The sequence below is a fragment of the Hyaena hyaena genome, unplaced genomic scaffold (genome assembly GCF_003009895.1).
Source record: "Hyaena hyaena isolate Hyena2069 unplaced genomic scaffold, ASM300989v1 scaffold_79, whole genome shotgun sequence".
Lineage (NCBI taxonomy): Eukaryota > Metazoa > Chordata > Mammalia > Carnivora > Hyaenidae > Hyaena > Hyaena hyaena.
Genome location: NW_024080711.1, coordinates 2394308 through 2465908, shown reverse-complemented (window position 1 = coordinate 2465908; position 71601 = coordinate 2394308). Strand labels below are relative to the sequence as shown.

General features: G+C 45.8%; 1 protein-coding gene across 3 annotated transcripts; it reads left to right on the top strand.

Moving 5' to 3' along the window:
* Positions 1-35976: 35976 nt before the first annotated feature.
* KLF10 (Kruppel like factor 10) lies at positions 35977-55516 on the top strand. Of its 3 annotated transcripts, XM_039233843.1 has the most exons (6): positions 35977-36100; positions 39615-39772; positions 48602-48901; positions 51979-52212; positions 52320-53232; positions 53927-55516. In XM_039233843.1, the coding sequence occupies exons 3-6, from the start codon at positions 48866-48868 to the stop codon at positions 54184-54186; spliced, it is 1443 nt and encodes a 480-aa protein (XP_039089774.1). In that variant the 5' UTR covers positions 35977-36100; positions 39615-39772; positions 48602-48865; the 3' UTR covers positions 54187-55516. The 3 variants fall into 3 exon arrangements, with proteins under 3 accessions (XP_039089774.1, XP_039089775.1, XP_039089773.1); XM_039233844.1 differs by lacking the exons at positions 35977-36100; positions 39615-39772; positions 48602-48901 and adding an exon at positions 50451-50515; XM_039233842.1 differs by lacking the exons at positions 35977-36100; positions 39615-39772; positions 48602-48901 and adding an exon at positions 50693-50922.
* The last annotated feature ends 16085 nt before the right edge of the window (positions 55517-71601 follow it).

Here is a 71601-nt window from a genome sequence, read left to right as displayed (position 1 = left end):
ATTAATATTCTATTAATTACCTATCTCCCCTCAATAAAAGATAGATTCAATAAGGATAGAGTTTATTCATTGCTGCTTTCCAGTGCCTAGAGCAGATTCTGGCACAGAGTGGGTCTTTTTTTAATTTGAGAAAGAGAGAGAGAGAGACAGAGAGACCACATTAGCAGGGTAGAGGAACAAGGGAGAAAGAGAATCTTAAGCAGGCTTTATGCTCAGTGCAGAGCTAGATTTGGGGTTCAATCCCATGACCCTGAGATCATGACCTAAGCTAAAACCAAGAGTCAGATGCTCAACCAACTAAGCCACCCTGGTGCCCCTGAATTATCTGATATTTTAAAAATCAACAGAGTTATAGTAGAGAGTGTAGGCTACCCATTTCTACCCCAGCTTCCATACTTCAGGTGTCCATCAAACTCCACATGACCCACTACCTGTTTAGGAGATGGTCACTCTAACTCTTCAACTTGGCTGTCAGAGAAAGGATGAGTACTGATTAGTTTAAGCCATTATCTGTATATCATGTGTATCATGATCCCCCACCTCCACAAGGGGACACAAGATGGAAGTTGACCCACTCAAGTGTTTTCTCTTTCCTCATAGATGTGGACAAGATAATGCCAACTGTCTCTGGCAGCCATCTTGTGACCACAAAACCATCCAGGAACAAAGCTGTCATTGAGCATGCAGAGCTGAGAGATAAAGAGTTTGGGTCTTCAATGTACCCTATGTCTGCACTGCTGGTCCATTAGTTCCCTTATTCTACAAATACTGATTGAGTACCTGATATCCATCAAGCACCATTTTGTATGCTGGGGTTACAGCTGTAAATCTAAACAGACAAAAACCCATCTCATGGAGCTTCCGTTCCTGGGGCAGGAGGTGGTGGGGAGAGTAGTGACAGATCATAAAAATAACTACAATACACAAGTAAATAAAATATAAGTTATAAGTGCTATGTTAAAAAAAAAGCTGTGTGCTAGAATGGATTTTCAAACACCGAGGTCCTATACATGTTGTGTGTTCTTTTCAATGATAAATCAAAACACCCCTCTTGGAAACTGATAGTATTTTAGTTTCCAGTGTGTAAGAATACAGCATTGTGCACCGGAGTTGGGATTCTAATCTGACTTTTTATCTAATCCAGTGGTTGAAAACAAGTGGAAATTGTGAAGGTCTTTGGAGCATTCCTGGTGATTGGGATTAAAATAGGCATTTGTCTTTGGACCAGGGTAATGACCACATGAATAAATATCAGAACTGCCTACTAGTGCTGCAAAAGTATCAGATGCAAACAAGGCAAATGGCAACAAAACAATAAAACACACATATAAATAATGTGGTGGTCATTCTTTGAAATCTGGATTACCAAGGGACTGGCAATGAAAATGAACTGATGCTATCATGCATCACATATTTTGGAGATGCTCCTAAATTTTGGCATAAGTGTATCCACCATCAAGCATCATTTTGAAATGTACATAGAATACCATATACAAATTATCGAAGTAACTTCACGTTACAACCAGAACACAGTGTATCTGGAGATAAAAGTGTAAACTCTGTTGAAGCCAAATGTATATGATTATATTTAATTGCAAAGCCAGGAATTGCTAAGTTTATTGACAAATTGTCAGTCCTGACACCAAAAAAAATAAATAAAAAAGTGGAAAATGATGATCAAAGTAAACATAATGCCTGACCAGATATCTCTGTCCAGCAAAATAAGTGACAGAAAAGGTAGCTGATATAAAGCAGCCATTTTTATCAGCACAACAAAGTGAAATGAGTCACTGAAAACTGGCAAACCCAGTGATATTCTGAATCCTGGTGTGTGTGTGTGTGTGTGTGTGTGTGTTTTAGGTTTGTCAGTGTGACAGCCTATGAGTCAAGTAAAGAAGCCCATGAAAATATTTTATGCTGTCAACCTTGGCCAGCTTATATGGACAACAGACTGATCCCTCGTGGTATGGACTGGAAGCAAGAATTTAGGGGAGGCATGGATGGGCTGAAGCTCTGGTTGACAACATGAGAAAGCTGTCTCCATATTCAAGCTGTTACACAGCCCCAAAGCTGTGTGCTCTGATATACAAAGAAACAGTTCTCCTCCAGGATATGTAGGAAGATTTAAGACAAGTACTTAATGAAGCCTATACACTTGTCAATCATGTCACAAGCAGGCAGTTCAATGAAGACCTGGCCTTTTTTCTTGGCTGTATGAAGAGACGGGTAATGACTACAGAGAAGCTCTGTTTTGAATGAAAGCTCATTGTCTTTCGATTAGAAAAGTTTTTGTTCTATCAGGTTATAAGGGGAACTTTATTTTTTCATAGAAAACTTTCCTCTGGCAAGATATTATACCAGGATGGCATGGCTTGGCAAGTTAATCTATGTGCTCATCTCAACTCCTCTACATGCTGTTACTAGGCAAGTGTTTGAGGAGTCTGCCATCAACACCCGGGAGATGTGGTGACGGAAACCTGGCCCCATCTGGCAGGGGCTTTGATCCGGGGAGCTGAGGTTTTTGCCGTTGCCTGAAAGATCTGGTTTGTAACTCATGTGAAGATAGGAAGAGACACTTAGATGACTTAATAAAAAGGCTAATGAGTCAAACTGGAAGTGTTTAATAGACAAGGGAACTTTTATTGCACTACTTTAGGACATCAGCAAATAATTTGGGGCCTTATTATGATCCTAGAGATATTGTCAGATGATTTCTTGAAACTACTTTTTTGGTTTATTTGTTCAGGTTTTTGGTTTTGAATAGAGTCATTTACATCATTTTCTACCACTCGGATCATTTTAAGTGGGAATTATCTCTCAGCATCTGATCCAGTCAGAGAAGACAGTTAAACAGAGTAGGAGCCAACATTTACTAGCACTTTCTTTGTGTAAGGCACCGCTGGAAGCGCACTTACTCATCTAGCGCTCTCAGTGGCGCTGCGAGGTGAGTATTATCCCATTAATAAGTGACTATATTATCTCCATCTTATAGATGTTGACACTTAGGCACAAAAGGTTAAGCACTTTGCCCGAGGTTGCACAGGTAGAAAAGCCAGGATTAAAGGCCAGACAATTCTGGCTTCCAAGGCCAAACTTGTAACTATTATACTTTGTATTTAAAATATATAAATATGCATGTGTGTATATATTTAAAATAAGGGATACTTTATTCCTCCTGCAACAAATGACCACAAGCCTACTGGTTAAAACAACATGCATTTATTATCTTAGCATCGTGAATGTCAGAAGTCTGAAATGGATGTCGTCAGGGCTGCATTCCTTCTAGAGGCTCTAGGGAGAATCTATTTCCCTGCGTTTTTTCATCTTCTAAGGTCCCTGCATCCCTTGACTCTTGGCTGCCTTCCTCTGTCTTCAAAGGCAGATGCGTAACACCTTCAGTTTTCTCTCTGACTCTGATAATGGTTCTCTCGTCTTCCTGTTTTACTTGTGAGGCCACTTGTGATTACATCTGGATAATCCGGGATCATCTCTTTATTTTAAGGCCATTGACTAGCAACCTAATTCCATCTGCACCTCGAATGACTCCTTGCCACATGGCATAACATGTTCATGGGTTCCAGGGAACGCGACATGGACATCTTAGCGAGGTCATCATCCTGCCTACTGTAACTTTCTTAGTTCAAACTTCAAAATTTAAAAACCAAAAAGGTATCCAGTGGAAGATCTCCCTTCTGTGTCTGCTCCCTGGTCACATAGCTCCCTTCTCTAGAAACAACTGATGTTACCGTTTGTCCTAGATATATTTTATGCATATAAAGGCAAATATGTATGTTTGTTATTTTTTTAAATTATTTTTTTAATTATTATTATTTTTTTAATTTCTAGGAGAGAGAGACAGACAGCTTGAGCAGGGGAGGGTCAGAGAGAGAGGGAGACACAGACTCTGAAACTGGCTCCAGGCTCTGAGCTGGCAGCAGCACAGAGCCCGACGCGGGGCTCGAACCCACGAACTGCGAGATCATGACCTAAGCGAAAGTCGGATGCTTAACCGACTAAGCCACCCAGGCGCCCCTAATTTTTTTAAATTATTTAATCTTCACTGTAAACACTGTCCTCCTTTTTTTTTTCTTTTAAAAGCTAGGTCCTAGAGATCATTCATGTTGATATATAAAGATCCGTGTCCTTCTTTTCTGTGTCTGCATCGTCTTCCACTGCACGGATGTATATCATGCTGTATTTACCTTCTTCACTTATCCCGCAGGACAGGTAGGGGGTTTCCAGTCTTTCAGTTGTTTTCAGTGTTTTGTGATACAAACAATGCTGTAGTGACAGCTTTGTTCCATTCTTTGGAAAGTGTAGAGTGTGTCTATAGGGTCAACCCCTAGAAGGAGAATGATGGGGTCATAGAGTCTGTGCCCATGTCATTTTGCTAGCTAGTGTGAAACTGCCTTCTTTTACCCTTTCTAATTAGGAACTTAAAAAAATATATAAAGGGGGCGCCTGGGTGGCTCAGTTGGTTAAGCTTCCAACTTCAACCCAGGTCGTGATCTCATGGCTTGTGAGTTCAAGCCCTGCATTGGGCTCTGAGCTGACATTTCGGGGCCTGCTTCACATTCTGTGTCTCCCTCTCTCTGCCCCTCCCCTGTTCACACTCTGTCTCTCTCTCCCAAAAATAAAATAAACAGTAAAAAAAAATAAAGAACTTATGTTTATCTAACAAATGTAATAATATCTCTTGATGTCTAGGTATGTGTTTTAAAATTTTCAGCAAATGTGTTATTTGTTTTTCATTATTGTCTTTTAATCCTTTAAACATTTCAAATTTAACAACTTATTTTACTTGTATTGTAATTTTTAAATTTTCTTATTTATGGTGAGTGATATTGGCTTTCTGTTTATATAGTACTATAAATTCCCATTTAAATATATTTCCTTGGGGTAAAAAATCAAATATTTCTTTGGGACACCTGGGTGGCTGGGTTGGCTGAGCGTATGGCTCTTGATTTCAGCTCAGATCATGATCCCAGGGTCGTGCGGTTGAGCTCTGCATTGGGCTCCATGCTAAGCGTGGAGCCTGCTTAAAATTCCTTCTCTCTCTCTCCCCCTGCCCCTCTCTCCTGCACTCTCTAAAAGGCGTGAGATGGTTTAAAGAAAAATAATATGCCAATAATAATACAGAAGTTGCTCTGATATGGCCCAAAATTATGAGGGAGGTACCCTAGTGGCTACATCCTTGCTTCATGTCGCTGCCACCTGTTTTGTTCCTGTTGAGGGTTTTTTTTCCATAACAGAGAATCATTGTCAACAGCAAGATCCTTAATAGAAAAAGGGGGGTGGGGAGTGGAAAGCAGAAATTCTGCAGTAGCTGCCTTTGTGATATTCTCAAATGTTGTTTAATTCCTATCTCATGGATGGAAGCCAGAGACTCAGGCACCCAACAGAGAAAAAGTCAAATTCAAATAGATAAACTAGAATAATCAAAACCAGACAGTCCTAGAATGTTAGGCTTCCTGGTACTAGTAAGACAACAGCTTTTAGGGAATTCTAGCCTTGATTCATGTGCTATAAACATGCTCACCTTTTTTATCCTTTGCTACGAACACTCAGCCTGTCTATGTCACCCACTTTGTAGATCACAGTTGGCAATCTTCAATCAGGGCTCTCTCCTGGGCCATAGCCTTCTTGTGACAGAGCGTATCACATTCCTTAGTTGAGAAATGAGGGGGTGCAAACTCTCTTTAATATTTGCTATGCCAACATTCCCCAAGGGGGGTCTACAGAAACTAGTTTTGGGGGACTTCAATGAATATTACTTGGAAAGGGAATTCTATGATTAGATGTTTGGGAAACTTTGAGTTAAAAGCTTTCTTCACTGCAGGCCAGTTCATAGCATTTTTTATGCTCTCTGGCCAGAAACGAACTGAGTTTATCTCAAAGGACCAGCATTTCATGGACCACCAGGTGTTCAGTGGTACTAGCCTAGACAAAACATAATTAGGAAAGTGAACCTTTACATGAATTAGATAATGCACTCTCAGAGCTAAATTTGGGATAATTGGGGCTATCTGCTTTCTTGGATTATTCACATGCTGATAATTTCCAATGACCAAACACTTGCTTTGTGCTGGCTACAGTGCTAGCTTTCAGTGAATCTTATAACAACCCTGAAAAGGTCTTCTTTAATCTCCACTTAAAAAAAATAAGCTAAGGATCAGAAAGACTAAGTAACTTGGTTCATTCCCTTAACAGATTTTTTTAAGTTTATTTACTTTGAAAGAGAGCAAGCACACGAGCAGAAGAGGGACAGAGAGAGAAAGAGAGAGAGAGTTCCAAGCAGGCTGCAGGCTCTCAGAGCAGAGCCCCACACGGGGCTTAATCTTATGATCTGTGATATCATGACCTGAGCTGAAATCAAGAGTTGGACACTTAACCAACCACCCAACCAAGGTGACCAACCAAGTCACCCAGGCACCCTCGTTTAATAAATTTTTATTATAAAGTTCCTGCTAAGTACTGGGCCTGACTCATTGGCTCAACACCACTGATGACCTGCAGACAGGGCCCTATGATCAAGAGTGAACATTCTCGGCAAGCAGGCAAACAAACCTAACAGAACTCCCGGCATCTGTTTGGGAGATACTCTGACATAGTGGCTTGGAGCAGGGACTCTCGAGTCTAAATCTGTTAGAATCTCAGCTTTTCCATCTGAAAAATGGGTCTAGAAAGAATACCCTTCATCAGAAGGAGGTTGTGGGGATCAAGTGAAATCATACATGGAATGTGTTTTGCATGCAGCAGTTACATGAAAGTGCTCAACAAATGTCAGCCTGACCTGTGGGTCAAGGTGTGAGGAACTCAAATGTTCAGACTTTCTATGAACACACTCCCTGTCTCAGCAATCTAAAATCACCAAGAGAGGGAGGAAGGGAGCAGAAAAGGAAGGAAGAAAATCAGACTATCAAAAATGTTTGATTTTCTGGTTAAATTGAGTTGGGGTTGGTGATGGTGTTCTAGAGTTAGCTTCCTCGTTAGGCAAAACTCCCCACATAGAGATCCCAGCTCACCTGAAACCGAGCGCACTGGAGGTGGGAGTAGCTCTCCTGAGGGGGCGCATTTCTGGACAAGAACACAGAGCGTTCAGAATGGCACACAGAATTATCAGGCTAAAGAAATCTGACACTAGAATTGAAAAAATCACAATTAATGAGAATTGAGCTGATCTCTTAAAGACTCTGGCAGGTCTGGTTGAGTGAGCCACCCCTAATTAAAGAACAGACCTGGACATGATGGGGACTTTGTGATGGGTGGATCAGGCCAAGATTCTCTGAAGTCTCTGATCAGTCTGAATTCCACTAAAGCTGAGTCTGCCAGGCACTATGTGCCTCTAGAGGTCACGCAGTAGGAAGAAGAATTCTTGCAAAAAAGTAAAAATAAGAACTTGTACCTGACTCCAATCAAGGCTAGAGTCTTGATGTGATAGGAAACTCAGGGGAAACAGAACATGTTAAATGACACCCTGAAGATGCAATCAGCCAACCCAGAGCCCGGGAAACTATACAATAAATGAACAAATAAATTTTGTTCAAATAAATGGTTTTTGAACAAATAAATGGCATAAAAAAAGGGATGTGGGGAGGGAATTGTTAGAGATTTGATGGGATCTAAGAAATGCTAAGTGTGACGCTTGTTTGGATTCCATTCAAAGAAACCAACTGCAAAATGGCATCTTTTGCTACAACTGGGGAAAATGGAGCCAACTGGACAATAGTTGAATCCAAGTATATTGTTATTATATCTTACCAGCAGGATAGTAGATGATGTTAAAAAGTTCTCAGTGATGTTAGGTATGATAACAGTCTCATGTTATGTTTTTATGAAAGTATTTATTGGTTAGAGATCAATCCTAAAGTATTTACAAGTGAAATGACATGTCGTCTGGCATTCTCTTTAAAAATATCCCAGCAAAAGCAAACAATTAAAATTGGTTGGTTGGGGAAGACAGAATGAAATAGCAGGACAATGCTTGAGGCTGTGTTGAGTGCATGGGGTTTCATTACCCTTTGTTTTACATGTGCGTATGTTTTTAAAATTCCATGAAAAGTTAAATGAATACAATTAATTTTTGAGATCTTGAGAGCTGAAACTGAGGAGTTTGCCAGGCTCATATCAAAGGGAAAACTGGTATGTGGTGAGATGAGGGGGTAGCCCTGGGGAGCCCTGCTGGGCGGCAGCCTCTCGACAGTACAAGACTCTGCTCCCCGCATGGCCATTGTAAAACTGTCTATTTGACATGCTGCACTGGCTTCTATAATGTCTAACTAGCTACAGAGCTAATTAAATTATTAGACTCAGAGCTGTGAGATGGCCCAGTTTACATGCAAAGAGTACCTCTTCCAACGCTGTAGCCACTAAGCGAATTCCCCTTGAAGTCATAATTAGTCATCCTGAGTGGTTCCCAATCAAGTTGTGCCTCTGATAAAGAATTCCCAATTTGCTCCTAACACTTCCGTGGTGGTGATATTGTTTATTTAATTTCAGCACAAACAGATGGAGTTGGGGGCAGACCAGGAAAAAGGCTTCTCAGTCTGGCCCTTCCAGGCCAGTTTTTGAGTTAGGGTGCCCACTGAAGGGGGCCTCTACTGAACTAACAGGGACTGAGTTTATGCCTCTTCGGAGGCTCAGACAAAGCCTGTTGCCTGTGGCTCAGAAACACCAGTCTTTGTGATGAGGGAACTGTGCCCCCCCACCATCTTCTCCGCCAGCATCCATCAAGGCCAGAGAAGGGGCCTAACCCCCTTGGAGAGAAGCGACAGGGATGAACAGTGTGGTGGGTGGAAAAGCCACTGTGCTGAGAACCAAAGACATGGATTCAGGGCAAGTGTCCACACTCATCTTGGACCTTAGGGTCCTCATCTACAGGATGGCGGCTGAACAAAGATATTTCAAAGATTCCTTTCCGGGTGCAAAATGAGTTTAAGTGGCTGGAGTTCTTTTGAGAAATGGTACAAAAACTCAGAGTGATAGGCTTGCAGTTTCCATCCACAGGAGAGCTAAGCATTGTAGTTTAGTAGTCAAGAAAGGACTCTGAAGCCAAAGTGCTTTGTTCTGGTGCAGCCCCACACACACCAAAGGTGTGGCCTCGGGCATGTCGCTTAGTCTTGAGCCTCAGTTTCCCCTCTGTCAAATGAGGATAACAGCAGGAACTTCCTCACAGCTTTTATGATGACCAAGGAAATGAACACACATAACACATGCAGAAGTTAAAAATCAGCACCCTAGAACTATTGCTATGATGCTTATCAAGAAGAGGAACACTTTATACACCTTTACAGCCCTCGGAGTGAAGCATGATGCTATTAACATTTTGTGATTGAAATTAAGCCCTGTCCACTGATTTTAGAGTTTGGAAGACAAGCATTCCTATTAAAACCTTGGCCCTAGGGGTGGCTGGGTGGCTCAGAGTCCCACCCTTGATTTCAGCTCAGGTCATGATCTCAGAGTTGTGACATAGAGCCCCGCCTTGAGTTTGAAGCTTGCTTGGGATTCTTTCTCTGCCCCTCCCCCACCCATTCCCTCTCTTTCTCTAAATAAAAGAACAGGGAAAAAAAAACCCACAACCTTGGCCTTGACACATAACTATTGATATGAAGTAGTATTTATTGCACACATTATTTTCTAAACTTGCTTTTTAAGTCAGACGGTTGGAAGGACATAAGTTTGGAAAGGAGCTCTGGGTTTTCCAGCTTCAGCCTCAATCGGAAGTTCAAGTCCATGTACAAAATCACTGCCAAGTGACCCTTCATGTTCTGCTTGAATTCCTCCGGAGATATGGGACTTACTAACCTCTGACAGACCTGCTGTTTGAACCTTGCCCCAGGAGAAACATTAAAAGAACTGAGAACCTTTAAGCTGGAAGAGTTTAGTGGAAACCTAGCTGACTTTAAATATTTGAAGACCTGTTATCAATGTTAAAAAGATGAACATTAACCATGGTCATTAATGTGTTGTCATTATGGTGATCATTTATTCACCTCGTGCCGTGTGTCAGACACCATGCAAAATGCTTTGTGTGCCTTCCACTTTAGTCCTTCAACAATCCCCTAAGACAGTATTAGTATTCTGATTTTATAGTTGAGGAAACTGAGGTAGAGGACAGTTAGGTAAAACTCTGACTGATATAGTCAGTCAGGGGCAAAAACAGGATTCAAATCTAGATTGGGCTGACTTTGGAAGGTAGAATGAGAATAGGTTTGCAGAAATTCTTGGGACCCTAAGACACCCAGTCTGGGGAGCAGGTTTAGGATCAACATGATGAGAGCTTTCACATGACACTGAACTCATTTCAGGTAAGGAAGGGTTGCAGGGCTTTTGTAAAACCCACACACACACACACACACGCACACACACACACACACACCCTAATTAGCCTGGCATGGGTTCCTGGAGAGGCAGTGGCTGGACAGGAAGGGTGGAGACCTGGGGAGGCCAGATGGCGGAACTGGGCTTGTAAAGAGGGTTGTCCGTGGCCGGCAGCAGGGCTGGAGAGAACACGCAGGAAGCATGACTGCTGTGCCTGCAAATGCGTGGCCTCCAGTGCAGCTGGGCCTCCTCACTGCTCCCTCCACAGTGGACCCTACTCTGGACCAATCTCTCCCTGAGCAGATGCCACTCTTCCTCCTTCATAGGAAAGGAGAGGTCGTTGGGCATAGCTGACCTCAACTCTCTGCATGACCTTCACGTCTTCCTCCCCTCCTCAAGAACGGGGCTCCAAGAACATCTCGGGATCTTGGCTTCCACACTCTCTTCCCTGAACCTTTATCTGTCCTGTCCTGGCTTCTTTCCATCTGCCTGTCACCTTGTCAAAAACACAGGGAAAAATAACTCTTGTGATCCTGCACCCAGCTCCCAGCAAGTGTCTCAGCCTCCTTTTCAAACCAAGCTTCTAAAACACAGTTGGCACTCACTCTCTCCAGTCCTTTGGGCATCTGCTGTCAGCCCATTCAGTTTCCAACCACACCCATGTGGGAACTGAGGACACCACTGGCCTCTCAGTTCCTATTGTCCAGTAAACACTTGTGGCCTCGGTCGTACTTGACCGGACCTGTTACTCATTCCCTCTTAATGAAATTCTCATTTCTCCTGGTTGCTATAAAACACTTTCTTGGTTTCCTCCTTGCCTTTCTGGCTTTTTCTGGATCCTCTTTCTCTCTGGCCTCTTATTTGTTTACCAGGAGCCATCTGAGCCCCTATGCCCAGTGTAGACCCCCTGTAGGACCATCCACCCCCAGACGGCCTCTCCACACTGCCCACCCTCCCAATCTAGACATCCAGCTGTTATCCAATGTCTCAGCTCTTACATAGAGCTTCCTGCTAAGGGGGATCCAGACCCTCCATCCAGAAACTAAAAAATTGCCTCCCCACCCCCCCACCCCGCAAATCTGCCAACAGCTTTAAGGTATTCCTGAGAGATGCTGAACTATACCCACCACCCTACACGATAGGAAGTCTTAGGGCTTCCGATGGCCCTAGGCTAGAGCAAACTCTGGTGGGATCCTCTGACCAGATTACCTCTGCCTTCCTCTAACCTCAGACCCTCTGGCTTTGACTTTGCCTCAGCCTTCCAAGGCTGAGGCAAGTACGTGATCTTTCCTCCTCTCAACTCCCTACGTTCCCACTTCCCCAGCACCTGTAGCCCCACACATTACGTTTCTATCGCAGCCCTCTCCCCTCCCCTCATGCACACTATTTATAGAGGCCAAATACATTATTATGCCAGCTACCTTTGCAGCTCACTTACATGTCAGGAAAATAGAAGTGGCTCACACAGAAACCATGACAGGTGCTATGTCAAAGCCATAAATGAAGACCGCACATGGGTGCTTCTCAGCTCTCAGCATGGGCTCCAAACTATGGAGAGGCCACATCAGCTGGGTCTCAAGGCACAGACTCTCTGAAAAAGAAAAGAGTGGCCTTTCCCAAGGAGGGCTCTCAGGCGACCTGGAGCACCCAGGATCTCACAGAAACAAGAGGTGACCTCAGGACAATACTGAGGGTGGGTGAGAGGAGGAGCAAATGGAGGAACATTCTGGCTGGGAACCTTGCAGACACTCTGCTGTGGGTCTGTGTCCCAGTGGGGTGACTTAATCAGGCTTCCCTGGGCTCCCTCTGTGCCCTTTGGCCCTTTTCCTTCACCAGAATTAGTGCTCATTCTTTGTCAGGAGCAATTCTCCTAGGCTGGATGCTTCTCCTTTCTCTCCTCCTGAGGCTGAATTTCTCTACCCCTGCCCTTTTCTTTGGGCCCTGCACTGGGCTGGCCCTGGGGGTAGGGCATACCTTCTTCCTTCCCTCCTCCCTTCTTGCAACCCTCCTCCCTCCCCAGTCATCTTCCCGCCTGCTTACTTCCTCCCTCTCCCTACCTCCTCCCTCCCTCTTCCCTCTGTCCTCCCTCCTCCCTCTTACCTCTCTCCTCTCCTCCTGCATCCCATATCCCTCTCTCTTCCCTCTGCTCGCTTCTCCTTGTACTGGGACTCAGGACCGTGCCCATCCCAGGGAGCTCAACATGCATTTCATGAGGGACACAGGGTGCTCCTCAGATGTTCTCAGACACCCAGAACAAGCTGTAGATAACAGAGTGGTCATAGACCCTCAGTTTACACCGGGCTCTCCTATGGCTGCTTTCGGACAACCAGACACCTGGCTCAGGATGGAGACCTGAGATATTCCTTCACTGCTCTGGCAGCTCTCATTACATCTATGGACAATAATTTTCTCTTGATACCCAATAATCTTTATTTCAGCCTGGCCCACTCTTAAATTCTCAGTAGATCAAAATAGCTTAACCAAGAATGTCAGAAAGCAAGCATTTTCTAAATTAACAAGAACCACCACCACAATCATTCAACCGGAAGAAAAAAACAAAAAGAACACCAGAGAAAATATATAACTGATTTCAGACAACTCTCACCTAAGAAGTTCTTGTAAAAATAAGTAGATCGTGTATCTGTCCTACATTGCCTGGGTCTCTAAAGCCCAGATAATAAAAATCAGTTCGAGTCCATTTTTTTTCTAAAATAAGAATTTATGGAATGCTGTTGCAGTGTAGAGCCTGGGAACGTGGGAAACACCATGAAGCTGAGCTTTGGCACGATAACCACCACCGCCACCACTGGTTGTCACACACCACATGCAGGTACTGCTACAGGCAGACACATTAGTTAATTTCACCCCCTTGGAGCACTATGAAGCGGATATTATCATCCCATTTTGCAGGCCTTCGAGAGCTTATTTTGTGACCCAGGAGTTAAACTTGATTCTTTCAAACTACGAAGTCTTAACGCTTAGTGTCCACACTCCCCCTGCCTCATGCTATATTGCAAGTACCTGGCAGGCCCATAATCATTCATTCTCATCACCTTTAGCAAAAGCCCCGGAATCCTTCCCAAATCAAACAAGGGCAGAAAACACAAAACTCGTGGAGTGCTTGTCCATTAACGTCTTGAAGGAAATTCCAGTGCAATCAAATCCAGGGCTTCTCAACCTCAGCATAGGCATGCTTTGCCTGAGTTAATTCTTGGTGGCGGGAGTTGTCCTGTGTGTGGCAGGATGCTTAGTACCATACCTGTCCCCTGCCCACTAGAATCCAGCAACATCCCTCCCCACCACCCGTCGTGGCAACAAGAGTATTTCCAGACGGTGCCAAATGTTCCCTGGGTAGAAGACAGCGCCCTTAGTTGGAACCACCCATCTAGGCGCCCAGACCATCAGTGGGGACTCAACACCTCATCCCTGCCCCACCAACTTTGCTTTGTATGCTTTGCACACTCCTATCTTGAAGCAACAGGCCCAGCAATCCCATAGCAGGATGGACAGGAAGAGCGTGGCTGTGGAGAACTCCGGAACAGGTAATCCCGAGAAATCGGGTAAGTTGGCAGCTGAAATCAGGTTTCAGGATTTTTCCATATAGGCCGGTATTTTCTTGATGAAAATGTCAATTTTACTTTCCTTCATGTCAAGTCTTTTACACAAAGGACATTCTTAGTATGTTTCTATTAAAGGTCATGGTTGTGAAGACTAGGAGTGGTAGAGAAATGTTCATGACAATGAAAAGAGCAGGTTAAAAAAACTGTTTGAACACTGTTGTGGCATCTAAAGTGACAAGAGAAATGATGGAATAAAGGGTTACGTGTGATGTTTTCCTCCTCTTTCTAAATTCCCTGCAATGTAACTCCCAACATACTTTCTTAATTTAGAAAGTAAAATTTCAGATGGTGTCCCCAGACGTAGGCCTCCCTACCCACCTCTCCAGGTCGTGTCTCCACAACAGTAACCTCACACCGAACACTTACTACCTGGACCCCCTGAATTACCACCTAGATCCCCAGTTTGACCACAGACAGTCAACTGCATCGTCTGTGCTGTAGCTAAATTGCACTTAATGCGTTTGTATAATGAAGTTTATTAAAATCCAAAAATGATTATTTTTCAGAAAAAATCAAGATTTACTCTTCCATTGTCTGATCCCATTTGTGCCTCTGAAACCAACGGTGCCTCAGACACCCCCTACCCAACCCCACCCCACCCCCACCCTACCTCCACCCAACCCCACCCCACCCCCACCCTACCTCCACCCAACCCGCTCCCAGGGATTCCCTTTCCACCACAGCAGGAAGCAAAACTCCTCTCTCCGCTGCGGCCTCTTTGGTACTTTAGGTAGGCCCCGCCCCTAACCTGAGCTGGGCCAATCAGGTTCTCTTTCTTAGAAATTAGGAATTTTGAGCCAATAGACTCAGACTGTTGTACTGTTAATGTAAAGAAGCCGTTCTCCAAAAAGTCTGTAATGAATCCTACTACTTGGACCCCCAGTTTCTGTTCCTTCTGAAATCTGGTTCGTCCCTTTTGCCTGGAACCCTCCCCCACCAAAAAGAATAATTTTGTTTTTTCTAATTCTAATTGATTTTTGCTTCTTCCAACTAAAAGGATCTTAACTCCTAGATGTCATAATTGACATCTCTTTATTATTCGCATAAATATCAGGTCATCAGTATTCTGATCCTCTTGCCGGTGGTGACGTCTTTTATGGCCACATGTTAAGAGCAGGAATATTGGCTTCAGTCAGACTGATTTCTTTCTCAGCTCTGCCTCTTTAAGCCTGAGTTTCCTTATAGGGTATGTGGACACTTACTGCTGTTGTAGGGGATGAAGAACTTTAAAAATCTTTTATTTAAAAACATTTTTAATGTTCACTTATTTACTTTCGAGAGACAGAGAGAGAGCACAAGTGGTGGAGGGACAGAGAGAGAGGGACACAGGATCCGAAGCAGGCTCCAGGCTCCAAGCTGTCAGCACAAGAGCCTGATGCGGGGCTTGAACCCATGGACTGTGAGACCATAACCCAAGCTGAAGTTAGATGCCTAACTGCCTGAGCCACCCAGGCACCCCTAGAGGGTGAAGGGCTTTAAATGAGGGGTATTCATGGGGCTGTTTCCCTTTTACATTCTGTCTCAAGCAAGAAGATACTGGTTTTTCTTTATTCACTGATGGTCTAAAAAACAAAATCCCATTTTGCAACAATAGTCTAGATTTTTCTGTGCACTTCCCACATGTTTTTTCCTCTCCCCAAATCCCAACACTTGATTTGAAGTGTGTCTTCAAGGCCTTCAGATTCCTATCCAGGATTTCCTGACCTTAGAAGTTGCTTGTTAGGTTTCTTCTGACATAGAATTTGTGTCCTCATGAGAGTCCCTAACAATAATCAGTGGTTAATGAGCTTCGAACATCTTTAGAGATACTTTACCAGCACCCCATACATTTGATCCAGAAATAGTAATAATTACCGAGTGCTTACTGTGTGCTTTGCTTAAGTTACCGTATTTAATCTTCCTGCAACTCTATGAGGTAGATACTATCAATCCACCCATTTTACAGAAGAAGACACTAAGGCTCTGAGTGGTTAGATAATCTATTCAGTGTCACATAACTAGTAGACCCTGTGTGCTTAACTGCTAACTGTGCTAAATTCGCTGCCTTTACATTACATATAACTAACTTCCTGGCCTGCCCTCAGTGAATGATGAGCCAAGCACCAGGACACGCCTGTTCATCTTGGGCCCAGAGCAGAGTTCTCTGCATCTAGGGGCCTGAAGGGTCCTTACTCACAGCGCTTGGGAGCAAATACCCTACTCTTCCCGAGAAAGTCCCAGTGTGTTCTGCCGCCCTGTCATTTAGAGTTACTGCTCCTTCTTCTCCTGTCTCATCCATCTACATCCTCAGCTTTGTGCACTTCTGTTTAGTGAGCACTTGCTATGTACCGCATGAATGCACAGAACGTAATTCACAATAAGTATCACCTCTTGTTTTTATCATCAGGATTCTAGGATTCATGCTGTCCCCCCCCCCCCCCCCCCCCCCCCCCGCCCCACTGGACCACGAAGCCTGTGGAATCTATCCTGAGCCTCGTCCCTGACCACCTCCCATCTCCGCCCTCTCCCTCACAGGCTCCAGCCACGCTAGTCTCCTTGCTGCAATCTCACTCTTGCTTCGGACACTTGGCACTGAGCATTCCTTCTGTCTGGGTTGCTTTACCCACTTCTCTCAGTTCCCACCTCGAATATTTCTCAAAAGCTGTGCTATGCCCTCTTCATGAATGGTCTCATTTCATCCTCAGCATCTCTAAGGTGGGTACCATTTTGGGGTGAGCCCCTATGAAATTGCCACCATTTGACCATTGGACATATAGGAAAGCAGTTTCACATTGTTCAACCTAATATTGTCCCTGTTTTACGGAGGAAGGAACTGGGCCTTCAAGAATTTGGCAAAAGTCACACTGTGATTTTTGTGGCAGGGCCAGGATTCAATCTCAGACCTCTTTTAATCCCAAGGTCCACACCCTTAATGTCTAGCCATTTGCCTCCCAGACCTTCCCTGTTTGTTTCTTGGATTCTTGTCCTTCTGTTTTGTCAAAGAGCATGACACACCCTATGAAGCTGGGGTACCAAGAAACGGAAACACTAATATTCCCACCTTAAGAGCCTCGAGTCTTCTAGTCAACACAGAGGCTGCCTACCTCAATATTTCCTCTCTCTGCTACCATCTGGCTATAAGCCCCCGGCAAGTGAGCCCAGAGAGCCGGGATGAGCCCTACAGACCAGATCTGCACTTTCTGAAAAGTGAGGGGGAAATCACAAGCTATCAGGCATTGGGTATCTTGCCTGAAAACAAACCAAAAAAAATGGCTCAGAAACTGGGGAAGAGAAAAGAAACCCGAGAACTCAAAAACACTATTTTAACACTGTTAAACACTGTTATAACTCTCTCATCAGCTGAGCAGAAGCCTCCCTTGGGTAGTAAGCACACAGCCAGGAGCTTAGAAAGTGTCTGAGAGTCAACATCAGAAGAAGGGGCAATGTTAAGAAGCACAAGTGTAGGGGGTACTTGAGTGGCTCAGGTGGTTATGTGTCTAACTCTTGATCTTGGCTCAGGTCATGATCTCAGGGCCCAGGTAAGGGCCTTGATCTCTCTCTAAGGGCCCTGATCTTGGCTCATGTCATGATCTCAGAGTCCTTTTCCTATTTGGAATTCTCTCTCTCCCGCTCTCTCACAAAATAAATAAATAAACTTAAAAAAAAAAAAAAGCACAACTGTAGGCTCTTTTGGGAACACGAACCACCGTCACTTCTTGTTCCCAGCATACATGCATTCTGAAGACCAGATCTGGCCCCAGCTTGATTTTGTTGATGCCATTTTGAATATCATCGCCAGATAGTAGTATATGTTACAAACATTATCAGTTGTGGCAAATCTCCTCAGGGAAAAAAATGACTCCCATCCCCTGGTTAGCTCTCTGGGTTTCCAGTTTACCTGGATTTGGGTCTGTCTGCCAGTTCCAGATCCTGCCAGGTCTTTGATAGCTGGAGGATTTTGTGAGTATGTACCGTAGAGGGTCATTGCCAAGCGTATCTCACTGTATTACTGAAGATGAAAGTCCATTACATGTTCTTAAGCAGAGGAGTCACATACTATTGGCCTTTTTGCTTTGTTTTTTTAAAGATGACTGACAGTTGTGGGAAGAATGGATGAATTGGGGGCATAACCAGAACAAGGAAAACCATTTCAGAGGCCATCGCATTAGTCCCAGTGAGAATGCTGTTCGCTTGGCCTGGCCTGGAGAGGCAACCGTGGAGGGAGACAAGAAAGAACCAGTTCAAGGGGTATCGTGGAGGTATCTGGACCAGCTGGCAACCTCCCCTCTGGGAGTGAGCTGCGCAGATGCTCCGGGCGGTCTATCCTACGGTCTCAGCCATATAGCTAGTGGGCCAAATGACTCTAAAATCCTTCCCAACTTGATGATTCTATATAGAACAATAACATGGCTATTGCTATGGGTAGAAATATGCACTGTTTAATAGTTGTGACCCATTCCCATGTACGGAGTCTTATTTGATCCTCATAGCAATCCTGGCAGGTACATATTATTTTTTCTATTTTAAAAATTAGAAAACTCAGGCTCAGAGAGTTTAAATGATGAATTTAAACACTGATCAAATCAGATGGCTCTTGGGTTCAAATGCAAGTCTTCTGAGTCCAGAGCCCACCTGCTTTTTCTATCATGAGAGTAGATAAATCTGAGCAGAAGTGCTAAGGAGACCCTAAAGTTGAGACTAATAAAATCAATGCTGTTATTTTAAAATCAATAAACATCCATTTATTGATACAAGTGTAATTATAACAGCACTCTGTATTTGAGGGTTTACTATATGTAAGAACTGATTGAAAATACCAAGTGTATGATCAAATAGATCCTCACAAGAACCCAGAGAAGGAAGTACTATTATTATTTCCATATCTTATAGAGAGAAATTGCAGCATAGTGGTTAAATATATTGCCCAAGTTCACACAGCTAGTTAGCTATGCAACTGGAATTAAAACCCAGGCCAATTAGACACCTGAGTCCTTTGGGCTAGATGGCCTCCCAAGAGAGATGATATACACAGGTGATATTATATGCATAGGAAACTTCTGAAACTCCCTGTAGGAAGGAAGACCAGGAGCTAGAATGGGAAGGGAAGATACCAGCTTTCACTGTCTGCGCTTTTGTATTTTTTACACTACAGTGACTGAGACTGCCAGCTGGCCACCAATATCCAGTCTCCTCCTTTAATTATAGAAATCTCGAGTGTCAGCTGGGCATGTGCGAGCCCAACTAGAGAGTATATTCCCCAGCCTCCTCTGCAATAATAGGTACGGCCATGTGACTAAGTTCTAGCCAGCGGAATGAGCGCAGGAGGATATGTGCAAATTCTGAGCCCTGCCCTTAAAAGGAATGGAGAAAGGTTATATCTATAGCCTTTTTCCCTCTGGGTCACTGGGATGTACTTTTGATGACAGGAGCTCAAGCAGCCACCTTCGACCTAGAGACAGAAGCAATATATTGAGGATAAGGGAGCTACCATACTGGGTTGGGGAAGCCTACTTCTGGAATTTTATCTGAGAAAATAAATCAAACTTCTATCATATTTAAACCACTATACTCTTAGGTCTATTTTTAACAAGTTTCTACTGTATCTAACACACATATTCATATATTGCCTTTTTCAATGAGAAAACTAATTAAACGTGTCTCTGGGTGGCTCAGTTGGTTAAGCACCCAACTTTGGCTCAGCTCACCATCCCACAGCTTGTGAGTTCAAGCCTCGTGTCGGGCTCTGTGCGGACACCTCAGAGCCTGGAGCCTGCTTCAGATTCGGTCTCCTTCTCTCTCTCTCTCAAATATAAATAAACATTAAAAATTATTTTAACTAATTTAAAAAATAATGTCATATGGGATATAGCCACAGTTATATGTTTGAGGTGATTATTCAGTGAAATAGTAGTAAGTACTTAAAAAACAGCTCTCTAGGGTGGGGAAAAGAGCCCTGGTTTGTAACATTTTCCAATTTCCCTAGTGTAAATATTCTTCCATGGCTGATTTCAGGTTACCAATGTGAGGTTACTGAGCACAGAGTTGGGAAGAAACAGTACACAGTTGACTCCCATAAGGTAATATAAACTAACTTTAGCATTCCACCATAAGTATCTCTGTAACCTTTGGAGAAAATGCTTTAAATACCCATTGCAACAAAATCTGGACGTTATCAAATAGGATTCTCAGGAGTCTCTAGTACAGATGAATAGAAAGTATTTTTTAAAATATTTTTTTAACTGTAAAACATTGCTCAAGTCAGAAAATCTGATAAAACATGAAAGATATTTAATTTTACTTCTCATATGATGGCTTTGGACTCTATATAAGCTTCATACTTACTATAATAGTAGTATAAAGAGACCAAAGCTAGAAATGATGTTGGGAGTACATAGTCCTTTAACAAACATTATTCATACCTACTAGCATGGGAGGGAAAGAGGGAAATCAAATATGGCGCCTGCAAACACTGGTGGCTTTAATATGCAGTGTCTAGAAATGAAACTCCATTTATGAGTTGTAAGATTATGAAGATTAAGAAGAGTATTTCTCTCTGTCCAAAAAACACAAATTAAAATGAAGTCTTCCTTACTAGTATTTTAATTCAATTTTGCATAGATGAAATTCTCTCATCATAAGGAAGCAGTGGCAAGTTCTACCAAGAGCTTACTGCACAGGAGGAAGTAGAAGGTATGTTTGGAAAGGGCTGATCACACACGGCACTTGCCACAGTTATGGGATTTTTAAATCTGAAGGCCTGTGAGATGACAATAACAAATGCTGGAAACTTGTGGAGCTTCCAAAGCTCCCCCAATGAAATGGTGGAAGTCCTATCACTTCATGGAGTCTCACAGATAAATTTCAAAGAATCTGGGTCCATCAACATCAGTTTGTCAACATCAGACCCTTTTCCCACAAACTAGTGTTAAAACAAAAAATATATCCTGGCAAAAACAGCTGAAGAAATGCTACCTCCTATTCTGGATCCTTCTTTTACTTAAAACAATCCTCTACTCCTAGAACTTGCTTTATTTAAGCTAGAATCAAGCGGTTTAATCCACGGCTCTGACAACAATGTCTGGTTGGGACAGGATTCAAACATCAACTGAGATCCACACAAATAAGTGTCCTTGGGGGTGACTGTTGCATCTGAAAGGGGAGGAGTCTTTCCTACTCTCCAGGAGTTGCACAGAAAGGAGAGGAGAAGCACGTTGGATTCCAGGCTGTCTTGCTACTGGTGTCTGATGTCACTGCAGAGGTCACCAGTGGCCCAGAGTAAGTCCAACTGGCAGATGATCGGACAGCCTACAGGGCTACCCTGGGCTTATCTTCTTGGCTGCAGGCCTCTGAGCTGTGGGGCTCTGTCTGAGCGGCTGGATTCCGTACACAAGCAGAAACCGTACACCACTGGTGTCATCCAACTGGTCAGCAATGAGCTTCTGGGCAATTCTTTCAAGAGACTAGATGGACACCTGGAGCCAGACTTTATCAGACTCACTGAAGTTTGACCCTTATAAACAGTTCAGTTTTCCAGAATTTTCTGGCTTGCATGTGGTTGACAGTGGGACTGTGCCAAGTTCTGAGTCCTGCTTTGCAATGTTTATCCTCTACCACCTGCTCCAAAACATGAGGTGAGTAAGTGGCCAGGGCTTGTGGGCGGGGGCTGCGTGGGGCTGCCTGACACGCCAGGGTCATGTGCTCATAGAGATGGCCACCAGCCATGCTTCTGGGCCTTTAGCTTCTGATGGTTTCCATTATGGCTCCTCTGACAGGCTGTGGTTTGGGGTGATACTGAGGGACTGTGTTTTCTTGCGCCCAGTGCATTCATGAAAACTGCATCCTTTTCCTCTAAACACTGTTCTTCAGAGTTCCCTGGGGCTAAAGTGCAATGACCACGATAAAATCAAACTTCAAGTACAAATAGATTACCCAAACCCTAGTCAACAAAAATGACTAGTGCCTTCTAAATGCAAGGTACTGTCCTGGGAAGTGTGATGTGGGGGAGACAGTACAAAAAAGTAAATCTGGGTACAAATACAAAGTAAAAAATTGCTCCTTGCTTTTATGCAGCAGAGGAGCAAGATCTGAAACAAGTACTTCCTGTCTCTCCTCCTGGGTGAAGTTTGATCACCACCTCCTTCTCAGTCCAAAGTATTTAGGTTAAACCACATTTGTGGCTGCACCATACAAAATTGCTGTTTTTCCAGTCAAAAAGGTAGAATGTCAGCAACTTCATTTGATTCAACCTAATAATCAGTTCTCCCAAAGCACTTTGCTTGTGCGCACCGGTGCGTGCATGCGTGCGTGCGTGCGTGCATGCATGCGTGTCCAAGCAGTGTGCTGGTACTGGGGATGAAAGACTGAATCAACATGGGCACTACTGAGGATGAGCCTGAGTCTCAGTGAGAAACAGAAAATTTCATACCATCAGGCAGGGTTCAATAGTGGCATTATTGGCATTTTGGATCAGGTAATTCTTTGTTGTGGGGACGGCTGAGCATTGCACAATGCCCAGGCCGGATCCTCAGCCTCTACCCACTAGAAGCCACTGGTATACCCCATACCCTCCCATCAAAAATGTCTCTAGACATTGTTGGGTGTCCCTCTCAGGATCAAAGTCACCCCTGATTGAGAAGCACTGGTATGCATGTGCTAAGGTGGCAGGATGCCAGCGTGGTGATTCAGAGAGACTTCCTGGAAAGGATGACACCTGGGGTAGGTCTTGAATGACGTGTAGGAACCACCAAGGGGAAGCAAAGCAGAGGCCGCTGCACAAGCAAAGACATGACCCCTTGCCTGCACTTTACCTTGACTAGGCACAGGTGTGGCCCACATGGTTGGGGGTGGGGGGTGGAAGCTGGCTTTCAAAAGTGAATTCTGAAAAGAATTTTAGTCCACGTATTTACGCTTTAAAAAGTAGATCCCCTGCCCAAGTCTTGGTTTCCGATATAACCTTCTTTCCATGAATTCCTCTTCCCTTAACAATGTTTGATCCAAACATAAGACCTTGATGAATTCAGTGAGGTCACTCAGAATGGTTCTAATGCTTGTGCAGAAGCAACACCAAGAGTTATAATAATACTATAATACTATCTTCTTTTGTCAAGATACTTTACAGGGCTTTTCTCTATTTTTTTTGCATCAAATTTTTAAAAATGTTTTATTATATATTTTTGAGAGAGTGAGAGACAGAGTGGGAGTGTGGGAGGGGCAGAAAGAGAGGGAGACACAGAATCTGAAGCAGGCTCCAGGCCCTGAGCCATCAACACAGAGCCCCACATGGGGCTCGAACTCACAAGCTGTGAGATCATGACATGACCTGAAGTCAGATGCCCAACCGACTAAGCCACCCAGGCGCCCCTTAAGTTTTTAATTTCAATTCCAGTATAATTAACATGCAGCCTTATGTTAGTTTTGGGTGTACAATACAGTAATTCAGCACTTCCATACATCACCTCGTGCTCACGAGGACAAGCGCACTTCTTAATCACCATCACCTACTTCGCGCCCCCTCCCCCCCCACTCCCGCCCGGAACCATCAGTTAAGAGTGTTAGAGTGTTTCTTGGTTTTTCTCCTCTTTTTTTTTTTTTACTCTGCGTTTGTTTGTTTTGTTTCTTAAATTCCATATACAAGTGAGATCATATGATATTTGTCTTTCTCTGATTGACTTATCTTGCTTAGCATAATACCCTCTAACTCCATGCATGTTGCTGCAAATGGCAAGATTTCATTCTTTTTTATGACTGAATAATATTCCATGGTGTGTGTGTGTGTGTGTGTGTGTGTGTGTGTGTGTGTGTACCACATCTTATTTATCCATTCATCTATTGATGGACACTCGGCTGCTTCTATAATTTGGCTATAGATAATGCTGCAATAAAGATAGGGTTGCATCTACCCATCTACCCTTGAATTAGTGTTTTTGTATTCTTTGGATAAATACCCAGTAGAGTGATTACTGGATCATAGGGTATTTCTACTTTTAATTTTTTGAGAAAATTGATTTTTTTGAGGAAGTTCCATACTGTCTTCCACAGTGGCTGTACCAGTTTGCATTCCCAACAGTGCAAGATGGTTTCTTTGTCTCCACATCCCAACCAACACTTGTTTCTTGTGTTTTTTATTTTAGTCATTCTAACTGGTGTGACGTGATACCTCATTATAGTTTTGATTTGCATTTCCCTGATGATGAGTGATGTTGAGCATCTTTTCATGTGTCTGTTGGCCATCTCTGTTTTCTTGGAGACATGTCCATGTTATTTGCCCATTTTCTTGATTATTTGGTTTTTGAGTGTTGGGTTGTATAAGCTCTTTATAGATTTTGGAGGCTATGTCATTTGCAAATAGCTTCTCTCATTTAGTACGTTGTCTTTTAGTTTTGTTGGTTGTTTCCTTTGCTGTGCCGAAGTTTTATTTTGATGTAGTCCCAAAAGTTTATTTTTGCTTTTGTTTCCCTTGCCTCTGGAGACATATCCAGAAAAATATTGCTCTGATTGATGTCAGAGGAATTACTGCCTGTGCTTTCTTCAAGAATTTTTATGGTTGCAGGTCTCACATTTAGGTCTTTAGTCCACTTTGAGTGTATTTGTTCATACAAAAGAATATTTAACGTGCAAGCACACACAGAGTAGTAATGAAGCTTGTAACTTGCATGTAGCTGTAGGCATAGAGCATCACTCCCACCTTTGAAGTCTCCCATTCCTCCCTCTACCTCCAGGGGAGAAAGATTTTTTTCTTCACGTTTATTCATTCAACAGACATTTTCCTGAATACCCCACTAGCTATGGGTCGGGCTCTGTGCTATAAAGTAGAAAACAGAACAAAGCCTTTCCCTCCCTTAAAGTGCTTTCACATCAGCCATTTCCATTTGATTTCATATGCTTAATATCCGAATGAGATACATATAAGCAGCTAGTAATTACTCTTTCCCTGGCCTGCTTCACGGATGAGAAAATGGAGGCTCAAACTTTTGACTTATCCCAGGTCACGTGGTTTCTAAGTGGCAGAACTGGAGCAGAGAACAAGTGATTGCACCCCTCCCATCCACCTCATTCCATTACACCACATCTTCTCTCCACCTCTACCGGCCTCACCCAACAAGACACTGGGGCTTCTACTGCTGCCGAATGCCAAGCTCAGCAGCTAAAGTGAGGCAACTGCAGAGCAGAGAGATGGGTGGGGTCCAGAGACCCCCCAACACCCATAATGGATTCAAGACTAACCAGCCTGCATGGTGGGAGGCGAGGTCTCTGCAGTGAAACAGCCTCCAGTGGGGACAGACTTGTCCCCAGGAATTTGAGACCACATCCAACCCTGATTTTAAAGTTGTACTATGTCTGGGGCGCCTGGGTGGCTTAGTCGGTTAAGCGTCCGACTTTCGCTTAGGTCATGATCTCGCGGTTCGTGGGTTCGGGCCCCGCGTCGGGCTCTGTGCTGACTGCCAGCTCGGAGCCTGGAGCCTGCTTCAGATTCTGTGACTCCCTCTCTCTCTGACCCTCCCCTGCTCACGCTGTCTGTCTCTCTCTCTCTCCTAGAAATAAATAAAACATTAAAGAAAAAATAAAAAAAAAATAAAGTTGTATTATGTCATATGCACAACACCATCTTTTTGCCTTTTCTATTTGTTTGGGGAAAAAATGGTTTACCTATGGTTCATTAATTGGTTATGTAAGTTGGATAAACTCGGGGCCATTTATGTATGACTCAACTATTGCTTCACTTGTTGGTATCCTTTCATAAAGACCTCCCTGTAAACAAAACTGCTAATGCCTGCTAATGCCAGGTGACAGGAAGACAGTTCTCAGAGGCTGCCCAAAGGTGAAGAATGGCTTCTATCTAGTGTAGCAACTCTGATCCATTGACAGTAACTAACCTGGGTATTGTCTTGAGAAGGCTCAGGATCATAACAGATTTGCATTCACGGGCTCTGGAGAATGGAGTGAGGGCTCTTACAGCACGTATCTATCAACCCTGATGTGGCCTGTGATCAGTCAAGATTAACTAAGCACCAATGAAGTCCTCAGAATAGAAAGGTCCATGGTGCCCATTAATTGGCCTGTGTCTTGGTGTGTGACCCTAGTCACATACTCAAAGGGAGGCAAAGAACTGGTTTCTGGTTGCAGACCCTTTCAAATGAGGACATAACATGGTAAGAAAGCTCCAGCTCTAGAACCAGATGTGATCTCTTGGGACATAATAAAAAATATATTTGGCCTCTGTCTGCAATTCTTGACAGAGAGCTCTTAAAACTCTTATAATCTCCTGAGTGATAAAGATGCTAAGACATCTTTTGTTCTAATATTTGGCCTTTGACCCTAGTTCCTAACAGAACTCCTAAGTCCCTAGGGGTTTCCTGGGTGACAGGAATGTCTTTTGTTCTAATGAGGGGGCTCTTGGTGAGCTCCTGCACAGCTTCACAGGAAGGGCAAGGCATGATTAGAAGCTTGGAACTTTTAGACCCGCCCCCATCCTCCAGGGAGCGGACAGGGGCTAGAGTTGGGTTAATAATCCATCATGCCTACGTGATGAGCCTCCACAAAAATCCCTCCACTATGGAGAGCTTCTGAGTTGATGAACACTTCCATGTGTGGAGAGGATAACATGCCCCAACTCCATAGGAGTAAGAGGCCCTGCACTAGAAATCCTTCCAGACCTTGCCCTGAGTACGTCTTCATCTGGCTGTTCATCTGTATTCTTCATATCCTTTATAATAAACCAGTAAATGTAAGTGTTTCCCTGAGTTCTGTGAGAAATTTTCGAACCCGAGGAGAGGGTCATGGGAACAAGCCTCTGATTTATGGCCAGTAGGTCAGAAATACAAATGACAACCTGGGACTTTTGATTAGTGTCCAAAGGGAGTAGAGGAAGACAGGAGTTTTCCTTTAGCTCTGTTTGACACATTAACTCAGTCCACAAATATTTTGAATGCATGCTCTTCTGTGCCAGGACCTTGGGGATCTAAAGGTGACCAAATCAGAGACCCTGTCCTTAGGGCGCTTCCTTACTGTCAAGTAGGCAGGACAGATATCATATAAATAGTAACATGGCAGTATAGTGAGGGCTATGATAGGGGAAATGCAGAATCCTACCAGATCTTGTTCCCATGGGTAGTCAGGAAAGGATGGCTGCCCATAACACTGGGGGCAGAGAAAATTGTACAACGAGTCAAAGTATCCCTATTCTTCCCTGAAACAAGTTGGTGAGGTTGTTTTGTGATCTGTCAGTGCTTGATGATACTAGGAAAACAGTTAGAGGCTGCATTAGAGGACAGAATAGGGGCGCCTGGGTGGCTTAGTTGGTTGAGCGTCCGACTTTCGCTTAGGTCATGATCTCGCGGTTCATGGGTTCGAGCCCCACGTTGGGCTCTGTGCTGACTGCCAGCTCAGAGCCTGGAGCCTGTTTCAGTCTGTGACTCCCTCTCTCTCTGACCCTCTCCTGCTCATGCTGTCTCTCTCTCTCTCTCCTAGAAATAAATATAACATTAAAAAAATAAATAAATAAAGGACAGAACAGGTACCCAGGGCCACTATAGACACTTATGCGGGTTGTGGCTTACACAAGGTAACTGGCTTAAAGAGAAAAACAGGAGGAAGGAAAGGGGAACTTTTCCTAACTCTGCCCAAAGAGGACACCTTTTTCTAACTTGCCCAAGGTGCTATATTTGCCAGCAGAGAACCTAGGGATTTTATAGTTTTCAATTACCTTATAACAATGGAAAGTAGGACTGATTATATTACCTTTTAGCTGCTTTCATGGTGTCAACACATCTTAATATCCTTTGATCTAAATGGACATTTAGGCATTTCTTTGGATCTACATGGAAGGGTTCACTCAGAGAAGCTGAAGCTGTGGGTTCTGGTATAAGGGATTTATTACAGGCATGTCCCCTCACTCAACTGAAGGAGAAGCTGGAGAGGTGAAGGCACAGGAGGGTCTGAGGGTCAGGGAAGGAGACACCAGGCAGTCAGCCAGGCAAACTAAGTAGATCCACCACTGTGGAGGGACCACACGGAGAAGACTATGGGAGGTCTTTTGGGGGGCTGTGCCCTGAGTGGGTTCTTCTGTGGATCTGCCATGGAGCATCTGAAGAAGAGCCTGGGATTGCTATCAGTTCTAGGATCAGCAGTCAGGAAGAGGAGCTGGATGTGGAGTGGAAGAGAGTGAGGACAAGTGGGACCCTGGCACCTTGATATCTGCCTATCACATCTAACTCCGATGACCTTCCAAGTGTAATGACCACGGCTTCAGTTTCACCTTCCAGATCCTGAACAAATTCCTCCATGGGCCAGATCTAACTCAGACCATGTGGGAGGGGGGGTCTGGGAATGGTAGTTCCATTTCAGCCAAGTTGCCAGAGTACAACCCACCATGCTTGAAGAAAAGGTAGGGGGTAAGGGCAGCTCCAACTTTGCTTCAATAAAGAAACAATTTAATAAACTTAATACATAGCCTGGTTTTAATAAAGAAACTAACTCTGCACAAGTCCCTAGTTCACAGCACCGGTGGTTCTGAGACACATGGGTATAGCTGAATTGCTTGGGGAGCTGATAAAAAGACCAATTCCCAAGCCTCATCTCTCCAGATTCCAAAGTGAAGCTGGGCGCCTGTTTCAGCAAGCTCTATGGGTGATCCTGATGGGCACGGAAGCTTAAAACCCACTGTCCTCAACCTTACAAGCAAATAAATAGGTTATTAATCAATTCAACTCAAATGGCCTCCTATTGGAAGCCCTTGATCAATTACCTGCCATCCAGGGACACTGAAATGGTGACCCAGATGTTGTACACTAACCCAAATTCCCTCCTAAGCTGGACTTGATGGGTCCTCCATCTCCCTGCCTGAACGCTCTCAAAATCAGATTCAAGATTCATCAGATTCGGGGCGCCTGGGTGGCTTAGTCGGTTAAGCGTCCGACTTTCGCTTAGGTCATGATCTCGCGGTTCATGGGTTCGAGCCCCGCGTCGGGCTCTGTGCTGACTGCCAGCTCAGAGCCTGGAGCCTGTTTAAGTGTGGCTCCCTCTCTCTCTGACCCTCCCCTGCTCACGTTGTCTCTCTCTGTCTCCTAGAAATAAATAAAACATTAAAAAAATTAAAAAAAAAAAAGATTCTTCAGATTCAAGATTCACTCCTGAACTCTTCTCTGAGGAAGCTGGGTGTGGCTGGACAGCAGGAGAAATCTCACGCTGATACTGCCAAGGGGCTAATAGATTGGGAAAGCCAAAGGTATGCTCCACCCTGCAAACTGGGTTTACTGGTAATCACACAACTGATTTATCGCATTCAGGTGATCACTATTAAACAGTATGCATATGACACCTTGAAGTGCATGGGCATCCATGTACAGTGCTATGTGTCGCAAGTGAAAATGATAGGTATCTGCCTTGGAGGTCAGGGACGACCAGACCTACAGACCCTCCTATGTTCCTTTTTGGCTCCAGGTCTCTCGATGCTCACCCGGGCACTTACCTACCCACCTGCCTCCTACCCAGCACCGAAGAAACTTTTGGCCCAGCTTCCAAGGCTACTGGCAGTGCCAGCCTCTCTCTCCTTGGGGAGGTAAGGCAAGCAATTCGAGAATCTCAAAGGAGGATGGGGCAGGGCCTGCCGTGGCCCAGCTAAGGTGCAAAACAGAGCTGAGAGATCTTCCTACTGAGTTCCAATTTGAGCATGCACCCCTCAAATTGTTTGCTTCCCATGCCTGCCTTTGCAAACAGAGCCACAGAGGGACTGAGGCACATTACAATGCCCTTCTCCCACTGTCTTTTCCTACTATTGGTCAGTTTTAGCATTACTGACTGAACAAATTCAGCAGGGGCGGGGCGAGGGGGCAGATCCTCACCCAGTAAAGTGCCTTGACCACCCGGGGAGCTTGTCAGTGATGCAGATTCCTGAGTCCCACCCTCAAAGGCCCTGACTCCATAGGCAAGACTGGGAACTGCATTTTAAATAGGTGTCACCAGGGATTCCACTCAGGTGGCCCAGGGACAAGATTCTGGAGAATGCCATCCTGGGCAGAATGCCTGTGGAGGTGGGGTGAGCGGAGGAGGATGGGGGGCGGGGGGAATATGACTTCAGTCCAGGTGGGAAGGCAGATGGCACACAAATGGAAAAAGACTTCAGGATGGGCAACATGAGTAGCCTCACAAAGACCCTGGGAAAGGAGAGTTCACCTGGATCTGTTTATCTCGGTCTGCTTTGGTCATGGCTGTATCTCTGGCATCTCGTGGGGTTGGGGGGGGTACAATGGGGAGGCAAACGAGACACCCAGAGCTTAAATTAAAGGGGGTTCTCACTCCCAGTTTCTGGCCCTGCACCTGGGCGACCTAGAGAGGGCATCTGCTAAACGTTGTACCCCAGCCCAGTCCTGGCACCTGCAGCCATGCCTGGCACACAGTGGGCACTCTGTAAATATCTGTAGAGAGAATGAATGAATCTATTTAATAGACAGTGCATAAAGTACAAGTCTTTACACTAGGTGTGTGCAATTGGGTGTGGGTGTGGGTCCAGGAGGAAAGGACAGGCTCAAAATGAATTGGACACAGACCTAGCTCCAAAGGAAGTTTATGATCTGGTGAGTTTGGCAAGCCTGGAAATAAAAAGTGGAAGGGAAAGAAGGCTGGTGGAAATGGAGGTCTGGGGGGAGGAGAGAGGGAGTCTAATATATCTCTGCCAGCCACCATGTTCTGTGAGTTCAGGGCACCTGCCCTGTGACATTTTCTGTTTCTGGCACAGCACAGGTAGTTACATGGTAGACATAATATACATTTGTCAAGTCACTGGATGGTAAGTGCCAGCCTCAAACATCTAGAGATATACCCTGGTGGGCTGTGCAGCTTTGCAACTGAATCTAAGTACAGCAAAGCAGGTGCCTGGAATGAGGTGAGGCTAACAATGACCCTCTAACAGTCAAGGCTACTGGTTACCACACTTGGTGGATTATCCAAAACATCTGAAGAGTGTTTGGAAAATAATGATTCCCAGGCGCTCCCCACCCAGGGGTACCAAATCAGGATCTTTAAACTCAGGAATTTGTATTTGAACTCCCTGGGTGCAGTTCATGAGGGTCCAGGCCTAGGAATGACTACTCTAATCAGGACTCAAATCTCCAGCTTTTAGAGAGAGAATGCTGGATCCCAGCCTTCAGGAGCCGGCACATCCTCCCACAGCTCCAGGCCAGGTGGGGAAGAGATACAGGTGAGGCACAGAAAGCAGCATGCCACTGACCAGCTGCATGACTCATTATGGTTTTAAAAAGTATTTATTTAATTAGATCATAGTCTTAGTAATTAGGTTATTAATAATTATTTAGCATTTATCTATTAATTATTAGTATATAATGATTATGGTATCAATATAATATTAATAATATTATTAGATTAGTATAGATTGTAGTATTGGTGATTAGGTTATGCATACTTATTGGTTATTAGTGTATTGTTATTGATGTGTATATATGTATTGTATATGTATTAATGGTATGCTTTTTTCCTTTTTCCCCCATCTTTTATTGTGACAAAATACACATAAAATTTACCATCTTAGCAATTTTTTTAATGTTTACTTATTTTGTAAGAGAGATAGGGCACATGTGAGCAGGTGGGGGGAGGGGCAGAGAGAGAGAGAGAGAGAGACAATCCCAAGCAGGTCCTGTGCTCTCAACACAGAGCCTGATGGAGCTTGATCTCACCAACCTCGAGATTTTGCAAACACTTTTACAAGTAATTTATTGGCCTATGTTTAACCTTTACTTAATTGGTCCTCAGTCACTTTATTAATTGATGCCCAATGCCACGAAAAGCTCGGCTTCTACATTTACAGACTACTAAGAAAATGATTAAGATGTGTACACACAGGAGGAAGATTCTCACCACAATTCAGGTGATGAGATGCTTTAAGTATATGAAGGGCATCCACACAGCAAAGGAATTCTGTTTGTCTGAGGGAGGAAGCCCATGATGGCAAAACTGGGATTCGTGGGGATGGGAGCTACAGGAAGGAAGGTATCCATTTGGTACAAGGAAAAACTTTTAACAATTAGAATTCTTTTTTTTTTTTTAGGCTTTCATGCATTTATTTTTCTTTCATTCATAGTTTATTGTCAGTTGGTTTCCATATAACACCCAGTGCTCATCCCAACCAGTGCCCTTCTCCATGCCCATCACCCCCCTTCCCTCCTGCCCACCCCCATCAGCCCTCAGTATATTCTCAGTATTCAAGAGTCTCTCATGGTTTGCCTCCCTCCCTCTCCCTATTTTTCCCCTTCTCCTCCCCCAAGGTTCTCTGTTAAGTTTCTCCTGATCCACTTATAAGTGAAAATATATGGTATCTGTCTTTCTCTGCCTGACTTATTTCACTCAGCATAACACCCTCGAGTTCCATCCATGTTGCTACACATGGCCAGGTTTCATTCTTTCTCATTGCCATGTAGTATTCCATTGTATAGATAAACCACATCTTCTTGATCCATTCATCAGTTGATGGACACTTAGGCTCTTTCCATGATTTGGCTATTGCTGAGAGTGCTGCTATGAACATTGGGGTACATGTGCTCCTATGCCTCAGCATTTCTGTATCCCTTGGGTAAATCCCTAGCAGTGCCATTGCTGGGTCATAGGGGAGTTCTATTGTTAATTTCTTGAGGAACCTCCACACTGTTTTCCAGAGGGGCTGCACCAGTTTACATTCCCACCAACAGTGTAGGAGGGTGCCCACAATTATAATTATTTCCAAAGAAAGATTAAAACAAAGCACTGTGGGAGGTGGAGAGCTCCTGAACACTGAAGTACTGAATCAGGAGGTGGAAGTGTCACCAGTCAGGATGCAAGGAGGGGTTTGATATGAGGTCAGAGGAGGTCCCACACCCAGGTCTAGGACTCTGTGATGGTGTGGGCTAGAAAGCTCTGTACCTTATTTGGGCAGACTTATCGTCTGTCGAAGGCCAGGTAAATGTTTTTCAGACTGGATTAAGGAGGGAGGGTTTCTATCTCTGAAGACTTGTTCCAGAATATTCCCAGTGGCTTCAACAGGTAGTTACCAAAACAGAGCATGTGCATGAACTTATTTACACAACAGAGGGGCCTCAGTCACAGGGCTGCAGTAAATACCATATGGGCAAATAGGCGAATATGCTCAAAAGGGAGCCTTGGTTTAATAAGTGTTAGAGATTATTATTAGCATGATAATGCATGGAAACTAGATGGGCAGTTTCTTTCTCAGAACACAGTTATTAAAAAGCTAGAGAAATTACTGGAAAGAGGGTTTCTGGCTGGCACAGTTAGCAGAGTATGTGACTCTTGATCCTAGGGTAGTGAGTTCAAGCTCCACATTGGGTGTAGAGCCTACTTAAAAAAAAAAAGGACTCTTCTCAGAAATTACAAGACATCTATGAAAATTGGCATTGGTAGAGTAGGGGGAGCTAAGTGTTTGAGTTTAGAAACTAAAACTTGGTTAACATCCCCACTTCTCCAAGTACAGAAATAGTAACATTGCCTAATTCCATATTCAGTTACAAGTTACAATAATTTATGTTAAATAGCATATACTTTACAGTATACGTTTACCTCTTTTGTGTATATATGGGGATATATGGGGTAAATATTTATATGTATATTTATAATTACTCAAGTCTTCATTATCCAATTCCTTGAAGTTAGGAAACTGAGCAGTGAAAATATTTTTTAATAAACAAGTCACTTATAACATTGGTCCCTACTAAAACATTTTTCAGCTAACACTCCTATCTTACCAATTAGGTCTATGGGAGTCAATCTCTTGCTATTTAAAAAATTTAGGAAATATAGTAAAACTGCCAAACTTGCAAAAGATGGAGGATTTCATGAATTCTCCAAAATACTATTGGAGAATTGCTTGCATTTCAAGCAAAGAAATCGGCAAATAAAGATGTGGCACGTTTAAACCAGTTTACAATTGAAAAATCGCTCTAAGAAAGGCATGTTATATAAGCCCCTCAGAAAAAAATGATTTAAATATCAAAGGATAAAGAAAAGCTTTAGGAAAAACTGATAAACTCTTAAATATATTGCAAAAGGAACAAACAAAACTCCCAAACCTGACCTCTTCTGTGATGGTGCTTTAAAAGCCAAGTAAAGTGAAAGATGTTCTGGTATATAATTATTTCAGGAAATGTATGCTGAGAAAACTAACATGTAATTCATTCTTTAAGAATTAGTGCACATTTTCAGTTATAACCTAGATTTGTTAAACCTAAGAAAGCATGGTTTAATATCACTTAGTTTCATTTTTCAATATGAATTTCCAGTCAAGCTCCCTCCACCCCATTACCAAGCCATGATTCTCTTATTAAGTGCATTCATATTAAATGTCCTTGGCTGGTAGCAATTATCTCCAGATATGGGAAGAGAAAGAGAGGGAGTGTGAGCGAGCGCTAGACACCTTTCTCAACTGTTGCCTAATTCTTCAGCTAAGTAGCAATGTGAGACAATCAGACCCACTACCCTTTCTTTAAAACTCTTCTGACAGGGAGGGAGAAAGACAATTCTTCTTACTAGAGAAAGCCCTAAGAAGTCACCTGGGTTCTTTTACCAGACTTTCACTGGAAGAGTTTGTAGGGTGAGTGTGAAGTAGATAGAGACATTCAAATCAGATACTTCAAGGCACCTCAGAGTTTGAACCTCAACTTGACTTTAAATTGCTACTTGACTGTATTCTTAGAACTTCAAACCTAGAAAACCATTTCACAGATTGGCCCCTGAGGGTCAAAACTGTGTTGCTTTTGGTCAAGTACATTTGGAAGCAATCCCCACCCCCACTCCCCATTTCATAGGTAAGAAAACTAAAGAGACTGTGGATATGTGACTTTCCCCAGACTACACTTGCTATTAACAGCTCGATCAGAACCAACCAAATCTCCTGAATGTAACGCTGTGGTTCTCAACCTGGGCTGCACAGCGGAATCACCTGGCAGCTTTAACAACTACTGAAGTCTGGGTCTCATTCTCAGAAACTCTGACTTAATTCGTCTTGAATGGGCCTAAACTGGGGAGTTTTAGAGCTCCCAGGTGAGTCTAACCTGTGGCCAAGGTTGACATCCTGATCTCTCCTAATGGTTGCTCGTGCAAAATGACCTATGTCACTTACCACCACGGTCCTTCATACCCTTCCACTTTTCCCTCCCAATTAATCCTATTTCTTCTCTAGTGTCATCATATCCCAATAATAATTAAAGCCTAATGCTCAGAAAGGCGGGCTGTGTGACCACAGAGCAGTGGGCACCTAGTTGCCTCACCTGTTTACACAGGACAGATGGTGAATTTCAAAGCCGAATGTAGCACAGAACCAATGCCACCTAGCAGCAGCCATATACCCAAATTTAAGTTTAAATATTCTGCATATGCTCAGGTTTTGGATTCTCTCCTGGAGCAGCAGGCAGCACAAACTAACCGCCCAAGTCCTAGCAAACAGCAATGACTTTTGGAGCTGAAAACTGTGGACTGCTGTGACAATGGGAGCCTGAAACCAGGTCTTGGACCAACCCGCTTCATTACCTAACTGCTCTGCCCTCAGCTGTGAGACGGTCTTTTCGTCCCCCTTAGTTGCGTGCATAAAAAATGAGCGTTGGATCCCTCTACAAGAGGAGCAGTGGTGAAATTGCTGACCTAAAACTTAATCTGTTTTTGAGAAAAGTGATCAGTACAAGGAGACAAGCCTATTCCAGAAGCCCAAGCCCTAGCTGTGTTGGGCTTCGGGTCCACGGCGCTCAGAAGGGTTAGCAAGCTCTCCGCTCCACTACCAAGGCCATCAGGGCCAGTCAGTCTCTCAGATCTCTCAAGAAGCTCTGACCCCGCCTCCTGGAGATGAGCCAATCAGGATAGGCCCGATGTGGCCTTCTCTAGGCTGGAGGATTCCCATGATGCTCTGTCACAAGATTCCTTGGGAGGTGGCTTCTGGCAGTTGCTTCCGGTTCCCGCCACTCCGAAAGCGGAAGTGCAGGCTTCCCAGCGACCCACCTGTCAGACAAATATCCGCCCCGCTGGCCCTGTGCAGCCCAGGTCTGGCTGTGCAGGAGGTAGTGTCCTTTTCTCTGAAAGATTCGCGGGCGCACTGATGAATACCACTCCTTGCCTGCATGGGCTTTCACCTGCAACTTCAAACAATTTGGATTTCCACCCAAACCACAGGACTCCAAGAGTTCACCTTAACGGTATTCAAACTTTTGTTTGTTTATTTGTTTGTTTGTTTTTAGTTTGACCCAGTCATTTCTGGAGCATTCATTCCACAATTTCTTGAAGGATAGCGAAGTAGAGATGGTGCTTTAATGCCTGAGGACACAGGAACTTGAGCAACACTTTCCTTATCATATATTAAAATTTGTGGCTTATTCTAGAACCATAATACAAAGCATAATACAAACTACTACCAAATATAGTTTTGAATTAGATGTGTAAGCTGATTAGAAGCCAGATTTCTCCACCTTTTTGTTTAGGGGTCCAGGGAAGCCATTTCTCAACTTATTAGGGAGGTGGCCCTTGTGTGATTAATTCTGGTCAGTGGACACAGGCAAACAAAGTTCTGGTCCTCCCGGAGTTTATAGTCTAATGGAAAACAGAGAGACTTGAATTCTAGGTAACTATGCTGTGTGGTATGTACTTCAGGAGAAAGATGCACGATTAAATGCCTTCCTTACTTAAAAAATAAATAAAATAAAACCAGGGCACCAGGCAGGCTCAGGCAATGGAGCGTCGGACTCTTTTTTTTTTATATAGTTTATTTATTTTTGAGACAGAGAGACAGCGCGGGTGGGGGAGGGGCAGAGAGAGAGGGAGAGGCAGAATCTGAAACAGGCTCCAGGCTCTGAGCTGTCAGTACAGAGTCCCATGCAGGGCTTGAACCCACGAACCATGAGATCATGACCTGAGCCAAAGTCGGTTGCCTAACCGACTAAGCCACCCAGGCATCACGACTCTTGATCTCAGGGTTGTGAGTTCAAGCCCCAGGTAGGCATGGAGCCTACTTAAAAATAAGTAATTAAAGTAAAAAATAAAATAAATGAGTTCCTAAGTTTCTCTGTCAAATTAGTAGTGTCACCAAAGCTCAGGAAAGCAAATCCCCTGACTTAAGTACCCTAACACATCTTTGGCTAAAGTTGGCCACATTACTTTGGGGCCCAGACCCTGCCTGCTAGGGACCAACTGTAGGTGAATATAGCAAGAAGCTTTGATGGAAAGAAGTTGACTGTGGCCAAAATGATGTCAAAGAGGGGATGTTGGGATCTGTTGTGAGTTAACAGTGAAGAAAATGGCACCTGAAATGGGGATCTAATTTTGGGTTAGGTCATGTGGGGCTGGATTTTAAAGCCTTCATACATGTAGTAGAAAAGAGTTTTGGGGGGTTTTGATTGCTTTTTTTTTTTAAATATTTTTATCTATTTTTAGGAGAGAGAGAGAGACAGCATGAGCAGGGGAGGGTCAGAGAGAGAGGGAATCACAGACTCTGAAACAGGCTCCAGGCTCTAAGCTGGCAGTCAGCACAGAGCCCGACGCGGGGCTCGAACCCACGAACCGCGAGATCATGACCTAAGCAAAAGTCGGACGCTTAACCGACTAAGCCACCCAGGCGCCCCAGGTTTTGATTGCTTTTATCTCTTTGGTTTTTACCCCAGGTGAAGACATTTTTAAAAACTGAATTTTTAAGCGATTCATCATTAACCTACACAAGAATATTCTCTTAGTTTACTCTTTATTTCCAAACCCTGATTCTATTTTTCTTTGCTCCCATAACACCCACTCTAATATGTTTAATATATCTTTACATGTGCATGCATACCTTCTTGCAAAAGGTGTATTATTTTTATGACAATGTGTCTTTACAGAAAAGATAATGTGCTCTAATGATAATGTGTTCGGTTTCCTATATTTTTCCCTTAATGCTAGGTTTTAAGATCCATCAATGTTGCTGTGTACATCTGGTTGACACTTCTGGTACTTAGTTTTCAAGCACACATCTGCCATATTTTACTCATCCCTTTCTCTATGATAAGCATCTCAACTGCTTCCAACATTTAGCTACCCTATAAACAATCTTATGAGTGTGTGGGAGAATTTCCTAGGAATATATATATTCCAGAGTTTTCCCACAGATCATAAGGCACGTGCATGCTTAAGCTCAGCAACTGCCAAGTTACTTTCCTGAGTGGTGGTCCCAGTGGATGCTCCCTCCAGCAGTGCCCCAGGGTTCCATCTTCTGTTTTCTCAACTGCGCCATCTTCTCCCTTCTGACACTGACCATTCTAGACATGCAAAGGCAGAGCTCAAGTAGATGCAATAAGTAATAGGGAGCTATGTAATGCTCTACATCTGTGAATACTGTGAGAAAGGGGATGCTTTAGAAGAATCATGCAGGAATGGTCTGATTGCAAAACCAAAAGATCCAACATATACATATTCTCTGGGAAGTTTGGGAGATATTTAGCATTACAAATAAAAAATATGTTGTATGCATGGGGCTCCTGGGTGGCTTAGTCGGTTAAGCATCCGACTTTCACTTAGGTCATGATCTCACGGTTCGTGGGTTCGAGCCCTGCGTCGGGCTCTGTGCTGACTGCCAGCTCAGAGCCTGGAGCCTATTTCAGAGTCTGTATCTCCCTCTCTCTGACCCTCCCCTGCTCATGCTGTCTCTCTCTCTCNCTCTCTCTCTGACCCTCCCCTTCTCAAGCTGTCTCTCTCTCTCCCCTAGAAATAAAAATATTTTAAAAAATATATGTTGGGGGCGCCTGGGTGGCTTAGTCGGTTAAGCGTCCGACTTTCGCTTAGGTCATGATCTCACGGTTCGTGGGTTCGGGCCCCGCGACGGGCTCTGTGCTGACTGCCAGCTCAGAGCCTGGAGCCTGTTTAAGTCTGTGGCTCCCTCTCTCTCTGACCCTCCCCTGCTCACGCTGTCTCTCTCTCTCTCTCTCTCCTAGAAATAAATAAAACATTAAAAAAAAAAGTCTAAAAAAGATACGTTGTATGCACACTCCCTTTTTGTTCAAATATCCTATTCAGTATTTGATCTTACTTCCCATGTTTGGTTAGTTAGTTAGTGCTAACTTGGTCTGAAACATGATTTGACTTGGCCATGGCCAGTCTTTGCCATAGCTGGTAGCAGGAGGCAGAGAAGGGGAGGCAGAGCTATGAGATCAAAGTGTCCTGCTGAGCAGAAGCCTGGCCTCACTTGAGCTCTGCCTCTCCCCCTATCTTCAGCTGTCATTCTCCTTCAGGGTTGTGTGGAATAGTACAGTGACAATAAATAGTAACAATGAACATGTGTAGAGTACTTGCTACTCAGAATGGGGTCCTCAGACTGGGAGCTTAGGCGTCACCTGGGACACTGTTAGAAATTCGGAATCTTGGGGCCCACCCCAGGCTCCACTGAATCAGAATCTGCCTTTGGCAAGATCCCCAAGCAATTCTGTGCACACTACCACTGCTTCCGTCTTTGCCAAATATTTTCACATAGATTGTCTCATTTAAACTCTTCCCAACACCCCTGATTTCCTTGGGCATAGTTGTTATGTACCTCCCATGTTACAGTTGAAGAAACAGAGTCTTGGCAGGTTAAAGTGACTAGCCCAAGATTATCAGAAGAGCCCAAGGCAAACAGATTTTCAGGCTCTGCAACAGCATCTTAAGGTCATACTTTGTCTATAGCCCCTTCTCCCCATGCCCATTTTCCCTCAGTCCGAAAGGAAACCGCCCGGGAAGAGTTCATTTCAGAGCCAAAGGAAAGCGGAGTGGAGGTGAAGCCTCCCAGTCTCCTCAGGGATATAAATGGCCGCTGAAACCAAGAAACACTCCCTCCTGTCCAGCCTGGATCCTCCTGCTGCTGCCTTACAACTGTGAGTTAAGAGGGGCGGCAGATCTTCACCGAGTGGGAAGTAGGTAGAGATATTTGTGGGTCCCTCCCTTGAGTGAAGCATACCAGGTTCCATTTTCCTTCTTAAAAGCAAGCCAAGCAGGGGTTGCTTAATCTGGGGTTCCCCAGATCCCCAAGGCCTTTGTGGGTAGAAATCAGGAATCTGGGAACTTAGCATTTTCTCCGCTGTAACTAAAGGAAAGAAACCCACAGTAGCATCAGCAGGACCTGTGACTTTGTAACTAACGGAAATCATAGATATTTCCATACTGAGTTGCAACCGTTGTGCATCTCGAAATCTCGTTTATGCTCTTCATGACTTCAGTACTTTAGGTATTAGACCCATACTAGCCCCTCTTACTGAATATGTTCAAAAAAGGGCACTATATTGCTAAATTACAACTTTATTTTTTGAGATTTTGTAACTATCAATATAATGGTTTCTTTTGTATTTTACAAATGTTGTCTATGTACTTAAAAACGTCATTCTGAGAAGGAACTCACAGGCTTCATTAAACTGTAAAAGGATTATGTCAAACTTTGGAACCCATCACATGCCCCAGTTTGTTTTGGTTGGTTTGGGTCACCCTCTGTAATTTGTTTTATATCTTTTGGGGGGGGGGGGCAGCAACATAGCACCTAAAACCAATACTCCATTGCACAGCCAGGCTCTAAAACCAATACTCCATTGCACAGCCAGGCTTGAAGGGAGTGAGGGTTGAAGAATTCCAGGGGAGAACATGTGTGACCCTTCTGTTATTCTAAAAGATCTCAACATTCAGAAGATTTCAGTTAAAAATGCCGTGCCACTTGCTGGACAGAGGGACCGTTAACCATAGTTTTCTTTGGTCACTTGCCCTTCTGCACGTTTGTGTTATGATCTGTTACAATTCACAAAGAAGCTGGAAGATGTTTGGCCTTTGAAAAGGAACACCCCTCTTTTCATACACGTGACATTAACCAAGATTACCAACATTCTGAAGTCTGAAACGGTAAATTAGTGACCTCACTATCCAGAGAAAATGAAGGCTCAGACTTTTACGTAAGCTGTAAGAATTCTGCCTTGATAATTATCAATGCGCAGAGAAATGTCCATGATAGATTAAGTTACAAAAACCAGGTTACAAAATAGCACATTTTATTCTATAGAGGGCAGGGCAGAGAAAAAGAGTCTGAAAAAAAAAATATATATATATATACATGTTAATAGTATTAATTCTGAGTAGTGGAATTACAGGAAGATTTTCATCTTTTATTCCTTTTTGTATTTCTTTTTCCTTTTTAGGATCAGCATGTATTACTTTTGTTAAAATAAACAACAACAAACTAAGGCAATAAGACTATTTTCACTTTGTAAAAATCAAAATGTTTAACAACTATTTTACTGCTAGTTGGAACCTTGCAGAGCCACTTAACCACTTAAGTAGCTTCATACCTCTTGGGGAGAGAAAAAAAAAAGAGCAGAATGGAAATTTGAAAGAATTTAATTGTGTACAAAACATTCTAACAACGTGCTATACTATACCATGGACTTTACATAGTGGGTCAAATCAAGCCTCCCATATTGTCAGTGAACCAGGCAGCACCTGGTACGTAGCAGGCCCCCCATCAAAGTGAGCTCCCTTCCATCCTATTACACATTTATTTCCAGTGCAGAGTGCTCAGTACAGTGCTTGGAAGGTCGGGGGTATATTTTTCTTCCAGATCTACATAGCTCCCATTTTCCCAAGTTATTTCTTACTCTAATTGTTCTTCCGTACCTACTTCATCAGTTCTTTTAATCCTCCTTCCTCGGACTTTCTCCCAGCTGCTTGAGATTCTTTTTAAGTATTCTTATGAGTATTTTGAAAACTGTGGCTGTCACTCCAGAGCTGACACAATCACACACCCACTGTTTCAGTTATTTCTTGTGGCAGAGCAAACCACCCCAAACCCAGGGACTGTCCTGTATGCAGAATCGGGGGCGGGAGGGTAGGTAGTGTCTACCCGGTGGAGGGGAGGCGGGAGCCAGCTACGTGGGTTGCCCTTCCATTTATCATTCATGATTCTGTGGGTCAGGAATCCGAGGAGAACTCATCTCTGCTCCAGGCTGTGTCAGCTCAGCCTGTGTGGCTGGTGTTGGAGGGTGTCGGCGGAGTCTGCTCATGCATCTGGAGTCTTGGGCCTGGCTGTCAGTTGGGGTGCCTTGGTTTCCACATTCTCCATTCAAATGTTCTCTCATTAGTCAGTAGTTCAGCCCAAGTGCCTCTGCCAAGTGGCTGGTTTCCAAGAAGGTGAAAATGGAAACTCCAAAGGCTTCTTAAGACCTAGGCACAAGTAATACCTGGGTGGTTCAGTTAGTTAAGCGTCCTACTCTTGACTTCAGCTCAGGTCATGATCTCATGGTTCTGGAGATCGAGCTCCAGGTTGGGCTCTGCTCTGTGGAGCCTGCTTAGGATTCTCTCTCCCCCTCTCTCTGTCCCTCCTGTGCGTACACTCTGTCTCACTCTTTCTCTCTCTTTCAAAATAAGTAAATAAATGTTTTGTAAAACTATTACAAAAAATAAAAAAAACTTAGGCACGAAGTCCCACAGCACCACCCCCGATTCTTTTGTTCAAAGTGAGTCACAGGGCCAGCCCCCATTCAAGGGTCAGGGAAACAGACTTCACCTCTTAATGTAGGAATGCCAAAGTCACACTGGAAAAGGTTATGTGGAGTGAAAGGGGTTGTTGTGTCCACCTTAGAAGCACTCCACTCAACAATGAAGAGTTCAAGATTTTATTATTTATTTTTACTTTTTTAAAAAAGCACTACTCCCAGTAGGGGGCTTGAACTCACTACCCCAAGATCAGGAGTTGCATACTCTACCTACTGAGCCAGCCAGGTGCCCCTGAGTTCAAGATTTAAAAAAAAATGTTTTAAATAATCTTAAAAACCATGGTAATTGGTATAATAAAAATAACAAATAATATTCACTAGTTAGAAGGGATGTTTTTCCTAATCTGTGACACTTTCACTTTCTGAATCGGCCCTTGCTTGCCTCTCATCTCCAGTTTATGTCATATGAGGCTGGGTATATAAGAGAAGTCCTCAATGTCCCCCTTCGCTATTATGTCACCACATGGCCATTCCCTCTCAGTCTCCTTCCTGAGCCTGTAGTCCCCAGGAGACCCACACTCAGTTCTCTTATCTCTTGTTTGCTCTTCCTAGGGGATTGCATGTGCTACTCTGGCTTTAACCACCACCTATACCCTGATTACTCCCAGGGTATTAAATTAAAACAGATTTTAATCTCTGGCCCAGATCTTTATCTCCGGGGCTCCAGACCTGAAATTGCAACTGCCTCCTGGGCATCTCTGTTTGGAAGTTCCACAGGTAATCTTATCTTTATAGGTCCTAAATCAAATTTGGCATTTCATCCCTCTCCACCAAAACCTGCCTCCCTCTGGCCCCTACCTTGGGCAATAGGGTCCTGTTTCATCCAGTGAATCAAGCCAGAACCTGGCAGTTCTCCTCCACATCTCTCTCTCTCTCTCATGCCTCCCTCCAGTGAATTGCCAAATTCTGTTGTTTCCTGGTATTTCTATTCTATTCTTTCCATGCCTGCCACCATTTCCTTAGTTTAGGCCAGCATCAGCTTTGTTGCCTACATTACTGCAAAAGCCTTCTCACTGGTGTTAGACCCCCGCCCCTCTGGTCCATTCACACTGTGCCAAATGGGCCTTCTATACCATCACTCCGTGCTAAAATCTGTTGGTAGGTTCCTCTTGTCCTCAGAATAAAAGTTCTACTTCCACATTCCTTAGCCCTGTTGTGCAAAGGCCCTTTACGTTTGGGGCTGCTTCCTTTAACACCCTAAGCTCCTCACCCGGCCTCTCAAATCTGTGACCTAGACAATTTGGAGCATCCCGAATCCCCAGTGGTCTGTCTCCTCTCTACCTCCACGCCTCCTCTCCTCTAGCTTAGGGATCAGCTGTGGGAAGCCTGCCCTGACCTCTTCCTTGGCTCTCCTAGGACATTCCGTGCACACCCGTCTCCTAGCCTTTACCACAGTCTGTAATAATGGCTGCCTCGCTTACTTTCTTCTCCCACATACCGGAGGCCCCTTCATCTTAGCTTTAGTGTTATTCCTCAGTGTTCAGCTAGTGCCTGGCATAGGGTAGGGCAGTGGATGAATGGTGTCCACAGACTTTGAGGACAATGAGAAGATGGCTGTCAGTTACCATATGCTGTAATTCCATAACTAAACTGAGGGATCTTTACATGTCAGCCCCACTGCCGCTTCCTTCATTATTCTGACCGAAGGAGAAACCGGCACCATCAGCAGGAAGGGTCAGCATCTATCTGAGGTATCGCTTACTACTGCCCAGGACTTTTTTTTTAGTCATGCCCAAGATGACAATTTTCCGTGTGTGGTCCTACACTGATGCAAGCTGAGGGTGAGTACTTCTGTCCTCGGTGTTGCCCACATTCTGTCTGTAACTCCACTGGCTCTTCAGAGACCACCTTTTTAAAATTTTTTTTTAATTTATTTTTTATTTTTTTATTTCCTCCATTAAAAAAATCTTGAGTGCCTAGGGGTGCCTGGGTGGCTCAGTGGGTTAAGTGGCTGACTTCGGCTCAGGTCATGATCTCAGAGTTAGTGGGTTCAAACCCCATATTAGGCTCTGTGCTGACAGCTCTGAGCCTGGAGCCTTCATTGGATTCTGTGTCTCTCTCTCTCTCCGCCCCTCCCCTACTGGTACTCTCTCTCTCTCTCTCTCAAAAATAAACATTAAAAAAATTCTTTTTTAATCTTGAGTGCCTAATATAGAACAGACACTGGACCAGAAAGATTATGACATGGCCACCGTCTTCCAGGAGCTCAGATCTGGGTGTAGTGTGGGTAGGATTCAGTGTTGTAAAATACTTCTTACCCTAAGATGTGATGTGTGCTCCGTTCCCAGCGTGGACAAAGTGCTACGGGAACAGTGAACTACGGATTCGCCCTGAAATTATCAAGGAAGGCTTCAACAAGGTGGCTGTGGAGTAAAGGAAGCCAAAGGAGCCCTTCAAAGATAAAAATGCACATTTTTTCCAATACACCATGGCACCTGTTACACTGTGAAGAAAATCTATATTTCACACTGTGGCCTGTAATTTCCTCATAGTCTGGCTACTCCTGCTCACTCTCTAGCCTGCCCCCCAACACCCCACCTTCCCCAGCCCCCTCTGCACCTCCAGCCACACTGTATCCCCGAGGGAGCTCCTTCCTGGTAGGACACTGTCAGAGCTGGTCCCTCTTCTCAGGCACATTCTCCCTGAACCTGCCTATCCTCTCTTTAGATTTCAGTTTAAAAGTCTCTTCCTTGGGGCGCCTGAATGGCTCAGGATGGCATCTCACTTTGGGTCAGGTCATGATCTTAGGGTTCATGGGTTCAAGCCCCATGTCAGGCCAGGCTCAGTACTGAGAGCTTGGAGCCTGGAGCCTGCTTCTGATCCCATCTCTCCTCTCTCTGCCCCTCCCCCGCTGTAGTCTGCCTCTCTCTCTCTTTCTCTCTCTCTCAAAAAATAGATAAGGGGCGCCTGGGTGGCTCAGTTGGTTGAGCGTCCGACTTTCGCTTGGGTCATGATCTCGCTGCTCGTGGGTTCGAGCCCCGCGTCGGGCTCTGTGCTGACTGCCAGCTCAGAGCCTGGAGCCTGTTTCAGTCTGTGACTCCCTCTCTCTCTGACCCTCCCCTGCTCACGCTGTCTCTCTCTCTCTCTTTCCTAGAAATAAATTTTAAAAAATAGATAAATATTTTTTAAAGTTTTTTGAAAGTCTCTTCGTCAAAGCAAGATTAAAAAAAATTTTTTTTAATGGTTACTTTTGAAGCAGAGAGAGAGAGAGCGTGAGCAGGGAAATAGGGATGCACAAATCTGAAGCACTTTCCAGGCTCTGAGCTATCAGCCCAGAGCCCAACTTGGGGCTTGAACTCACAAACAATGAGATCCATGACCTGAGCCAAGGTCAGAGGCTTAGCAGACTGAGCTACTCCGGCGCCCTGTCTAAATCAAATCACAATTATAGGCACAATCGTATTATCACCCCATTGCAATTCTATGCATTACAGTTAACTTCACCATCATAAGTGATTTTATAATGTATATAGTGAGAGAAATGGAGACAGACTTGTCTTTGTCTTCCCATCCAAGTTTTCTGAGAGCAGGGACCTGGACTGTTTTGTTCCTTGCTGTCGTCCTGGTACCTAGAACACAGAGTAGGTGCTCAGCAAATACTTGTTGAAAAGACTGGGCAAATGAGCAACACAACGTTTGCTGCATGAAGACTGTGGCTTAGAGATGTGGAGCTGTACACATTGAGGAACAGCAAGTCATTTACTCTGGCTTTGGGCAAGGGTACGTCAGGATAGGAGAGGAGCTTGGAAGGGTGGGGAGAGCAGTTGAGGGCAGACTATACTAGTTTGAATGGAATAGCGTCTTATCTCCTAGACAGCCAGAGCCAAGGATCATTTTTAAGTAGGGAGTGTCATGACTGGATCGTGACTTTCAAAACCCCACTCCGTGGCAGTGTGGGGAGTCTGGGCACTAGAAATCAACTGGGGGGGGGGTGGTTCAGAGGTTAGGTGGGGAGACTGCAGATGATTTAATCTAAGGGAGAGGTGACATAGAGCCAACAATTGAAGGAGAAAAATGAAAAATGAGGCAAGAGAGACACTTCTGAGGTAAAACTGTTGCGATCTGGGGATTGACTGGATCTAGGACTTTGGGGGAGAAGGTGAAGACTGGATGGGGGATGATGAACCCATACAGGAAGGGGCAGAAATGATTTTAGTTTTGGTAATGTTGAGTCTGAGGTGCCTGGGGAACATCTTTCTCTGAATCTCTAGGAATTGTGCCACCACCACACTGTTCCTCCTACCCCTTTTCTCTTTTCTTTCCTGTTTTGAATCACTCCCACCAGCCATGAATGCTCCCTGCTTCTCAGCGTGCCGGGGCATCATGCCAGCAGGCCCCACATTCCTGAAGAAGGGACTGGGTTCGGACCTGGAGGGCTGGCTGGGGTCACCTGAGGGGGCGGCTCCCCGACAGGAAGGCAGGCCGGCCTGTGCCGGGGGCGGCTCCCCGACAGGAAGGAAGGCCGGCCTGCCGGTTGGGCGCCGAGGGGAGCTTCCCCGGCTGCAGCAGGTGCCCGGGGCCAGCTGCTCCAACCCCTCCGGCTCAGATCAACAGGATGGGACAGCCCAGGCGGAAGGAAGCCGACAGGAAGGGACACCCCTGCAGACGGGGTGGGGGCATGGGGTGGAAGGGAGATAGGAAGAGCTGCCTGGGCTGCTGAGCTGGCCCCCCTCCAGCTGATTCAGGAGGGGCAGTGACAAGAGGCCATTCAATCCCTGGCCCCGGTCAACTGTATTATTACTACTGTTGTTGGCTACCGTGGGCCTTAGATATACCAGAAGGAACCACTAGAAAGTGTTCACGGATTTGCCAGTTTCTAAAATAATTAATTCCCTTCTATGCTCATCCTGTGGTTATTGGGAAAGAAAGGACACTTAATTAGCCTTTCAGTTACACAGAGAGGTGAGCCCGCCTGAGGGAGGGGCAGAGATTTTTGCCACGTGTTCGGCCTGTCCAAAGGAGATACAATCTTGGGTTCGCTTTAAGCCGGGTTATCACCGCCCAACTCTGCAACAACAGCTGCTGTGAACGGGCGCCGAACGGCCAAAAGGGGGCAAATTGGGAACGAAAGAAAGCAGAGTCATGGATTCCCCTTCTGGAGGCCCTAGCCCGCCTCGGAGCCCAGGGGGTCGAGGGTGGGGGTGTCGGAGAGAGGAGAGCGGGGTAATTTGGAGCGGGCGGTGGGTCTTTGATTAGGCGGGCTTCCCCGCAGGAACACCGACACCCCCCCCCCCCCACGGCGTGCTCCGGCCTCCGCCGGTGACCCTAGGAGACCTCTCCCCACACGCAGTTTCCCGGCAGGGCGTTTCCGGAGGCCTTGGCCTGGGGTAGGGTTGGGGTCTATCTTTAGAAACAGCTTGTAGACTGCAATTTAAACTTTACAACAAGCTAAAAACTCGATTCCCCAACCGAGCGTCGGCTCCCGAGAAGAATGAGAACTCGGGTCCACAGCCCCCTCACCACCCCACTGGTCCAGTTCTCAGGGCTTCCTGCAGTCCCCACACCATTCTCCCGGCTGCTGGAGGAAGGATGGGCGGGGCGGACAGGGGCGGGTACTGCTGCCAGCGACGCAGATGCGGAGGGCGAGCCCGCGCCGGCGGCCGGGGCGTGGGCGGGGGGCGCAGGAGCAGGTGTCCGCTGAGCAGCCGGATTCCCTCTCCTCCCCTCCCCTCCCCGGTGCTCCCCACGGCTCAGCGAGGTAAAACCCAGCAAATACTCGAGAAATGCAGCTCAGTCGGTCAGCGGGCTCTGCTTTCTTGCCAGACGCCTAAGAGGACGGCGCTTCCAAATGCAAATCTCTTGGCTCGGGCCCCTTGGCTAGCAGCCGCCGCCTCCCCCGCCCGGCTGCTCGGCGTCCCGCCCACCCCGCGGCGGGCCGAGATGGGGCCCCGAGCAGAGGGGACTGGGCGGAGCGGGCAACCCTCCCCACCTCCCACGTGGGGCCGGCCCTCCGCAGTGCCTGGGCGCGCCGCCGCCGCGCCTCCGGGTTAGGCCCCCGCTCGCGGCACCGCCCCCTAGTCCGGGGCCGAGGACTGCTGGTGGGGGGTGGGCGAGGGATGAGGGGGTGTCACTGAGTCAGGTGGCGGCGGGAGTTCCCTCGGGCCGGGCAGAGGGAACACGCTGCCGGGGATTGTGTACACGCTCCACTGACACAAGCTTCACGCTGCCGGGCAGCCGCTGATCACGCGTGGCCCCGGGAGCCCATTGGCCGACGCCTCACACACCTTTGCCGCTGATTGGCCGGCCGCAGGCTCCGCCCCCGCCCCCGCCCGCGGCGCGGGGCAGGCGGAGAGGCTACCTGAATGGGGAGGGGGCAGACGGCGCGCAGCGCGGCGGCGGCGGGAGCGACGTCGAGTGTCTCCGGGCGCCCGTCTGTGGCCAAGCAGCTAAGCAGCGTAGCAGCCAGTCAGCTCGTCGCCGGCAGCCAGGCAGCCAACCATGCTCAACTTCGGCGCTTCTCTCCAGCAGGCTTCTGTAAGTCACCTGGGGATGCCCCTGCCCTTCCTTCCCTTGCTGCGTCTCAGGGGCCAGCCGGGGCGCCAACCCCGAGCCCTTGACATCAGGGGCGCCTGAAGACCGGGGTGCAGCGGAGTCGTGGGGGAGAAAGGGGCTTTCTTCCTGCAGCCCGGGCATTGGTGAGGGCGTGTGTGTCGCGGAGTGGGTCAGGAGAGGCGGACTGGGCTCTAGAAACGAAGGGAGAGGGGTCTTGGTCAAGGTGTAAGGAGGAGGGGAAGGGGCAGCTCGCCCGGAGACTTGAGGTGGGCGAGGGGGGAGGATGCCTGGAGGAGCGCGAAGAGGGGGCTGCTGCCCTGGCAGTGAGGGCTGGGGAAGGTGTAGAAGGGAAGGGGGGGACAAGGGGTCTACCCTGCACCTGGCACCCGAGAGAGATGCCGCCGTCTGGATCAGGAATGCGACCGCGGGCGGGAGGGGGCTGCTCGCGAGCGCTTGAGGGGCGGGGTGTCCACTGGGGAGGAGAGGGGGCTGCCCCTCTTCGGGGGTCTGGGCCGAGGCTTGCAGGACTGGGGCTGCTCAGCAGTCAGTCGGGGACTGGGGGAGGGGGCACCCGGCGTGGGTGCGGGGGAATGGCACGTGGGCCCCGGCCCGCCGTGGGGGGACTCCCCATCCCTGGCGGGAGCAAGTGGCCATCTCTTGAGGGACCCCCCTGGAAGGGGGGTAGGGAGCCGCCGCGGGGATGTGAGGGTGGAAAGCTGGAGCCTGCGGTGGGGCGGGGGACGTGGGCGGGGGGAGTCAGGGCCGCGAGACGCGGGGGCCGCGTGTCGAGCCGGGAGCTGCGGGCCGGGGGACCGTGCGTCTGGAGCCGGAGCCCGTGGGGGGCTGCACGTCTGGGAACCTGTGGAGACTCGGCGGGCGGAGGCCAGAGCTGCCGGAAACCGCGGGGAGGGGGCGCCGTGTCTGCGGGAGAGACGGGGTGGTCTGAGGTCCCGCGGGCGGCGTGGGCGGGAAGCGCCGAGGGCTCGGCCGGATCCCCGGGGGCTGCGGCCGGGAGGAGGGAGGAGGCCGGGTTTCCGCGGGGACCCGGCTCCTCCTCCGGCAGCTGAGGCGGAGGCCGGGGGTGGGCCGGGAGCGGGTGCGCCCAGGGAGCTTCTCGTCCCCGAGTGACCCAGCCCCGGCCTCCGCCAGGGGCGGCAGAGAGGCCCAGCCCCGCTGTCGGTTCCTAAGGGAACGGCGGCTCTCCGGGAGCGGGGAGGGGCGGACGCTCCGGGAGCCGGCGCCCGCGGCCCCGCCCCTCCCCGCAGGCTGGGGCGCGCACTGCCGGGCGGTTGGCGGCGGCTCCCGCGGCCCCTCCCCCGGGCCGGCGCGAGGGCGGGGGCCCGCGGGCTCAGGAAGTAGGTGAAAGGTGACGGCGCGGCAATTCCCAGTTCACGTTTCCTGCGCCGCCCGAAGCAGCCGCTGATCACGCTTTGTTCACATGCCTCACCCCCTCCTCCCCCGTGCCCCCCGCCCTTCGCGGCCCAGCCAATCCGGGCCTGGGCCGCCGGGCAAGCTGGCCAATGGCGGGGGCAGGGGCGCGGGGACGTGCGAGCGGCGAGGAATGTTCCCAGTGACTCACCCGCGAGCTTCCTTGAGGTTAGGGCGGCCCCATCCGTCTGTCCCCGCCAGCGAGGATCTCCCCCGCCGTCCGCCCCCGCCCTTCGTCTGCCTCCCCCGCCCGCGCCTCCGCCCGCTCTTCCCTTTCCTGCCTCGCGCCCCACTCCCTTTCCTCCCCTCCCCGCTTCTCTTCCTGCCCTTCCCAGCACACACTCCCCTTCCCTGCTTGCCTGCTTGCCTGCCTTTTCTCCTTTTTCTTTTCTTTGCATTGGCGTTTGAGGCTTTTAGACATACGTGCTCTGTCCATTGCAGTTTACATAAAGGGGCGCGCGATTATGCAATAGCGTTGTTAGTGAAATTTCCAGAGCAGTGGCTCCTTTTCTAAGGATATCAACATGAAGGGTTTATGTATTTTAAAACAAGAATTGAGAATAGCAGCTTGCGAGGTAAAGAATGCTTTTCTTTGGTATCTTCACACAATTTTTACTTCGATCAGAAGAATGGGATCACGTTAATGGAAAATGGGAGGTGGTTGGTAGTGCCATTTTTTAAAAGTGCAGTTTAGGGAACTTTAATATGAGACGTTAAACACTTGGTAGAAGGAGCTGTACAAATAAATGGCAAGCATGTGCTATCATTCTTGTCACCTAGCAGTCATTTTTAAAAATTTTAAAAACGTTTGGACTGTCACAGACTCGCTATCGCAGTTTTTGCAAATTCTGGGTAGATTACATTTTGATTGTCCATTTTTTAGTCTTGCATTAGTTGGTCATGGCTATGGATGGCAAGCCATTGTTTAAATAGATCTAGTGAAAGGGAAAGCAAGCCTGAAGAACTTGAATCCTAAGTATGGCTGTGGGATTTTTCCACATATTTCACTTTGTCCCTCTCTACCATAGATAACTAAGCTGTGAAAGATATTTTAGATTTAAAAGAACCCAATGGAGTAATTTTAAAAAGTCACTGAAGATTTCTATTTTGTTGATCTTAATCTAAAGTGCCAAATGACTTTCAAAAGGTTTGATCCATATTGACAGACCAGAGACTGTCCACTACACTTTGCCTTTCCCCACTACCGGTTGTGGGGAATTCATATCTCAAAAGTCCTCCTGCCACACCTGCAGGAGGTGAAAAAAACTTTTGCAGAACCTTCCCTTAGTTATTTTATCTGACCTCCTTGCAGGTGGCTATTCTGGAAAGAATATAAAATTTCTACATCAAGTTCTCTTTTTTTGCATACGTGCATTGGTATCTTTGGCCTTGGTCTCCTTAATGGCAATAAGATGCTTCTCTTCTACCTTGCAAGGATATCCGTGTTCAACCCTGAGTAGTATTAGAGAAAGAATGAGGAAGATTCTCTTTTTAGTAGGGGTGAGAGAAAAATTTATTTCACAAACCTGGAAAGTTGTGCAATTGTAAAGAAAAATTGTACATTGCTCTGCATGTTTGTTATTTGGACGACAAAAATATGCTTAGAAGTATTTGATCTTTTGTTTTTATAGGAGGAAAGGATGGAAATGATTTCTGAAAGATCGAAAGAGAGTATGTATTCATGGAACAAAACTGCAGAAAAGAGTGATTTTGAAGCTGTAGAAGCACTTATGTCAATGAGCTGCAGTTGGAAGTCTGATTTTAAGAAATACACTGAAAACAGACCTGTTACTCCAGTATCTGATATGTCGGAGGAAGAGAATCTACTCCCGAGTACACCTGACTTTCATACGATCCCAGCATTTGTAAGTTTTATTGTTTTTAATATGAGAATGTAGATGGTATAATTTTTTATAATTTACATAACGAACTTAATTTCTCATGCGCCTGTCTGTATACTTCTCTTTTCTAGTGTTTGACTCCACCTTACAGCCCTTCTGACTTTGAGCCCTCTCAAATGTCAAATTTGATGGCATCAGCGCCATCTACTGGACACTTCAAATCATTCTCAGATCCTGCCAAGCCTCACATTGCTGCACCTTTCAAAGAGGAAGAGAAGAGCCCAGCACCTGCCCCCAAACTCCCCAAGGCTCAGGCAACCAGTGTGATTCGTCATACAGCTGATGCCCAGCTGTGTAACCACCGATCTTGCCCAGTGAAAGCAGCCAGCATCCTCAACTATCAGGACAATTCTTTTCGAAGAAAAACCCACCTAAACGTTGAGGCTGCAAGAAAAAACATACCGTGTGCAGCTGTATCACCAAACAGATCCAAGTGTGAGAGAAACACGGCGGCAGATGCTGATGAGAAAGCAAGTCCTGCACTTTATGACTTTTCGGTGCCTTCCTCAGAAACCGTCATCTGTAGACCTCAGCCAGCCCCTGTGTCCCCACAACAGAAGTCGGTGTTGGTCTCTCCGCCTGCAGTATCAACAGGTGGAGTGCCACCTATGCCAGTCATCTGTCAGATGGTTCCCCTCCCTGCAAACAACCCCGTTGTGACGACAGTTGTTCCTAGCACTCCACCCAGTCAGCCACCAGCTGTCTGCCCGCCTGTTGTGTTCATGGGCACTCAGGTGCCCAAAGGCGCCGTCATGTTTGTCGTACCCCAGCCTGTTGTTCCGAACCCAAAGCCTCCAGTCATGAGCCCAAACGGCACCAGACTGTCTCCCATTGCCCCCGCGCCAGGGTTTTCCCCTTCCACAGCAAAAGTCACTCCTCAGATTGACTCCTCCAGGATAAGAAGTCACATCTGTAGCCACCCCGGATGCGGCAAGACGTACTTCAAGAGCTCTCATCTGAAGGCCCACATGAGAACACACACAGGTACCAGCCATCTCTTTATTTGTGCCATTGAAATTTGGATGACTATTTTTGGGCCATGATCACAGATATAAGCCAGGCATGTTAAAGAAGAACTAACTCTATTAACCGGTTCAGTGGAGGATATTTACAAGTTTCTCCAAAAGATTTCATCAAGGTGTTTCTGTTTTAATTTATTTTTGAGAGAGAGAGAGAGAGAGAGAGACAGAAGGAGCAGGGGAGGATCAGAGGGAGAGGGAGAGGGAGACACAGAATCCGAAGACAGGCTCCAGGCTCTGAGCTAGCTGTCAGCACAGAGCCCGACACAGGGCTGGAACCCATGAACTGAGAGATCATGACCTGAGCTGAAGTCGGACGCTCAACCGACTGAGCCACCCAGGTGCCCCTCAAATGATGATTCTTGAAGTGTCTGAGTAGTAGTTACTTTAAAGTCTCTCTAAAGCCGTTCAACCATAGTTGAAATCAGAAAACCTTTTTGGTTTTAGTCTTTATAAAGGGAAGATTCCAATAAATGTGATTAAGTGAAAGTTGAAAATACATGTAATATTTACTTAAAGTTGCTTCATTTAGTAGCTTTTATTTTGAAGAGCATCTCTTAAGATATTCTAAAATGTATGTCTTTGGATATAATTAGATACGTAATTTACAGTGATTTGATGAATGCATAGTAACGATGATCTGAATTTCTTTGTCTCAGGAGAAAAGCCTTTTAGCTGTAGCTGGAAAGGTTGTGAAAGGAGGTTTGCCCGTTCCGATGAACTGTCCAGACACCGGCGAACCCACACAGGTGAGAAGAAATTTGCTTGTCCCATGTGTGACCGACGCTTCATGAGGAGCGACCATTTGACCAAGCATGCCCGGCGCCATCTGTCCGCCAAGAAGCTACCAAACTGGCAGATGGAAGTGAGCAAGCTAAACGACATTGCCTTACCTCCAACCCCTGCCCCCACGCAGTGACCACTCAGAAGATGAGAGTCTGAAGTAACTTTGGTCACAGCCAGGAGCCAGCGGTGATGTAAAAATGCTTCCACCGCAAGTCTGTGTCCCTCCAGTGTGGCTGAACGCAGGGCCCCCCAGCCTGAGGAGAAGCCTCCGCCCTGGGCTAGAGGACAGGAAGTGCTGCCGCCACAAGCAGGTCACAGAGTGGCAGGATTCATTTCTTATCACATAAGAGAGATGAGAAAGCTTTTATTCCTTTAAATATTTTTTGAAGGTTTCAGATGAGGTCAACACAGGTAGCACAGATTTTGAATTTACGTGCACAACTTATTACTTAGTTTTCACCGTTTATACTTGAGACCAACTTTTCAATGTGATTCTTCTAAAGCACTGGTTTCAAGAGTCAAGACTGGAAATAAACATTACGGTACAGAGATGGAGATGGAAAATTGATTTGTATTACAAATATTGGCATCTTTTCCTAGTTACCTTGTTTACTATTCCTAGTCTTTCCAGTCAACTTCGTGGATGTAGTTGCTAAATATATCTAGAGCTAGCATTTTTATACTTGCTAACATTTGGAATTCAGCAGCTTGTATATTGCTGAAGAGGGCCCAAAGAATTGGAATCCTCAATAATTTAATTGCTTTGGAGTATTGCTATAATTTTTTTGCCATTTTTGTTTTGAAAGTTTAGCAGATGACTATATCTAGGCATTTATTATGCTTTGAACTTTAGTTTGCCTGCAGTTTCTTGTGTAGATTTGAAAATTGTATACCAATGTGTTTTCTGTAGACTCTAAGATACATTGCACTTTGTTTAGAAAAAAAATTGAAGATAAAAATATATATTGTAAAGAAGGGATACCAAGACTTAGATAACTCCTTGAAAAAGATGACTTCTGTCATCCGTAAAGTACCCTTATATTATGAGGATATAATGTGTGCTCTATTGAATTAGAAAGTTAGTGACCATTATTCACAAGGACAAATGTCCTGTTAATTTATAGGAGTTTTTGTGGGGGAAGGAAGTGGAATTAGGTGAATAGAAGTTGTTAAAACATTCACTTCTGTTAACGGTATTTTGTTATATTCTGTTGTGTAGTGGATGTTACATACAGTGATAAAACAAAAGTAAATTGTTTAAAATATACAGTGAAAAATGGCACTGTATCTCTCCGTTTAACATTTTTCTCTATTGGGTATTGATTTCTGACATCAAAACTTGGACCCTTGGAAAACAAGAATTTTTCTTTTAATTGAAAAAAAACTTTGTGATTTACAATTTGCACAATATCTCTTTTGTTGTACTTTATATCCTGTTTACAATAAACATTTCCTTTGGTATATTTATTTGGTTGATGGCATTTGTTAAACCATTCTCAGTCTACATATGACACTGATCACTTACAGGGCTCACCGAGGACGTAGTGTCTACATTTCTCTAAGAGCTTCATTCAAATTTAGAACTTCAGGAGTGGACCTTTACTGTGAGTCAATTTAGAGGGTATACAAAGTGAGGACTGGTATCCATATATTCACTGAGATAACTTGCAAGCCTGACCAGTTCAAGAAGCCAACACATTTGAATCTTTAAACATTCTTGTACATTTTGATGATTTGGGATTGAAATATAGCTCTGGGTCTCAGCAAAACCTTAAGTAGCATTAAGTTAAGGGGCATACCACCACAGTGAATGATTACAAGCAATGAGAATCCTGTGGCAAATGAAAAGAAGCCTGACCAATTAAATGGAGAGTAAATTACCTCTGGAAGTTAGATCAGCTTAGACCATTCGGTGAAACCTTAAATGCAATAAACATAACTGATACTTAAGCTGCATGAAAGGTAATACACCTGGGAAGAGAAACACTTGGTAGTCACTTGTCAGTGGAATTAGGAGCTGTAAATGCTCCTTGGGTGTACTGAGTACAATTTTGGAGGTTAGTTGGCTCTGAAATCCCCATGTCATGAGAGAACATCGTCCAGTGTCCACCTTAACCCCTGACCTAAAGTCTGGCTCACTGTCGAAACACCCGTGGAAAGGGGAAATGTACTCACTTGGCGCCAGTTGTGAAGACCAGCATCTCGGGTCATCTGCACACCTGTTGCTGCTATTTATTTCTTGGAAACGCAACACCACCCAAGTGCAGCATGGCCGCTGGGAAGGGTGCTGTTCTTCACCCTCAGTGCTGGCATCTGGACCATCCTCGTGGTTTCCTCACGCTGGTAGGTCTTCCAAAGTGGGAGGAGAGGAAGGTAGCTGCCCTAGGGCCTACACCCTTGTAATGACGTGGTCAGTGGAAATGTGCCACCCACGGCTGTTCTTCCCGGTCCTAGCCGGCATCTGAGACATCCTTCAAAATCTTGTAAATCAAATCATTTGAACAGAGTAATAAATTTGAGCTAAATGTTCATGCAAACTCTGACCTTGATTCAAAAGTTGCCCCCAAACAACATTTGCAGCATGGAATGATAATTACGGTGTAAGTTGGGACTGTATGAAGTTGCTGATATTTAAGCTGTTTTAATAGTTAAGTCTTGTTTTAGGTAATTTTAGATAGAGTTCCCAGTTATCTTTCATCCAGCTGGTAACACAGAGCCATAGAACATTGATCAAAACCAAGAAATTAAAAATCTTTTAATGTTTATTTTGAGAGGGAGACAGGCAAGTGGGAGAGGGGCTGAGAGAGAGGGAAACAGAATCCCAAGCAGGCTCCACGCCTGTGAGCAGAGAGCCTCATGTGGGTCTTGAACTCACGAACCGGTGAGATCATGACCTGAGTCCAAATCAGAAGTCGGATGCTCAACTGAGCCACCCAGGAGCCCAAAACTAAGAAATTAACCTTGCTACAATACTTATTAACTAAAGTTCAGAACCTGTTTGGGTTTCAGTAGTTTTTCTACCAATGTCTTTTTTTTCTATTAGAGAACCTAATCCAGGATCTCAAACACTGACTTGTCATATCCAAATTTCTCCAATTATGGTCATTCTGGCTTCTTTCATCTCTTTTGAATAGCACTCATTGGCTATTTTGCAGAATGATCCTCACTTTGGGTTTGTCTGATGTTTTTTCATGACTAGATGAGGTTATGTTAATTGGGAAGATAACCACAGAGAGAAAATGTCTTCAGTGCATCATAGGAAATACATGATGTCTGCATTGCTGGTGATGCTAAGCTTGATCACTTAACTAGTGATGTGTGCCAGAATTTTCCAATGTCATTTATTTTTCTGTTGATAATTATTAACTGTTTGGAGAGATATACTTTAAGATGAATAACTTGCTTCTGCTGAAGCTTTTGCCCACTCCATATGCTTAAATAATCTTACGTATGGCAGTTATTACTGTGATATGCTAAGAGTGATTTCATATTTCCCTCATTATTAATTGGAATTCTGGGGAGAAGAGATGTTGCTTATCCCCTGCTTATTTGCATTTTCAGTTATTTATGCCACTGTGGAATTAGGGATATTTATGTCATTCTTTATATTCTAACTTTGACCCTGTTACTTCTTTCACCACTCAACCATTTTTGATTGACAAAGATGGAAATTTCATATAGGTTCAATCCAGCTCACTGGAATGAGAGCTGCTTGGTGTTAGTCATTTCACTTTTTGAAAGTTTTCTCTGTCCACATTGCCACCACTCATCTAATCCACCCTCTCTCCCTTGAACAACCACAGCTGTCCCTAGTGGGTCTCATCTTGTCTCCCACCTGATGCAACCCCCTCACCAGTCTTTTGAAAATGCAAACCTGAGGGGCGCCTGGGTGGCTTAGTGGGTTAAGCGTCCAACTTTCGCTTAGGTCATGATCTCGTGGTTTGTGGGTTCGAGCCCCTCGTTGGGCTCTGTGCTGACTGCCAGCTCAGAGCCTGGAGCCTATTTCGGAGTCTGTATCTCCCTCTCTCTCTGACCCTCCCCTGCTCACGCTGTCTCTCTCTCTCTCTCTCCTAGAAATAAATAAAAAAATATTAAAAAAAAAAATGCAAACCTGACCATGTCACCTCCCCATTTAAGGCATTTCACAACCTTCCCAATGGTCTTAGGATCAAGTCTAGGTTTTTCTTAACATGGTCCAGAACAGTGCTCCTCAATAGCAATATAAAGTGAGCCACGTACGTAATTTGAGATTTTTCTAGTAGCCACATCAGAAAAAGTTTTAATTGATTTTCGTATTTTTATTTGACCCGATATGTCCAAAGCGTATCATTTCAACATATACTCAATATAAAATTGTGAATGAGATAGTATATCTTTTTCTGCACTAAACTTCAAAATCCAGTATGTATTAAATGCTTACAGCACCTCTCAGTTGGAACTAAGCACATTTCAAGTGCTCAGTGACTATATGTGGCTGATGACTGCTGAAGGCACTGAGCAGAGGTAGAAGGTCCCGCATGGTTACACTTCTGCCAGCCTCTCACACCACATTCCACCTTATTCTCTATACTGTGTCCAAGCTCTGAGGCTTCACGCATGTGATTTCTTCTCCTGAAAATGTTTTCCTGCCCTTTTGCTTTGACACTTCTGCTCTAATAATTACACTCTGCCAAAATCACTTAGTATCTTTTTCCCTTTCACGATAAAACTCCATAATGACAAGGACTCCATGAGTCTTGCTCACTGCTCTAGTCACCAGCATTGAGCACAGTGCCTGACACACTGCAGGGGCTCACTAAATTTTGTAAGACTAGAAACAGAGAGGCCTGTGCAGCTTTAGAGAGTGAGAACAATTAGGGAGTTGTTACATGGCATGCAGGGTACAGACAAAGGCAATGAAGAGCTGAAGATTGCCTTTTTCTTATTCCCATCCACCTCTGCTACTGCTAGAAGCATTCTCACTATACCTTTGAAGCTCTTAAAGCGTCACATGGAATTTAGGTTCTCTTCATTGCATTTTTAACTGGGTGGGGAAGAAATCTGATCAAGACATACATATATAGGGCTCACCAAGTCCCTCAGTGAGTCTAAGTGCTCAGCCTGGAATGGCTCTGCTCTGACCCCATCCTTTCTCTTTGGAGGAAATGAAATCAAGGGACACCTTAAAGGAAGCCTTTTCTCTAGAGATATCCCATTAGTAGTGTGTGTGTGTGTGTGTATCTGTCTTAATCCCGTCCTGACATTTTTCTGACCAACTTAAGAACAGGTTGAGCAATGGCTTAGAGTTTGTTTTCAAATAGAAATGCCTCTCAACACGGGTAGCTGGAGAAGAGCCAGGGAAAGAGCGCTGGTCAAATTATAAGACCTGGTATATCAGGGTTCTCCAGAGAAAGAGAATCAATAGGATTCATATAAAGAGATTAGTTATGAGGAACTGCTTCATGTGGTTATGGAGGCTGGCAAGTCCCACTATCTGCAGTGGGCAAGCTGGGGACCCAGGAGAGCCAACAATATGGTTCCAGTCCAAATGGGGGCAATCTCAAGACTCAAAGAGAGCCGAAGTTACAGCCACAGTCAGAAGGCAGGAAAAAAATGAATGTCTCAGCCTGAAGACAGTCAAGTACCAGGTATTTCACCACCCCCCCCCCCCCAGCCTTTTCGCTGTAGTCTGGCCTTCTGCTGATGCAGGAGACCCGCCCACATTAGGGAGGGCAATCTGCTTTACTCAATCCATCTATTCAATTGTTAGTTTCATACGGAAACACCTTCCCAGACACAACCAGAATGTTTGGCCAAATATCTGGACCCACTGTGGCTGCATCAAGTTGACACACGAAGTTAACCATCACACCTGAATTCTGATTGTGGTTAAACTGATAAACTAGTTTATTCCTTGGGAAAATTGCCTTATTCTGCATCTCAGCATCCACTTTTAAGAACAAGGCTGAACACACTTGCTTTTAAGAACAGGGCTGAACACACTTGCTTTATTCAGCTCATAGAGCTGGCAAGCTCAAACAAGGTTCTGTATACAACAGCTCTTGGGAAGTATAATGCATTTTGCACTTCCTGGCACCGTAAAGCACCTATGTATGGGAACATATATATATGACAGTAGATGGATTAGAATTCCCATGTAAGGTGGCCACCTATTTCGGAAAAGGAAAGCCACTCAAAGCTAGGAAGATTAGAGAATTTTGATATCCGGGTTTCCACACTTTTCCCTTTGTATCTAATTATTCGGGTGACCCATTTGCAGTAACTGTCATTACAATTAGACCAGTCTCATGGGAAGGCAAGCACAAAGTGGAAAGCCATGGCTATTTGCAAAGTGTAGCTAAAGCATAGACACTTGTCATTTGATTATAAAGTACACACTTGGACAGAGTTACCACAGAAGCACCCAGTATATGAACTAACTGCCTCTATGGAGTCAGTGGGTGTAGGGAGCTTCCTTTGTTCCCCTTGTAATGACCCCTGCTTGTGTGAATTCTCCAAATCTGAGCTTAATTATGATAGATGCCCAACATTAGATGCTAATTGGCTAAAAGTGCTATAAGTGCTATACAGACCTCTGGGAGTTGGGGCCTCAGGGTCAGCAAGAGTGATAAAAACATCTTTCCTCCCAGAAAATGATCAGGTCACACCTCTGCCCGGTCTGCCCAGGTAATGTGACCTTCTATCCAAAGGTACCTTCCAAAAAGGCTTAATTCTCTCATCTTCGGCTTATTTTTCTAGTGGAAGGAATAAAACAAAATGGGGCCACATAAATGAGGTCTGTTGTTTGCTTTAAGCTCCCCCCACCAGCTGGCATCCTAATCTTGACAGAGACTTAGAAATTTGTAGCTTTCTTCCGTGTGGATGCCAACAATCCCAGTTTGATCTTGAGTGTGGCCGTGGGAGGTCAAAGGATGGAAATACCCCCAAATATAAGAAGATGGTACCTGATCTTCCTTTGATTTTCTTAGGATAATTTGATTTTAATTCTATGTTTAGCTACTAGTCAGTGGAGGCACAGCCCAGGTCTGGAAAAATCTGTGTGAGATTCTGGGAAACAAGAGAGAAGTTAAGGATAAACCAAAGCGATGAAGGGAAGACCACTGGTAGGTGTTGGCAGAATAGATTGGATTCTCTGATTGCATTAAATTATCCAAATCTTGAATATAGTTTAAACAGGCACCCCTTTAGTTTGTAGAGTCTCATTGAAAAGATAAATACAAGCATCAAGTGTTTGCTACCCCTGGACAAAGTAAAGCAGTGTGGCCCTGTGACAGGGAACTTCTCCTGGGGTCAGGGAGCCTGTGTGGTGCTATGAGCTCTGAAAGGACTGTAATTATGAGCTCAGCCATTTATTTCGCGGCTCTGTTTCCGTTAGCTCTAAAATGGGGATTCTGATGCTTATCTGACCTGCTTCCCAAGAGAGAATTAGGTTATAAAACTGTGAAAAAATGAGCAAACAAATGCTAAGAGAGCTACCCCAATACAAGTGGTGGGTACTGCAATTGTCACAACTCAGACCAATCACGAAGACAGAAAAGGCTCCAAAGTTTCTAACGTCAGTTAGACGGGTTAGACGTTAGTTTCTAACGTCAGTTAGATGGGTTAGATGTCAGTTTCTAACGTCAGTTAGACAGGCGTAGTTCCTGTTTGGGGGGAAGGTCAAATTCCAAATGTTCACAAAAATGTTCACAGTTAGAGGCCAGAAGTCTGAGATCAGGTCTCAGCAAGGTTGCTTTCTTCTGAGGTCTCTCTCCTTGGCGTATAGATGGCTATCTTGTCTGTGTCTCCTTGTGGTGTCCCTGCTATACCTGCCTCTGTCCTAATCTCCCTTTAAGGACACCAGGCATACTAGGGCCCACTCCAGTGACCTCATTTTACCTTATTAATTCTCTAACGACCCTATTTCCAGTTACCCTCACATTCTGAAGTCCTGGGGGTTAGCGCTTCAACATTGGAATTTTGAGGCGACACAGTGTGGCTCATAACATTGGTCAACCTCTGTCAGTCTGTCCTGCCCCATCTTAATACACAGAGGGCAGTATTTTCTAAACTGGTCTTAAGCTCCGATTTTTCAGTATCTGGTAAATTTCCTATAGAATTAAGTGCCCTCAACTCCCTACCACATGTCACACAGTGACATCATGCCCGGTGCAGTGTGTAATTCCTAGTCATAAGGGAGATGTATTATTCTATTATGCACAGGTATTTCTTCGTCATGGAATAATCTTTATCCTCGACAAAGTTTTCCTTCATTGCATACGTATAAGTGTTATTCATAATGTAATTTGACAATCCCCCTTTTCTCTTAATTATCTTAAAACATGAGCTTGTTCTGCCTCAGACTTAAATCGGATGCAGCATCCCCTGCCTGATCGCAACAATAGCATGAATGGAATAGGCCTCATGATGGCCTTTTGATATCCGTGTTTGGATTTGTTTAATTTTAATTTTTCTAAGAGATTAAATATTCTCTTCCCAAATTTCAATTTAGTTCAACTAGGAAAATTCAGCCAAAGCTGTAGTCGGCCTTGCAGGTTGGAGATATAACCAAGCGGGGTTGTCTTCCATCACATCCATTCTGTTCTTTGTCAGTGTGGTTCTAATAACAGCGATCTTCAAACGGAAAGGGAGCCTGGGTCCCTGTCCCTATAGGGGTCATAATAGTGAGTTCATCAAATATTTCAGGCTCTCTGCTTTTCAGACACATGCTAACACTACACTTCTCCCTTGTGGCTGGGTGGGGTCACGCATTCTGGTCTGGTCAATACAGGTCGAGGAAAAGAAATGATACATGTCACTTCTGGACCAGAGTATGTAACTGCCAGTGTTAGGCCCTCCAGAGCTGTCTTTCCCTCTATTATGGTAACCAGCAAAATTCCAGCTAGTCAGCCTTAGCTCCGGAATGAGTATGATCAGGAGTGAGAACAAAACTTTTGTACTTTTAAGACATGATGATTTGGGGGCTTACTGGTTGCCACCGTACAGCCTTTACTTATAAAGCTGATACAGGCCGTTTTGTCCCATGAGGCTGCTTTGCTCCAAATGAATTTATTCTCCTCCTTCTAGGGATCATTTCAACATATCATGAGGTATTGAGAGGTATGACTTTAAATTCTTTTTTAATTTTTTTAACGTTTATTTATTTTTGAGAGAGAGACTGCGTGCATGCGCAAGTGGGGGAGGGGCAGAGAGAGGAAGAGACAGAGGGATAGAGTGCGAGTGGGGGAGGAGGAGAGAGAGAGAGGGAGACACAGAATCCAAAGCAGGCTCCAGGTTCTGAGCTGTCAGCACAGAACCCAACATGGGGCTCAAATTCACGAACTGTGAGATCATGACCTGAGCCAAAATTGGTCACTCAACCAACTGAGCCTCTAAGGCACCCCTGAGGGGTATGACTTTAAAGGAAAAAAAGACCTGTTACACTTCCCCCATGACATTGGGTGTCTTATATTTGCATAACTAAATGGGACCATGTCCCATTTCCTGATCCTGAACACAGAAGCTCTTCTATAAGGTGTTTGGTCACATCTACCTAGTCTACTTAGAGAGTAAAGCACCACCAGTCATACCACCTCCCTTCACACCACCAGTGCCCTACTCGAGTTGGCAGAGACAAACCAGTTTATAAACCATTGTTTAAATAGTGCAATGGCTCCATCTTAGATCACACACCAGGCATCCTGGAATTAACGTCGCAGTTTTGAGATTCACAAGTGTTTAGTGGGGACAATCTACAATCTACTCCTTTTACCTGAAGCATTTGGTGTGTAGGGAGGAAGACTGGGGAATGGAATCATCTGAGGAGGTCGGAAGGTGACAATGAAGGGTGAGCAGATGTCTCCTAGCATTTTGCACTTTGCAGCTCTAGGGAGTAGGGAAGAACGACTATTAGGCTGACAGTTGCTGCCTTGTGCCTGGCTTTGATGGTGAGGAAAGCACAAACGCTAAGTGGGGAAAATGCTGCTCTCTTTCCCTAAATATTTTAAGAAGGCAGAGTATCATGGTGGCCCAAAGCATGAAGTCTGGACTGTTGATTTGTAAATCCCAGCTTTATCATTTAATGGCGATGTGACTTAGGGCAAGTCGGGATTAAGTATGAAGATGAAATGAATTAGTGTCTATAGAGCACTAGAAAAGCCTGGCACGTGGTGGGCACAACTTGAAGCGTTGATGAGAATGAGGATTTTCTATATTTCAAACGCCCCAGCCACAAGGATCCTGTCAGGTACGAGGTTGACCCACTTGTGATCTCTGCCCTCAGGCGACATAAAAGGAGAGCTTCTAAGGGAGGACTTTATACGCATTTGGACTAAGGGAGGACTTTACAGGCATCTAGTTTTTGCAGTGACACATGTGCTCTTCAGTCACACAGACTCAGGTTAGGCAAGACAGCCGACTCCCTGATTGTCCCCTACTTTGAGCTAAAGCTGGCCCTACAGGCCAGCTTCTCCCCCCGCAACCGCCCCCCCCAGCTCCCCCTCCCCACCTAGGCTTGGTGCTCGGGTGAAGAGGTGTTTAACCTTTTTTTTTCTGAATCTGAATGTTTCAGGGATTGTGCGGCTTTGTTCTCAGACTTTCTTTGGCAGCCGTGAAGTAAATCCTTTTCAGCAGGAGTGAGTGTGGCTGCACTCAAACCGCCCCGCATCCCTTGGCCAGTGTGCAGGCGCCTTGGGTGGCCTCGGCAGTAGCCACTACTCACTGTGGGAGAGACTTGGAGCAAGAACTTGGCCCCAGCGCTGGCTCCTCTGTTCTGGCTCAGCTGCCTCAACGCTGCGTCTGCCCAGTGGCCGCGTCTGGGATGGGGATAACACGGAGGAGCTCCCGGGAGCAGCGGCTTCAGGTCAGACTTGTCCTAGATCAGCCCGGCCCCAGGCTCAGTGCCCAAGTGATCCCAGGCCAAGGGGAAGATCAGAGGGAGCCTTAAGGCACCAGTTCCATCCTCCTCTGTTTGGAAACTTGAAAACATTGTGATCTTAGGTTCGAACTGTGGTTTTCTCACTTCACCTAATCTCGGGCATAGTGTTTAAATGCTCTGAGCCGCATTTATCTTGTGTGTAAAATGGACTGATATCGATACTTACCTCAAACAAATTTGTTTTAAGGACAGGCGTCCATGATGTGTTTGACACAGGAGACACTCGAGAAATGTCAGCTAGCAATCACCTGCCCTCCCACCTTTGCAAAAGCATCATGTCAATGCCCATTTCTGCTCACATTACTTCCCTTGCTTCTTGTCTAGAAGTATCTCTTTCTTCTCCACTGCACATACACGAGTCTTATTCACTATTAATGTCCCATTTCCCAGCAGGAAAGAAAGGCCCCATCCTGGAGCCAGTTGGGTCAAATCTGTGTTAGTTTACCAGGGCTGCTGTAACAAAGTACCACAAACTGGGTGGTTTAGGCAATAGAAATTGATTGTCTCACAGTTCTGGAGGCCAGATGTCTGAGATCAAGGTCTTGGCATGGCGGTTCCTTCTGGGGGCTATGAGGGAGAATCTGGTCCATGCCTGTCTCCCAGCTTCTGGTGGTTCATGGGCAATGTTTGACCTTCCTTGGGTCATGGAAGCAGCACCCCGTCTCTGCCTTCATTTTCACATGGCGTTTCACATAGCGTTCTCCCAGGATGCATGTCTCTATGTCTACATTTCCCCCTTATATAAGGACATCTGTCATGTTGCATTAGGGCCTACCCTAATGACCTCTTCTTAACTACATCTGTAACATCCCTATTTCCAAATAATGTCACGTTCACAGGTATTGGAGATTCAGACTTATGAATCCATGGGGGGGGGGGGGGCGGACACAACTGAACCCCTGCAGGATCGAGTTCTAAACCCTGGGATTCCTCCTCAGGATTCCCAAGGCCAGTCTCTGGAAACTGAGGACCCCACCTGCTCTCCTCTCCTGGGCCCGCCCCCCCACTCTAATCCCTGCTCATTCTGGTTTGACTCCCGACTTCCTTCTTTGCTGTCCTTGAAGAGAGACTCACAGGACAGGCTTTCCATGCAATTGACTACTGAGAAACAGATGGCTGTTAACAAATGGGGAAAGATCTGAGCCCCGCGGGCAGCTGGGGATCCCCATAGAAGCACACTAGACCCCTGGATTCCTGATGTTCAGGCTCTCTTCCCTTAGGAGGAAGTAACATATAGCGTGAGTGGAATAACATAGAAAGCGAGTGGTATAGGTAGGAACTGGCCAACTTGAAACTTGCCTCCAACCCTGAGATTCTTTGGGGAGAGTCCAGGATCTCAACCCCAAATGTCTATAGGAAGACTTGGGTGAATCCTACAGAGGAACCAAGTCTCACATGTAGAAAACGAGCAGAGATGGCTGAGGTACCAGTGTTGCTACATGGAAAAGCAGTGTTCAGAAGAATCTAATTTTCCGAAGAAGCTGGGAATCTGGAGAGTTTTTTTCTTGTGGTAAAATACATGTAACATAAAGTATTACCATTTCAACCATTTTAAGTATACAATTCAGTGGCATTTAGTACATCCACGATGTCATGCCATCATCATCACTATCCATGGAAATCTAGATTTTTTTATATCCAGTGTTCTGATTTTTAACTTTGGCATGTAATTCACGTAAAAACAAACACTTTATGTCGGCAGGTAGGCCCAGTAAGTGATTATTTGCTGTTTGGGCCATGGGATGGTGAAGGTTGCATGAATGGTGGGCAAGACAGACCCCAAACCCTGGAGGCGTGAGGCAAAGCCTGGCAGCGGTGATCATTCAGAGGAGTCCCCCCCCCCCAACCAGGAGCAGCTGCCAAGTTCACAGCCAGCACTCAGCACAGGTGTTATATAGAAGAGTCCTCCATTTTTTTTGTCGTAACTAAGCACTGAAGTTTCTTGTGTATAGTGGAGTAAGGGAGCCCTTGAAGGGACTGACTTCAGGTTTTTGCCCATGTTAGCAAGCCGAAGCTGGAATGGATTGAATCTGATTGATAAAATGTGACCTTTCTTGCCTTCCTAGAGGCCTGGAGTCGTTTGTAGCAGTTATAGGTGTGATGTTTACAGGAATTTACACTTGGTTCCTCATCTACAGCTCCTGACTCCCTGAGCCCCCTTCCTGCTCCCAAGGTGGCCCCAGGTGGCCATTTGAACCTCTGTCCTCCATGTTTATGCCCAAGAAAGGGGCTTATCAAAAACCTCCTTGTCTTTATACCCTGCCTGGAGAAAAGACTCGGAAGCCTCATCCCCTGATGCAATCGAGAGGTAGGGGAAGCTGAGGTGTGGGGTGTTGCCAGCAAACACTCAGTCCAAAGGCCCAGTTTGGGAGGTGGTCAAGTGTCCCTCCCAGAGGGTCTCCAAGGATAAAGGGGGAACCCAGTGTTACCACTGAGGCAGACCAGGTTTAGGACCAGAACTGTCGCAGCATGGAGGTTTCTGGAGGAGAATGGAGGTCCAGAGCCCACGCTTCATGAGCTGAGAAAGATAGACTAGGAGCAGTTCTGGGCTCTTATAAAGTGGGTCTGTGTCCCCTTGGCATATTGGATGCCACACCTTCTTGCCATGCTGGTGCTGAGCCCCATCCTTTCCATAAAGTTTTCTCAAGAGCCTCTACCCTCCCCGCCACCTTCTCTCATTCCTGAAAGTCCACTCTCCTAAGCTCCTCAGCCCCTGGCTAAACCCTGTCCTGACCTGCTGTCATCTAAGCCCATGACCTGTCCCCTTCTCTGGGGAGCTTCAGTGTCTGATGCAATGTTTATCTCCCTCCCTGGGCAGAGCTTTGGGCTGAACTTATCTGGTATTGAGTCAACTCCGCCGAGCTACCCAGGACTCTCCCTCAACTTACCTACTTGAAGTGAGGGGTTTATCGCTGCACAAACGACCCATCATGACTTCTCTGGACCACAGGCTCCCAAGAACATTCTCAGGCCAGACAAGAAAAGGAAGAGGGGAAAGGAAAAGAGACAGGGGGAAACAAACAGGAAACATACCCCTGGGTTCCAGGCAAATCTCACTAGCCTAAAATCTCCATGGTAGCTGGGAAGCTGACTCCGCCACTGGCTGGGATCCTTGTCCAAAGGTGTCCTGCATTCATGGAGCACAAATTGAGGGTGATGTGATGTTCTCTGTATGGCCAAAGTAGACTTTTTTCTGACTTTGGACAAAGCACTTCTAGTCCTTACCCTCAGTGACCTCTGTCTTCATGGGCTCATTCTTGGGCAGCGGAATTTTGCACCCAGCCTGCTGTCTGTGGAGCCCATTGGAAACTAGCCATCCGCGTATTGTCTTGCTTTTAGGATCTGGTGGTGGTGGTGGTGGTGGTGGTGGTGGTGGTGTGTGTGTGTGTGTGTGTGTGTAAGAGGGAGAGAGACTGAAATACGTTACATGGGGAGCAAAATACTGAAATTTTTTAATGTTTATTTATTTATTTGGGAGAGAGAGAGTGCGAGCACACGCAAGCAGGGAGGGGCAGAGAGAGAGGGAGAGAGAGAATCCCAAGCCGGTGCAGAGCCCCACCGGGTGTTCAATCTCATGAACCATGAGATCATGACCTGCATGGAAATCAAGAGTCGGAGGGTGAACCAACTGAGCCCCACCCCCGGCACTTGTGAATTTTGCTTTTATTCAGCTACATAAATGTTTGCTGTTGTCTTACTCTGCAGGCACTGCTCCAAGATTTGGTGTTCTGAAATACAGGTCTTAAAAAGCATGACTGAGAATCACCCCACTATCTACATAGTGAGGTTCAGACTTCTCTCAGCTTCAGGGCCCTTCACAATCTGACCTTAGCCTCCTGTTCGAGCATCATCCACTACTATTACTCTATGAAGTCCAGGGGCAGAGTGTCCAACAGAGCCTATGCCAACCATCGAGGAGCTCAGAGCTGGGGTGGACAGAAGACTTGTCGCACCTCCACAGATCAGATGTTTAAGGCCAAGCCCCATAAAAAGAGCCCCTTAAACTGCACTCCATGACAAGCCTGGAGGAGGACAGGGCAGGGGTCCAAGTGTCTGGTCTGCAGTTCTGACACTACAGCTCCCTGCCCACCTTCCTTGACTTCATTCTTCCTCTCGTGCCTTTCTGGATAAGAACCTGCCCTTCCTCCCTGGCCTCCTGGACCTTTTCCTCACAGCAGGCACCCCGTCTGCTGTGGAGGGGGGAAAGGATGCCTCTTAGCAACACACCATTTCCACCCAGAAAGGGCAGAGATGGGGACTTACTGTGGCTCACATGTCCCGCCCAGCCTGGCCGCCACTCACTCCCACCCTGTCCAGGTACAACCGGGAGGTTTGGGTGGGGTGGGAGAGACCTTGCTTGTGTGGGGACCTGCAAGATGGCGGCTGAGTGCAGGCTGGGCCCCTTTTGGCATAATTTTGGAGGAATAGGGTTTGCTTCTCAGCTTCCTGGTTCTGACAACAGGACTTTCAGTGTACTCAGAGGTGGTCTTTCAGCGACAGACTAGAATGACAAACTCCACAAGGCTGTTGTGCACACCAGAATGGCAATTCATGGCTTTGGGGGGTGGGGGCAGTTAAGATAACTCTGGCCGCTTTAACAGATAAATCCAGAGGACAGGTTTACTACAGCTCATGTGCTTCTGCCCCACAGGTTCCATCAGAACAGTGATGTAAGGGGGCGCCTGGGTGGCTTAGTCAGTTAAGCGTCCGACTTTTGCTTAGGTCATGATCTCACGGTTTGTGGGTTCGAGCCCCGCGTCGGGCTCTGTGCTGACTGCCAGCTCAGAGCCTGGAGCCTGTTTCAGTCTGTGACTCCCTCCTTCTCTGACCCTCCCCTGCTCACGGTGTCTTTCTCTCTCTCCTAGAAATAAATAAAAAAAAACATTTAAAAAAAAAAAAAAAGAACAGTGATGTAGGAACCCAGGCTCATTCCATCTGGTGGCCCCCGCAGCCTCAACAAGATCTGGGGGGGGGGGAGGATCTTGTCCCCATGTCAGCCAGGGAGAGCAGGGAAGACTGCATGGGAGGGGTTTAAGGCCCATCCCAGCGCCCAGGGCTGCTATAATAACGAACCACCCCAACTTAGTGGCTTAAAATATAAAAAACGTATTCTCCCACAGTTCTGGGGAGCACACGTCCAAAATCAAGGTGTCGGCAGAGTTGATTCCTCTGGAGGCTCTGAGGGAGAACCTTCCATGCCTCTCTTCCCGCTTCTGGTGGCTACTGGCAGTCCTCGGCTTATACCTGTGTCACGCCATTCTCAGCCTCCATTCCCACCAACTGCTCCCCTCTGTGACTTCTTCTTTGTTGTCTTATATGGACACTTGTCATTGGATTTCAGGTCCAACAGGATGATCTTATGGACCCTTCTTCCACATAAGGTCACTGGGACATAAAAAGAAATACATATTTGGCCTCTGCCCCTAGTTCCTAACACAGAGCTCCTCAATCCCTTATAATCAGAGTTATAAAGATGCCAGGACATCTTTTGTTCTAATATTCAGTCTTTGACCCTAGTTCCTGACAGAGCTCCTAAGTCCCTAGGGGTTTCCTGGGTGGCAGGAGCATCTTTGGTTTTAATGAGGTGACTCTTGGTGAGCTCCTGGATGGCTTCAGGATGAGAGCTGGTCCCCAGAAAGACCAAGCCTTGATTAGAAAGAAGCTTGGAACTTTTAGACCCATCCAGCGGAGAGGGGCTGGAGATGAGTTAATAATCCATCACGCTGACATGACGAGCCTCCATAAAAATCCCTCAACTAGGCGGTTTGGAGAGTTTCCAGGTGGGTGGACTTTCCTTGGCCTGGGAAGGTGCTGTGCTCCATCTCCATGGGGGCAAAAAGTCCTGTAGTGGGGACCCTTCTGGACGTGGCCCCTTGTACCTCTTCATCTAGCTGTTCATCCGTATTCCTTATTATATCCTTTGTAATAAATCAGTAAATATAAGTATTTCCCTGAGTTCTGTGAGCTGTTCTAACAAATTCTCAAACCTGCAGAGAGGATGGTGAGACTCCCCAAATTTAGAGCTAATTAGTCAGAAGTACAGGTGACAATGTAGCACTTGGAATTAGTGTCTGAAGTAGGGACAGTCTTGTGGGATTGTGCCCTTAACCTGTGGGGTCTGTGCTAACTCCAGGTAGTTGGTGGCCCAATCGAGTTAACCTGGAGGACAGCCAATTGATGTCCACTGAGAGGTGGAGAACTGTTTGGTATGGGGGAACGCCCCTCCCCAATGTTGGGGGTCAGAAGTATCCTGTAGATATAGTAAAAGTCTTTCGGTCACGTCGGAAGTTCTGGGTAGACACGAATTTCGGGGAGACACTGTATCCCGCTGCAGTGCATACCTGGATCTGTTTCACCTCTTGTGCTCACTCTCCACTGGCCAGAAATTAGTCACATGGATAGACCTAATTATGAGAGACCCTGGCAACTGTAATTGATCTGCACCCATAACAACTAGGAAACTGGTTTGGGGAACAGCGGGGAGGGTCCTTGTCCAGGACCAGAAAGCTCAGGCTCCCAGGGGAAGGAATGACTCTTCCTTAGGCGGAACCGGTTACATACTGATATCTCTGATATCTCTGATCTCCAGTGGCAAACACTGGCTGATCCACCATCAGACATTTTCTCTTTGAT

Coding starts and splice junctions, on each gene's coding strand:
- KLF10 (XM_039233842.1), top strand. CDS start 50,872: ATGAAGGGTTTATGTATTTTAAAACAAGAATTGAGAATAGCAGCTTGC. Junction 50,923..51,978: donor TGAGAATAGCAGCTTGCGAG/GTAAAGAATGCT, acceptor TTGTTTTTATAG/GAGGAAAGGATGGAAATGAT. Junction 53,233..53,926: donor CCACATGAGAACACACACAG/GTACCAGCCATC, acceptor TCTTTGTCTCAG/GAGAAAAGCCTTTTAGCTGT.